The 72,089-nt window shown below is 41.9% G+C and overlaps 1 protein-coding gene across 1 annotated transcript; it reads left to right on the top strand.

Annotated features, from left to right (window-relative positions):
* The first annotated feature begins 12,726 nt into the window (after positions 1-12,726).
* Positions 12,727-63,932, top strand: TMC2 (transmembrane channel like 2). The gene is made up of 19 exons (XM_073329659.1): positions 12,727-12,772; positions 13,087-13,134; positions 16,295-16,631; positions 18,653-18,808; positions 20,857-20,947; positions 21,956-22,037; positions 22,174-22,280; positions 28,304-28,402; positions 33,353-33,495; positions 34,962-35,109; positions 39,000-39,188; positions 44,328-44,507; positions 46,432-46,584; positions 48,801-48,929; positions 53,859-53,926; positions 54,722-54,961; positions 58,352-58,477; positions 62,573-62,651; positions 63,798-63,932. Exons 1-19 carry the CDS (start codon positions 12,727-12,729, stop codon positions 63,930-63,932), a joined length of 2,556 nt encoding a protein of 851 aa, XP_073185760.1.
* The last annotated feature ends 8,157 nt before the right edge of the window (positions 63,933-72,089 follow it).

Genomic DNA, 72,089 nt, shown 5'->3' with positions numbered 1-72,089 from the left:
AATTGAACAGTCTCACTGCAAACAATTGTTTGCTAACATATTGCACCAAGAGCAAGCCAATGCATTGAGAGTATAAATGGCGGGGGGGATGGCGGGGCGGAAGCTCTCCATGCATTCAGTGCAAAATATAAAAGATGGCATCTGGGGTAACTGGTTTTCTAAAGTGACCTGTGTCATGTCTCAGACCATTGCCTCCTCTTCTACCTTCCAGATCTTCATAATTTACCTCAGCTATTCTCTAACCCACAGGACAGAGACACAACAAATGGAACTGTGCTACAAATGGAGGTGCCTGCAGCATAAATCTCCAATGGAGGATGTGCAGCCAATTGCCCTACAAACTGAGCGAACGTGACAACTTCATACAGGTAACACATAAAACATGGGGCTAGATTCATCTATTACTACAAAGTGGGTTTCGGCAGTGGAAATTAAATCACAATCTGCCCCATCATTCTGCAATACATTTAGCGAAAAACTGTCAGACACAGAGCTAAGCAAGGGATTCACAACACAACCGCAAGCTGCTTGAAACGGATTTAATTTCATGTTTTGTTACAAATTGTTACCTGACCCAAAATTCATAAAAAAGATTTGTAGGGATTCACCAGCCTCTCAAGCAAACCTGAGCTGATTCATTGTCATATCAAAATTTTGCAAAATTCACCTTCATATCCTGAGTAACTAAGTAATGGCTATTTGCTTTAGATGTTAGGTTCATTCAAACCTGAAATTCAAAGTGAAACTTTGGGGGTGCAAACCCTTGACGATGAACCCCTCCCCCCAAAAAAAATTATTCACAAAAAGCAAAATTTCTGAGTTTACTACTTTCCTAGTCACAAAGTTTGCAAAGATCTAGTATAGCAGATGCATGGCAGTGTCCATTGTCTATAGTTCAAACTGGAAACCAGTGCTTTGTTTCTGCCTGTGAAAAATAACTGTATGAACATGTCTCACTATTAATCTATGGACTTCAATACACACGTACACATATAGTCCTACAAACTGTTAGAAACCACTTACATGCATATGCCATCAACAAAAAACAAAAACAGGAAATCCCTACTTTAGTTCTCATCCAACCCGGACAACTACAAGCAGGATTTCACCTTCTCTGTATTACCTCAACCACATTCACAATACAGATACCCCCTCCCTCTGCCCCAAAACTGTAATTAAATTTTAAAAATAGGTTAATATGGTGTCTAGGTTGTACATTTTAAAAAAAATCACAAAAAGTCAGGGAATGCAAGAGTTCCAAGAGTGATATAAAATCAACTGCTGTGCACGTCATACTTCTGTATTCCTGCATTTCTGGTTAAAATGTGCAGCGTAATATAGTACTGTTTATATTTTAAAAATAAAAAAACAGGCTATGCAATACAATCAAGATAATGTTGCTGATGAACCCTCACTTTTGCATTTCCTGATTGTTAATTTTTTTTTGTGATTTTTAAATGTGCGACATGAACATTGCATTAATTATACACATGTATTCCAGTATGATTTGTTGAAATTAATATGGAAGGGAAATGATCAAATCTATTAATTTCCCCCACAATCCAGTGCATTCTACTGGTTAGACAAAAGAATTTGGGGGCTGGAATCCTGAGTTCTATCAGCTCTGTTACCTACTCACTGTGTGATCTTTGGGCCAGTCAGTGTCTCTGCACTTCAGTATATTTATAATTTAGGGCTAATATTTACTGCATATCTGCTCCGGGGCATTGCAAGGCTTACTGTGCACATGATTTGAGGTTTTTGAACAAAAGATGCTATACAAGCACAAATTATTAATACTAGTAACAAACTATTCTTGGGCCTATAAATAGAAAGCTTTTTGATTGAAAAAAAGAATCAAAAGGATAATGAACGCAGTAAGATATATTCAGCTTCCCTGCATAACGTCCATATAGAGCGAGGGCTTTTCATAATCTAGTCACATCCACAGACAGCAGCACCCCTCAAGAGTTGTGAAAAATGGTATCTCTCTTATCATAAAATCTCCTAGGCATTTTTGGTTCATATGCACAAAATGAAATGACTGCTCAAAAGCAGGTAGATGCATAGCCTTTCAGGGAAAGATTTTTCCATCGGACATTTCATAGATATTTGATCTGCTGCTGAATCACAGCAGCAAAATTCCCACTGAACTGTATTAACTGCAAGTCATTTCTATGGATAGCAAACGATCTTGGAAGAGTGCTCAGGCAAGCAGACATGCTGGTCTGTTGCCTTGAGATCTGATACCACAGCTCAGTATTAGCACATTTAATGAAGGAAAGGGAGCGGATGATGACAAAGGAAACCAGTTTAGAGGCAATTTAGAACATTGCCCTCAAACCTCTCTGGGCTCAATTAACCCCATGACTGCAATGGAGTTAGTGTCAAATTCATTTCTGGTTTGTCACCTGTCCCTAAGTGTTCCTTTGGGCCCTGAGTCAGCAAGATACTTAAGCCCATGCCTAACTTGAAGCATTTTAATAGCCTCACTGAAATCAGTTGAACTACTCAATTGCTTAAAGTTAAGCATGGGCCTAACTTTAAGCCTGTGCCCTAAATAGCTTGCTGAACTAGGGCCAAACTTTCCACTCACGGACTGTTCTCTCCCCTTGTTTGTTGTATTTTTATCATTTGATGGCTATGCTGCATTACTGACCTCAGTTCACAGCTTCAGTGCCTCTGTATGGCTTCCTTCCCCCTAAAAATCCCACATTTGCAGCATTCAGTAGTGATTTCTTACTGTGTATCTAGCTCAGTCAGGAGACAAAGAAAATGGGACTCTTCCCACTCACCCCATTCCCAATGTTCCCTCTGTACAAATTCACTGAGCAAATAGGGACTCTCCAGAAAATGGATTGTTTTTATATATTTCAGCATTCAGTGGGAACTTCATCTCCTTTCTTGCTTGATGCTGAAATAGAATGCAGGCCTTGCCTGTATTTTGTTAAACACAATGGAGGCAAGATGCAGTTGTGGGGGAGGGGGAGGAGAAATATAGCCTGAGATAGTGAGATTTTGTTAAAAGTGTTTTTGCAAAGAAATTCTATTAATTCATATACTTACATATTAAATTATAAAGATCCCTATATTTTAAAAGGGCCTGACCCAACCTTTCAATGTGTGTGCAGACAACTGCATATGCCAGAGGAGAATGGTCTAGCGGGACAAGGAAGCATCAGCAGTTATCCTAGGGGGCAGCAGTCAAGGATATTCTTTGCTTAGGGCCTATTCTAAATGATAAAACTACATTTCAGTCAGTCAGTCAGGGCTCGATTAAGTCATAAGCACTATAGACCCATGTCGAGGAACCCTGGAGTCATGTGATTCCATCAGGGTTTCAGCTTTTGTTTACACACACAGAGAAAAAGTTTTGCCCCCTTAAGAAAAGCTTGAAAATGTGACCTGAATATAACAAATTCAGTAACATCTTCCTGAGTCTGCAGACAGCCTGAAACAACAGCTCAGAAAGGGGCAAATGCCCCATGCTTCTCTGTGTTGTTAATTCCAAGTCACCCACACCCACCCGCCCCACTCTGGGGTGAGGCACCCTGCCTCCTACTGCTGCCGCTACTCTACCTGTCCAGTTGGGAAGGGAGCCTTAGCCAGCCCAAATAAGTGTGGTGGATGGGGGGTGTTTCCAGCAGACAGTTGCGTGGGTAGCACTTACCACTCCAAATGAGGGGCAGGCCATGGGAGCCCCCTAGTTATGGCAGGCCTAGAGCCTCAGATTGCCTTAATCTGGCCTGGTTTATGTTGTGTTTTTGACAATAATGGGTGGAAACAGGGAGTCAGAGAATTGGTAGTGCATAGTTCTGTAACATATGTTGCGCAGAGATGTGTGTTTTAAAAGTGAATTGGCTCAGTAAGAGATGAATAAATAATAAAGATTGTCTGATGAATTTTGCCTCGCTCTGTTTGGGAATTGTCCAGGAGTTAATCATCTTGGTACTGAATCTAACTGGAGGGTGTAGTGCCGGCCATCCCTGACCCAATGTCAACAGGGAGACAAGCCACTTTCCTGTCAGAGTGTGCACTGCTTAGAGGCTCGATTTCTTTGTTGATTTAAGTCCAACTGCCCTCAACTAGCCTTATGTGGCCTGACTGGGCTTCCACAGTCACACAACATTCCCCAGCCGGCGATGTGTCAGACACTCCATCAGAGACAGGGCGAGAGCACAACATGACCGGTCCATGCCGGTTATGTGCTGCTTCCCCCGTGGGCAGATCAGTGTCCCCCAGTTCCACTCCCCATGTCAGTTTTAGGAGTAGAGGGGATATAGAGTAATCACCAAAAAAAGTTGTCTCTGGAGCACCAGAACAAGATGGTTAGCCGGAGGTTTCTGGCCGTTGGCAGAGTTGGCTAATTAATCTGAAGAAACTAACGCAATGGAATGCAAAAATCTCTCTAAGGCTGGGGAATGGGAAGCGTGCCAGTTGCCAGCGTTACCTCATCAGTAGCCAAAATGAAACATTCACTGTCTTGGGCAGGTTTTCAGATTCCTTCTAGTGCATGTTTTAGTAATGGAGGAAAAAAAGCCAGGGATTTTTTCCCAGTTCTGCCCTTTTGCGTTGTGCAGACTCTGCTATTACTGATAAATTTTGTAATTCCTTAAAATCAGCGGGGTGAAAACAACACTGCTTTAAAGGGATGAATAAATAGGTTTATAAAAATCAATAGAACCTAAAGTGCTATGTACAAAACACCAGGCACTTGAGGAACTGCCAGACTCTGACGGAAATAATAGGTGTGAGAGGATGGATTATGGAAGAGGAGAGGCTTGTTTAGAACTAATGGGCCGAGAACGGATGGCTAGCAAAAAAAGAAAAACAGCAGGACAGCTCATTTTGAAATGTGAAGGTAAACTAAGAGGAGTAAGAGCTTGAGACGAAATTCCCTTCAATCATATCTTTGGCTTTGCATACACTAAGGAAATTATCTACGAATGCCCTGCCATTGCTAACACCAGCTCAGTTCCCCTAGTACTAGCAACAGTGGGATCCTTGGTGTGAATGGTGTGCCAAGCACAGCAGCAGTTTTAACACTATCATTTAGCCCTGCTCAGAGGAGGTCTAACTAAGTGTTAATAATGCTAGTGGCACCTGCCGGCATGTCTACACTAGGGCTGTGTGGAAAATTTTCAGAGCATGTCCCTAGTGTAGATAGGGCCTTTGAGTCACTGCCATTTTACTCCTTCAAAGCAGCAGAGTTTCTGTTGTTTTGCGAAGATGACACACTTTTCCTGAAAGAACAAGTTAGCTTTAAGGAACAAAATCACATCAGAAGTTAAGAAACGAAATAAAGAAGGGAGGGTGTAGTTGTTTCAGGTTCTATATATTTAGACTTCCGAGAGCCAGGGGTTCAAATCCTGGCAGGGTTGATTTAAGATGAAATCTTAAAAAAGAAGGTACTGTCTGGTCTGATTGGATCTTTCCTGTGGTAATTTTTGAAGAGATTTTGTTCCTCTTTAACCAAAGTTTTCCCCAGACTGCCCACTGTTGTTCAGTGCACTATATTCCATTTACTCCTACTCTCCACCTCTGTGGTGGCTGCATTTCACTGGTACTATCAGAACTTGCCATAGTATTTTTGGGCCTTAGCTGCAGAAAAAAATTACTGGCCCACTTTCCCATTCCCAATTATCTCAGGCAGCAGGATTATGCTTTGGAGTACCCTCAAGTTCTGTTAGTTTCAAAACAAGAAAAAGGGTGGAGAAAAATCTTTGAGCAGCTCACAACTTCTCCCTGTAGATAGCTGGAGCCCAGCTGCTTATGCTGAGGTCTGAGCGTAGTTGCTAGCTGCATTCAAAAAATACATGCAAAGAACAAGTTTCCAAATAAGCTAGAGGTCTGAAATCACTGTAGCCATTAGAGGGTTGTGTGTGAGTTTTAGCACTTAAATAGTGGTCCTTTACAAACAAACATTCAAAATATCCCTGACTCTGATCCTCAGCTTCTCTAGGAGCTCCACAGAGATTATGTTGAGCTTGAACAGCAACCTTTTGTTTCTAAATTAATGTTCTAAGTCGTTAACACCATCTTTGGTCTCCTTTATTTCTCCCCCTTATGTTGGTCTACATTATTTCTAAATCAGTTGCTATTGAAATACCCCCATCAGTAAGTTAGAAGTGATGCAGCAAGTGGGCAGAGCTTATGGGGAGAAATAAATATATCTTTTGCACTTTAAAAAAAACCCCACATTCCTTTGAAAACAGGGCCCCAGCTCTCAGAACACGTGACAAATCTCTCCAAATTGAGTAACCTGCTATGTAAATTTACTGCCACAAGAGGGAACTCTTATTGCATTATTACAGGGTTCACTATATGGTTAGCATTGACCAGACCCAGCTGCATAAAGTGCTAGAACAGACTCTAAAATGGTATAGCACAAAAATGAGTATCACATTCCTCCCCTTTCTGTATCTTAGGCCTTTTCCACATGTGAGTTAAAGGCTTATAACAGACTGACAGCCCTGAAGGCTGAAGTCCTCTCTCTGTGAAATAGGTACAGTAGCCAGGCAGCCTTCTCTCTATCATGTTCCCAAAGTGGAGTCTAAAGATCAGGTTATACATGAACAGTGCATGTGTAGAGCATGTTGTACAGGGATTTGTTCCTACAAAGTAACCAAGCCAATCCCAAAATGTGCAATGCAGTGTGTAGCAAATGCAATATAGTGTGTAAATGTATATCAAGGAAGCGGTTTTCTGTGTAACTTTGGATGTGTGGCACGCTCTATACCCACCCCCTACGTTTCAGTCTGATCAACTCAGTATAGCTTTGCTGTCTGCCAAATAAAGATACATAAGTGATGAAATCTGGAGGCGAACTGAGTTTCTGAAGGCCAAGTGGAAAGAGGTTGCAAAGGGAATCCCAACAAATATGTGCCAGAGATCCCTGCAATCCTAGAGAAAACATGCATTACATACATCCTGATGGGGACGGATACACACACACAGAGAGTCATGGACTCCTTTGCATCAAGTTACAGCCTACAGACAAGGTAGAGTGACAGCATTGTGCTCCCGCAGGATCTTTAGAATTCTTGGGGCAGATCCTCAGCTAGTGTAAGTTGTAATATCCCCCCTGAAGTCAATAAAGCTTTGTCAGTTTACACCAGAGGCTCAGGCAGGCATTATGCCTTCAGGAGCCCTAGGGAAACACAGCTGCAGGGCTACTCTTGGCAGAGGTGCAGAGTGTGCTTCTTCTTTTGAACCCCTAATCCCCACCATTCCCGCGGTCAGTAAGCTTGCCCTATGCCTTGCTACGTAGAAGTATTAATTTTCCTGGGGAAAAAAGCTTCAGAGAAAAATGAAGAAAATTACTGTTTGTTTTCATATTTTAAAAAAATGCAGCAGCATACTTAAATGAGGAAAGAGCAGCCAGCCTCCTCTTCCTTCCTTAGGAGAAAGCAGGGAACTATAGCAGCAGGGCTCTTCACTTCCTGGGAGAACTGAAGTGGTGGGGTTCAGCTATTGTTCCAGGAAAGCTCAGGAAGGAGGTGAAGTGGGGCTCTTGCTCTGTCCCTACAGCATCCATCATCAGCCAGCTGAGCACCTCCCAAGAATTAACAGAATGAAACAAACTCTCTCCTCAGAGACCCAGTGAGCCCTAACACTGGAGGTTTCCTTCATTCCCCAAGAGATCCTGTGCAAATTAAGGAGGAGCCCCAGTATAAGAATTCCTCCAGTAGGGTGCTTTCTAATGGGAAGTTCTCATACAGAAAAAAGTGTCTAATTCAGGTGTTTCTATGTACGTTTTCTACACAAGAGATTTCTGCATATTATGTTTTCTACATGTAAATCCCTCACATGGAAAGTGTTCTACACCAAAACCTTTCCACATGAGTCTGACTCTTCATACAGCATGAGTACAGTTTCCCGGACAGAGATTGTCTACAGTCAAGTCTCTCACACACAGGGGTTTCTTTTCATTTACTAGGAGATCGGGGGGAGCAATCTGAATGGTTTTCATAATTCCTCTCTTTTCTCTCTCCTGGTACTTTGGGGCTTTATCAGTGGAGCCTATAAATTCTTCAAAAGGGAGATATAGGGACACTTCAGGCCAAAACAGGATCTTCTTACAAAGTTAGAGGGGAGGATGGTAGTGATGGATGGACGCATGGGTGTCAATGCAGTATCAGGCTGAGAATGGAAATGGTCGTACCAACTCCAGTTAACTAACTATGGCATGGTATCACAGACCAATAATGGAGAGTGCTTTGCAGTTTAATACAGCTCCCTGAGCACAAAATCTCTTCCCCACCCAATATATGCAGACCACGACTTCTATTCATTTAAGTCTTAATTCAGCAGAGCACTTAAGTTATGTCATTTCAGACAGACAGCAATATTGGCAATAAAAGTGGGTTTTTTTAAAAAAATAACCTTATCACAACTTTCCACATGTAATAAAGTGGGGTTTTCTATAATTTCATTGGGTTACATTTAAGAAATGATTTCTCTTTCTCCTCCTACTATTCTAGTGCATGCACGTACCCCCAGCTTCTTTTTTGTGTTTGTTTGAATTCTGCCAGACTATCTATATTGACATCTTTCTAATTGTAATTGTTATTCAGATAAAATAGATAGTAATAGATTATACTGGAGCTCACTTTCCTTTTATTGTTTTCATTCCTAGGAGGTTCTCAGCTGCTCTCTGGATGAGATGAGCTATTGACAGGAATAAGAACAGGAAATGCTAACAGAAGAGAAAGGAAGTATTTGATGGTTCCCCTTGTCTGTTCCCTGCCCCTTCTCATCATTCCTAGAATTATGTGATGAGATTGTTTCCACAGAGACATACGGCAAAAGTAAGTGCGGATTTGGGAACTCCGCTGTTATTCAGAATGCAGCATTTTAAAAGTTATACTAGCTGCTCTTAATCCCCTCAGTTTAACTCACTGTGCAATCCATAGAGGTAATTTAATGCCCACAATATACAAACATATATCATTTATAAGATAATTTTGAGTATACCCTTTCTACAAAGCGTCCCCCCCCGCCTCCCTCCACAATGCAAGTCAATTGTTAATAGGCAATGAATTCAGGAGTCTCCAAAAGGAAAAAGTTAAGTGCTCAGAAATTTCTTTGTCATATTCTGCTAACTTAATGTGACTCTCTACCTCCACATATACAATGAATGCCATTAAAAAGTCAACTGTTACTAAGAGTTACCATACTGTTGTTTCTGAAATAGAATTAGAAATGACCCTGAAATTAAGTAAGAGAAATATAACAGCATATCAGACATTACCGTATGTGAAGTTGGCAAATAATGACTTTTTGGTGATAACCACTGTGAATATCTGTACATGTGCACATTCACATGCACCCCAAGGCTGGTTTTGCAAGACTCAGTCAAGATTTGTTCTGCAAAATCCAAACAGGGCCTGATCAAATCTGAATCTCATTTTATCCAAATAAAGTTAAGGGACATTTGGATACATGATTATGCCCATCTCCAAACACATGTATATTTAATAGATGTTCAGTAATACATTACAGTTTACATGCAACAAGGGACTGTTTCCCTTGTTGCATGTTAACTGTAATGTATTACTGAACATCTATTAAATATACATGTGTTTGGAGATGGGCATAATATATATGCATGTGCAATATGGTTGAGTTAATGTTGAGGAAGCACTCCTAACTTTTGAAATATCTGGACTTCGGAGAGCTTGATTTCTCAAACTTAACATGGAATTAATGCTTGCTTTTGCAATTTACAACTTCAGTGCCTCACCAGAATAATAGTAGGCACAAATCAAGTATTATTGGGAAACCTTCTCAAGCACAGATCACTTATGAATGAGATGAATTCATTAATTAAGGGATTAATTAGCTAAAGCTCTATGTTTACCAGACAGAAAGGAAATTCTATCTCATTAAATATTAAGATGCATGTTACATGTGCTTCCAGGATCCAGTTACACTTTCTTCAAAACACAAACTGTTTTTAATTTAAAAACTTGGATGTGGGTGCAAAGTCTAATATCCCAGTTTATTAAAACTGTAATGTCACAAGTTAGACACTATTAGTCATCAAAAAGGAGAGAGACACCTAAGTAATATCAAGCAGAAAAATTAGAGTTCTATGAATTGTTCATGCTCCATTCACAAGTCTGACAATTACATAAATAATTGTTTAGGTTCTTGATTGTGCATTACTAATTTATACCTTGTGTGGAGCAAACTTAGAGGTAAAAGAGCAATCCTTTCTTTTCCCAGCCCATAATTCTAAGGAAGAAATAAAGCGTGCAAGACATTTTATCCTCCTAGGTAAACCAACCCCATATACTAAGAAAAATAGAGGATTCAAATCCTCATTGCTAAACAAATGTGAAATAAATTAGCCACATTATACAAGTATATAAATCCATGTCAAATATACATAGACTATTTTGTGGTCTGTTCTCTACTCGGATTCTGTGATGCATGCACACCGCTGTAAAGGGAGTCCTGGTATGCAGTGTGCCAGACCTTTCTTTCCCTGATTCATGCCACTTCATACTGCTAAGATAAATTAATCCTTCCTGTCGCATGGTCTTTGACTGCTAACCTTGTGATGCCTTTGCATCCATGTGCCTACTCTGAAGATGCTCAGACCACTTCCCCCGTCACACTAATAGGAAAAAGATATCGCTAGTACTTAAGTACTAGCAAGAAGGAACCCCTGGATATCAAGTAGTCTGTCAAATGATTTTTGTATGTGAAGCAGTTATAGATTTTCTCCAGGTAACCCTGGAGATGTGTCAGACCCTGGAGATGTGTGATCACTAACCCAGCAGGTGCAGCTGGACTGAGAGCTTGTGTGTGTTACTCAATGGCTTCATGGAAGACAAAACCAGCAATGCTCCCAGGAGATTAAAAGTTGTGCTCACACCCCAAAAGGAACAGAACTCTTCCATTTTTACCATGCTTTTGCCCCTGCATTTCAGCCTTAGAAAAAAGCTTGCTCTAATTTGCGAGGAGGATAATGCTGATCAGGACGTGATTATTTTGTTCATGCAAATCTGATCTAACACGGCTAAAGCAAACAAAGTAGAAGATGAGGTGAAAGGGTCATTGTGACACATTAGGCAAAATCATGGATGGGAATGCGGTTAATCTGAAAGGGCTGCAAGACTGAGGCAAGGGTAATCACTCAGATAGCTATTAATAAATCCCTTTGATAAAAAAATAATTGTGTGCCATTGCATATGCCTTCCTACACACACGCTAACAAGTTTAATGAGGCAGATACTGCAATATATGATGATCACTAGCTTTGAGGAGGACAAGACTGCCATTTCTAATGTGTGATTACTGTTGATGTGAATTGGATTCTGGTATTATTTCAGTTTATAAAATCATCAGATGACATGCACCTAGGCTAAGCCTCTTTCCTCCTCACAGCATGAGACTGTGGAATTACCGAACTTCATAGTTTAATACATTTGCACGTCTTTGGCTTAATGAGTGGAGATGGTACGTGTGCACACAGAGAGAGAGAGAGAGAGAGAGAGAAAGAAAAGCAGCAGGGGCCATCTATGGGCAAGAGAGTGAGCCCTTGAATTGCTGCTTCTGTGAAAGACAACCTCTTTCTCAGGAAAAGGTTATACAGACAAGCCCTGAAGACATCAAATCAAACTGCATTTCTAGTGAACCTTCCATGCCATTTATTCCAAGGCACTTTTGAAAATTATATAATTAGCTGTGAGCGTACCAAAACAGGGCTTGAGCCTGCAGCTACATTTTAGAGGATGAATGAATGATCAGTTACTAGCTATGTGATTAGGTGGAAATCTTGATGCTTAACCCAACAGTGAAGTGGTCATCTGACCCTGCTCTCAGCAGCTATACACTCAATGATCAAGACCACCACCATTAGGCAGAACCAGTGATGCACACAGAGGAATATATGTGGGATCTGTGCTTGAACAGAGCTGGTAGGCACTCATATTGGCACCATCTTGTTCTTCAGAATCTCAACTTTCATTTAAAAAAAAAGTTGCTCGTTGTTAGGGTTGGAAAGAAGACACTAGGTTCACATTTTTGAGGTAACTGACGCAGCACCTGCAGAGAGCCTGGAACAATAGCTCTGAGAGGAATACGTGGAGCCCCACTGCCCTCACACCCAGTCCTGTGCTTCAGTTATTAGACTACGTGTCCTCTGTAGGAATGTACACGGACAACAATAGAGGACACAAAGATCTGTGCCTGAGAAGCAAAACATCGACTGGGTTAAGATGGTCATTTGATGTTTCTCCCTTAGCAATAGGGTTACATAAATTGATTTAGGTAAGAAAGATATTACAGTATGGAACTAGGTACTCCCAAAGCTTTAGTGTACATGCTTAGGTCAAAAATGGACATGACTTGTGTCTGCATGTCGTAGGATACTGCTGAGTATCCATCAAAGGGCTTTCCTTCATGTTTAAATAATGTGATGTAATGTAACACTGACAGGTGCTTTCCACACTGAAAAAGGATCGGAGCAGAAAGGGTTTGGATTGTATTGTTGTAGAGTGTGTGTCTCCCCTTCCCCCAAGCTCAGACCCTGAAGTTGCTGTCTAGCATGCAACTGATGTCAAAGTGAACTAGATACAGCTTCTTGGACTGCTCGCTTTACTGCACAGCAGCATGGAGACAAATAATTGGACTCTGAAAGAGGGGAAATAATAACCTACTGATAATTGGTGTGTGTACCGTACAAGGGCTACAGTGTTTCTGGGGGGAAAAATCATGGGGAGGAAAAAGAAATGTGCATTACAGGTCATCATGGAAGATGGTTAGTATGAACAAACAACCATTTCAGTTTTGATATATTGTATCAGTTTTACCAAATATTTGTAAAAATGTGTCTTAGGGCTCCACTTTGTGTGTGCCAATACATTTGATATTCTTTTGTGTTGGGAACTTTTATTAATTCACTTGCAAAGAGCTAAGAAATATTAAGGACTTCATAGCATAAAGATACAGTAGCGTATCATTAAAGAGGGCACTCTGCGGTCCTCAGCCAGTACTTCAGAACGACAAGTGTAAAACATTGTATGTGAAAATCCCAACAACAAATTCAATTATTCAACATGCTTTGTCTTGCAGTTGGAATGGAGATTGATGGACAAGTGGAAAGTGACTCAGAGAGTGAAGGTAGAGTGGAGAATAATAGCTGCTGTCTTATTTGGAAATACACAATGAGAGATCTTTTTTCTCCAGAGCTTTATTTTGTGATTTGACTTGCTACACAGTGGTAATAGTCTAATGAGGTATGCATGGTTATATGCAGTGTTGTTGTAGCCCTGTTGGTCCCAGGATATTAACAAGACAAGTTTCAGAGTAACAGCCGTGTTAGTCTGTATTCGCAAAAAGAAAAGGAGTACTTGTAGCACCTTAGAGACTAACCAATTTATTTGAGCATGAGCTTTCGTGAGCTACAGCTCACTTCATCGGATGCACTGTGTTTCATGGGTGGTGTGATGTGAGTGAATCTATAGGATAATGCAAACACCTAGAAACTGTCACCTTTCACTGCTTTTTATGTAATTCTTGTCATTACAGTAAGGGTGAGTCTTCGTTACATATGACTATGAGGAGAGAGAACTAAAGCCAAGATAGATTTAGGACAGACTAGCAACTCATGGCAAAAATCAGGAAAAGCCATAGACCGGATTTAAAATTTTTAAAAATACTCTCACAAATACAGTAAATAAAGAGACATTGCTAAGGGCTAGGATTGCTGGGGTAGTGGATGGTTTTTGGTGATAGACAGACCCTCTAGAGCACAGTTCAAATCCAGCTTAGGTAAATAGTAACTGAAAATCATCATCTGATGGCCTCTGTGAAATCAATTGATAGTCTTAGTCTAGTTTCCAGTGGATAAGGGAACCCACTAGAGCTGGTTAAGTTTTTTCCATTAGAAGCAAGAAGCCTTTTGAGAACAGTGTTTGGTAGTTTCACAATTTCCCTGTTTTTCATCTAAACCAAAAATGTCAATATTTTGAACTGGTTTTTTTTTTAAACTCTTTCTTCCCACTATTTTATTTTTTTATTTTAATTTTTGTGTGTGCCACTGAATGCAGCAAAACAGGTGATCTGTAGAGTTTTGTTTTACCACTTAATCTTTTCTTCCTCTCCCCCCCGCTCCCCCCCCCCATTTTCCCTTCTGCCACTCTAACTTTTCAGAGTGTTTCCACCTTTGGAAACATTCTAGAGAGGCAGAGTTACAGACTTTTCATTTTTCCTTTTGCCACTGTGTAACATTTCCAAAGTTGGAGACATTTGGAAAATTAGTGGCAGAAAGCAAAAATGAAAAGTGAATGAAGCCTTAGAGAGGGTTTGTTTTAATCCTCTTTTTGCCAGACAGTTAAAACGGGGGTGGAGGAAGAAAATTAACAACATTTTGGGGAAAATATGTTGTAATATTTAAAAAGGTAGAAACACATGTTCCATTTCAAATGCTGCAAAATGGAAAAAACTTTGAAATTATATTTTTTTCTTTTTTGCAAAATAATGTTTTGATCAGCTCTAGTATCCACATTACAACTGTTACAAATTAGTGTCTCTGTTGACAATAGGAACAAGAAAATTAATGTACATAGAGACTGGTCTACCTTTTCCTCCCTACATCATTCCCCTCCAGGTAATGATTACAGCTTATTGAAGGCAGAGCACGGAGAAGCTTATTGCTGTCTACTTGTTCTGCACTGACAAGGGACCTCAGTCTCCAGGGCTAAGAATCAAGCCACTTTCCTGCACATTAAATTAACATGCTGTTGTCTAAAGTATAGCCAATTGGTTGACCACACTTGAGATTCAATATTAAAAATGTTCTAGAGACCAAATCACCAAGCCTAGCCATCTTATTGTCTAGAAACAGAGCAGTACAATACACAAAAGAAAGAGTTAATATGTTACCAATGCTTCCAAGAAGCAGTTTTCACAGCATGCACTCCGCCTTATATAGAAATAGGATTTCAAAACCAGTCACATATATTGTGAGGTTGTTTACAAATTAAAAAGCGCTTTATAATTCACACAAGACCAAAATTCACCAATCAGCTTTTACTTTGTTTTTATGTACCATGCTGTACCCTTCTCATTTTCTGTTTTGGAAACCATATCCAAAGATTAGAGTGGTGAAGGCACTCCTTACCTGCACCAGGAAATAGAATGAATGTATCTTGTGTTTGATAGGTTTCATATTTGCCAAAGCTAAGTTCAGCTTTGCAAAGTGCTGTGGGATACTTGGCATGGATGAATAGAATTATTGGAAGAACATGATACAAGTCAGTTAGCATAATGACCCAGCACTCATATTTAACCATAACATATACAATATTAGTACCATGCACATAATACCTATTAACATGGGGGGGGGCGTAATCTGTAACATAGGTGTTGGATAACAATGCAATTTTTTACAAGAAAAGTAGAGTAAATTAAACAATTTGCTTTCACAATTCTGGCATATATTTAAAGGTCAAATTCAGACTAAGGTCAGAAGGGATTATCATGATCATGTAGTCTGACTTCCTGTACGCTGCAGGCCACAGAACCTCTCCCACCCACTCCTGTAATAGACCCCAACCTCCGGCTGAGTTACTGAAGTCCTCAAATCATGATTTCAAGACTTCAAGTTACAGAGAATCTTCCATTTACTCTAGTTTAAATCTGCAAGTGACCCATGCCCTATGCCGCAGAGGAAGGGGGGGAAAAAACCAGGGTCTCTGCCAATCTGACCCGGGGGAAATTCCTTCCTGACCACCAAATATGGCAATCAGTTAGACCCTGAGCATGTGGACAAGACCCACCAGCCAGACACCTGGGAAAGAATTATCTGTAGTAACTCAGAGACCTCCCACCTAGTGCCCCATCTCCAGTGGTTGGAGATATTTGCTGCTAGCAGTCACAGATTGCCTACAGTGGCATGTAGCCAGTCTCATTATACCATCCCCTCCATAAACTTATCAAGCTTAGTCTTGAAGTTAGTTAGGTGTTTTGCCCCCAGTGCTCTCCCACTAACTTTGAAAGAACAGGGTCTGGAAATGATTTCTAGCTTTCAGCTCCTAGGATCCATTGACACACAAACATGAGTTTCACGATCATCAGTGGACACTGTGTGCACATGACCAAAGCTAAATGCAGTTCTCAGCCTGCTTGTCATCCAAAGTCTGTGGAGGTCATTGGTAGCTTGTTCAGACACCAGCGGGGTTTGGATTTGGCATTCTGTCTGTACTTTTTGAATAAAGGGCAAATCTTTATTGCACCAATATAGACTGTTTCCAAAAATACTTGGTTTCATCAATTGCAGAGGATGAAGAGGGGGAAAAGGCAACCAGAAAGCAGCACTCCAAGGAAGCCATCAAGTCAAGTGGACATGAAAGGAAAAAGCAAAATAAGAATGGGGAAGAAGCTGAGCTTGAAGAGAAAGCTGAAGCCCCAAGGCAAAAAAGAACTACTAAGAAGAAAAGTCACAAAATGAATGACAGTGATGGGGAAAGTGAAGCAGGGGAAGCAGCAAGTAGGAAGAAAAAGAGAGAGAAAAAGGCTTCTGGCAAAGACCAAAAGGAAGCAGAAAATAAAGAAAAGCAAACAAACAAGAACAGGAAGGAGCAGGATAAGAAACAGAAGAAAAACCCGGCAGAGAGGTACTCTAACAATCCCCAGACAGAAACCTACATAGTAGAATCTCATTTTTGTTGAATGCTAGCTTCCTGGGTAGCAGGTTCATGAACCTGTGACGTAGTGGTGCGGGTTACTATAACATATTACAGTAAATTATTACCTGTAATAAAACTTTAACTCTGAGAAACAAAAAAGAGTTTTTCTGGTTAAAATGCAAGCTAGAAACTTCTTCTACCACAAATACGATCATAGAATTAAGTATGTAATGGATTCCTAATGTGTAAGTATTGGAGCAAGAAAAAAAAGTCCTTTTAAGGAAGACAACTGAAAGTAAGCCAGAATAAGGCACCTTCCTTTGGCTGGACACATGATAATCCTAAAAGGTTAGAATGGATCTCTTAGGTTTTACAGACTATTCCTGTTAGTTTTCCTTCGTTCCTTTGTCCTTTCCTTTTCTTCTTCACCCAGACTTTTTATTTGCTGTGTCGCCTGGCTATCATGTTTCTCACAGCGATCATATCTGGTTAACTGTGAGAACCCCCCTGGCAGTCAAACAGGTCACATGATACTTATGAAAATGGTTGAGTTACTTTACAATAATAAGAACAAGAAAAGATCTGCAAGACTGAATTGGAGTTATGGTTGAATCCCCAAAATGACACCTGTTTCCACTAAGTGTTTGTTAGTGTCAGCTCATGTGATGCCAGTGAAACTTAGGTTAGCTGACAATAAAACAATTAATTTAAGGTCTGATTTTGCAACACTTACTTTGGGCAGTTCTTAGGCAAGGAGCGTCAATAGGACAACTCAACATCAAGGCTCCAGAATTGAGCCTTTTATAAGTGAAGGCCAAGACAAGATACATGTGCCAGATTCTCAGCTGGTGTAAATCAGCATAACTCCACTGAAGTCACTGGAACTATACTGATTTATAGCGGAGAAGCTGGTCTGGGACTGATCAAGGTCTGGTGTTTATATAAAGCACACACCCCTCCCTCCTAGGCCACCGTTCTGAGAGGACTTGTGTCCTGGGTGAAGGTAACTATTTTTATAACTGAAATGTGGCAGGCAATGTCTTTCATCTGGTATTCTGTAACCTGAAGCATTTGCCCAAAATCTTCTCCTTGGCTTGAGCATCTTAAAGAAACTGGATCACTTTGACTACCCCATCACTGTGTCAATTTAGTTGGTAGCACGGTCACATTTGGGCCAGAAAGGCGTATGCTCAAATTTCCTCCCTTGGTTTGGATTCATCACATGCAGTGTTGATATTGAAGGACAGCACCAAGTGGGGAAAATATCATGTGAACCCTCTCTAGTAGATACCAAGATTAAAGTTAAAGATCCCAGAGAATTTTTCAAAGAGCAACAGAAAAAAATCAGTGTCTTAAGTAGAGTTTTCCTCCATGAAAATTTCACATTTAGAAAATTTCACAGGAACCAAAAATCAAAACCAAATTTGGATCAGGGAATTCAAAATGTTTTGTTTCGATAATTTCAAAGTGATTTATTTCAATTTCTATCTTTCTTTTTTAAAATGTTTATTAAATAAACTTACCCTAAATTAACTTACATTTCAAAATGAAAAGTTGTTTTGAACCCAAAAGAAAATGGAACTCCTGCTTTGGAAAAAGGTAGCAGCATGGGGCATTTCAGCAATTTCAAAATATTTTTTTAAAAAAATTTGAAACAGGAAATTTGTCAAAAATGCCATTCTCCTGAAAGTTTTCAATCTGCATTTTCTGAAAAAAACTAAAACAAAAAAATTACATTTCATCAGACAATTACCAACCAGCTCTAGTCCTGACCAACATTCTCCCCCACTCCCAAACATGGTTTGGGATACAAAGTTCTCTCTGTTATCGTGGAGTACATAATGGCTGCTCCATTTTTTGTTCAGGTACTGAACACTGCCTGTGTCTAACTCACTGGTCTGCAAAGTGCTTTATAATCCCTGAAGTATATAAGGTGCTATATACAACTACATTTTATTACATTGTGTGTGTGATTTTTTCCCCCTGATTTTACTCTACTCTCGTCCTAGCTCTTCTTCCTCATCTGCTTCCAACTCATCTGATGAAGAGTCTCTGTCAGAGGAAGAGCTGATGAGGCTAAAGGAACAGGTGGAGGAAAAGAAAAAACTAATATCTACCATGAGGAACAAACCTTGGCGTATGGTGAAGAAATTAGCATTGCTCAGGTAGCCCAGTCCATTCCCAGCTATTTATAGTTTTCACAATAGGAACCACTGAAGCTAGATCTTGTGTTTAATAATTGTTGATGCACATAACATTTTAGGATTAAATCATGCTGTCATCACCCCAAGAACCCAGTCTTGGAAAAGCAACCAATGGAATTTAGCCAGCATGATTTGGTTTAAATGAGAAGGGCTTAGAGGCAGGATTCTGTTGTCTGTCTCTGTAACTAGAGAACAGATGATGAGCAAAATCTGTTCAACTGATACCCAGGCTGGGATCATTCTGTCTTTTTATTTAAAGGCAGAGAATGACTTTCAGACTCCCTGTTAAAGCTAACTCTGTGCCCTTCTTTGCTTATTCATGCCTACTGTTATATAGCAATCAGAGCAGCATGTCTCCATCTTACTTTACACTTCCTGGAGCATTGCTGCTTGCAGGTAACTTGGAAAAAATACAGTATTGTTTACAGCCAAGATAACATTGTCTGCCATCCCACACTGTACGGGTGAGCAATGCAGATGTTTCCAGCGAATGCAATGAGCAACCTGTGAGACTTGTAAGACAGATTTTGGGTCCCCCCCAGTCAATGTCAATGAAGGAATGGCTCAGAAGCCCTTGATAACTGGCTGAGGGACCAGCACTGATGATGGTAGAGAGGGGTTTTAACCAAACCTAAAGTCCACTTCCAAGGAGAGAGAATTTCACTCCTCAAGGTAACCTTGCAAAAAGTCCCATGAACCCACTGGAGGGTGAGGGGGAGAAATGGGTTCACTGTTCTGTGTTTGCCTGGAGGCTATTCACAGCACCAGCCACCCATGTTGCCAAAGCAGGCAGTAGCTGCGGCACCTCCCCTCATCTGCTCCTCTCTTTCACTCTGAAGAGCCAATCTGACCTTCAGACACCTGGCCTCTCTCACATCAGCAGCATGCAGTTTGATTCCCACAGATTAGTTACAGCAGCCTGGTCCTTCCCTTTGCCTCTCCTGACCTGGGTCCTTGGGGGAGGCGGGAAGGGGACTTCAGCTCTCTGTACCTAAATTTCCTTATCTGTAAAAGGCAACTAATCATTTTTGATCTCCCAGGTGGGTTGGGAAGGTCAGTCTGTTAGTTGTAAAGACGTTGGAGATCCTCAGTGTGAAAGGTGTTACAAAAAGGCATAAAGTATTACATTTTTATATTGTGTCCTAGGAGCTGAGAGGTTGCCTGGGATCATGTTTGACTACACACTCACCTCTTTGTCCCCAAAAGAACTGCAAAGAACAACTGAGAGTGAAGGAGGGCACATATACCCACTCTAATTTACTTAATCAAACTGCTTCACTACTTTGGCTGTGCAAGAATATTTAATGAATAGGTTGGAGTACATAATAATACTAGTCTATCCAAGGACCTCAGAATGTTTTACAATTAGTTAATTGGGACTTATAAACACAGCTGCTGTGAGCTAGGTAAGTATTAATCCCATTTTACAGATGAGGAACTAGAGCAAAAAGAAAATAAAGTCAACATTTTCAAACATGGGTACCTAAATACAAATTTGGTGGCCTCTCTTTAGGCATACAAGTTTTGGAACATATCCACAAATGACTGGCCCAAGGCTACACGTTAAGAAATCCAGGAACAGAACCTAGACCTCCTACCTCCCAGGCATATGCGTTAACTTCAAGATCATCTTTCCTTCCTTCCTTCTGGACAGCAGCACTGTTAAGAAAGTATAGAAGGAAGAACCAGACTTCTCCCATCAGTATGGAAGGAAGACCCAGAATATGAATGCTGTTGGAAAGGGAACCAGGTGACCTTAGGTCTACGTATGAGGAAACTCAAACAGAGGGATATTAAGTTACTTGTTCCAAAAATCATACCAGAAATGTTTGACAGAGCTGGGACTAGAATCCAGGTCACCTGACTCTCACTGTCTTCCTCCCTTTGCTAAGAGCACAATTCACAGAAATTAAGTTACTGTACAACGGTCTCTGTACCCAGTGCCTTCTTGGGGAAGATTCTTTCAATGTTTTAATGTAAACATAATCACCTTTATATTTTTGAATTAGGGAGGCACAAGCTTTTGTAGAGCAGTTTGAAGGAGCATTGGGAAAGGGAAAGGGGAAAAAATTCTACACATACAAGATGATGATGGCAAAGGTAAGTGCTGTCGTAATGACAAATAGAAGAGTGGATGCTTGGTCACTAATACAGTGTATTTTGGCTTCAAGCAATAAATTCACATTGGGCAAAATAGCCACCATTACAGAAGCCGAGATAGCACTACCTGTATGTATTTTAATTCTCTGAATAGCTGCATGTTTCCATGGTTCCTAACCAAATTCATGTTTACGATTATATGCAGGATATGAGCCAAATTCTGCCCAACTTAAACCTCATACAGCCTCCCTACAGTACAGGAGGTTGCAGAGCATGTAAAATCGGGGAAGAATGAGGGTCTCTGGGTGTGGTCTCTCACAGGTTATAAAAGTATTGATTGCACTAAGGATTGGAGAGACAGCAAAATCCAGGCATAGTACCCTTCGCTTCCGTGGAATTGCGCCAGTTTACAAATTGGACCACTGAATGGGAAGATGAACATGGAGAATTGTGACTTCTCATTGCAAGACTAGAGTCAGTAATTAAGTTATTGCTTTCATTGAGATTCCACTGATTTAAGACTTTAAAAAAAAAAAAAAAGATCATGTCCTGTTCCCATTGACATCCGTGAGAAAAGAATCAGGGTTGCTATTTATCAAATGAATCCTTCTTTTAAATAGAAATGGGCTCAAATCAAAGCCTCACACACAGATCTGGCTCTGCAGCTTCAACCTCTCTATCAGTGGGTTAAATCCCAACACTAACTCTGATCCCGCAGAAACCTAGCAAAGTTAGGATTCAGGACCTGAATTTGAACACCTGAGTTTGGAAGTGTTTGGATTCAGGGTTTTGATGTGGACTGTTACAGAAGTAAAAAAGGTCAGACCCAGATGGAAAACTCCAGGATTTGGTTCAGGCTCACCTCTGGCTTTAAAGTTTGCCATAAATTTTTAAATAACTCAACTAAGCATTAACTTTAGGAGCTCCTTCGACAAAGCAACCCCAGATTCCTCTCCAGGACCAGTTTAACATTGTATCTCTATTTGCAACACTGTTTTCTTGTTTCAGAAATGGGTGAAATTTAAGAGAGACTTTGACAATTTTAAGACACAGTGTATACCTTGGGAAATGAAGATAAAAGAAGTGGAGAGTAAGTGCAACTTCCATTTAGACTGAGACATGACTAAGATATTTTGTTATACTGTTTTGTGTTACTTCAAATAATCTCTTGGTCACTGAGAATCTTACCCGCCCACAGGACTAACCACTGTCTCTTTTTGTTTAAGGTCACTTTGGTTCCTCAGTAGCTTCTTATTTCATATTTCTGCGATGGATGTATGGAGTAAATCTGGTCCTTTTCGGTTTAATATTTGGACTGGTTATAATTCCAGAGGTAAGAGTTTAGGCCCCAATCCTGCATTCAGGTTCATGCAAATAGTATCTTGTCCATAATAAATGTCAAAATGAGATTGAAGGCATATTGTTACTTATTTCCAATTGTACTTTGTTACTTCCAGTGTTATTACCTCTGGTAATGTCACATCCAGTCACGTCATCATCCTTATCTTAACTCATGATCAATTTCTTATCTTCTGCATCCGTCCCATTTTGACATTCACTAGGAGCAAGATACTGCTCATGCAGGCCCAGAGACCTTGGGCTGCCTTACTGATAGATCTGTGGATAATGTCACTTCATGATGCTCTATCTTCCTGGAATGACAGAATAAACTTCAGTTTTACTTAGCCTTAGTTAAAATATGGTAGAAGACACACCTTATACACCTATGTGGATTTATAGTAGCAAGTTAGGCTCCTGTTTTTGAAAATGTTGGCTTTTGTGACTGTCCCTAAATCCATATTTATCACCAATGGAAGATATTTTCTAAAGCATGTTAAGAGACTTAAGACCAGAAGCCCCACTGAAGTCAATGCCTGATAATCACTTAAAGTCCTCCACTCACCGCCAGGATGGCACCTCCTCCTGGTTATTCTGGGGAACAGCTCATGAGTTCATAGAATCATAGAATATCAGGGTTGGAAGGACCAATCCCCAATTTTTGCCCCAGATCCCTAAATGGCCCCCTCAACGATTGAACTCACAACCCTGGGTTTAGCAGGCCAATGCTCAAACCACTGAGCTATTCCTCCCCCCTTCGCATCACCCCTTCTTGTGGTTGCACACTGTCTCTCAGTTTCTCTTTCTGGGTCAGCAGCTCCTCTTTCACTCCACAAGCTGCTGCCTCTTTGTGACTTGACCCTCCAGCCAGGTCACCAAACTTTTCCTCTTCTGGGGTTGGAAAGTCTCTTCCCACAAACAGGCTCAGGCAGCCTTCCCATTCACTGATTTGTCATGCCACTCCCTCAGTGGCTGGCATGGGAAACTGGGCCCACCCTCTAACTCTGCGTTCTGGCTCAGGGACCCTCTAGCCAGCAGTTAAGGCCTGTTCCATTTTGACCTTGCTGCTTTTCCCTGACTCCTCTGATACCTTTCTTACTCTCCCGCCCCCAGGTTTGCCAGCCCAAATGTACCTTCCTTCTCCCAGGGAGTGACTGCAAGCTTTCCCAGCAACCCCTTTTCTGTGGCCAATTTCCTGCCTTTATAGTCCCCAGCCCAACTCATTTCTCCTCAGCTGGGCTTCCTCATTCAATCAGGGGATTGCTTAGCCACTGGATTCCCCTTAGCTATGACTTGTTGGGTTAATTAACCCCCTTCTCAGTCTGCATTAACCCTTTCAGGGCAAGTGTAGGGTGAATACCCTTTGAAAAATTCCACCCTTAAGCAACTAAACATGGATTTGGAAGCCTAATTTTAGGCTCATATTGCTGAAAATTTTAGGCTGAGTGAAAAACAGAACTCAAGAATTCTATTGGCTTCAAGTATAGGCCATCATATCTGTAAGAAATCCAGGATGTACATTTCCAAAAGTGATTAAGAAAACCATAGTGACAATATGACACTGTCAAACACATTTCTTAATCCCGACATTCTTGTAAAATATATATCACAGTAAAGGTAACATACTGGTAATATTTAATTACACGATTGCCTATTGAGGAGTTATAAAATGTATATACAAAATACTTAATGATGTGATTTAAAAGTTCTTACTGGTGCTAATGTTCTTATTGGTGTTAATTTGACATCACTGCTTGACTAGTAAGTGGTAAGTCTGACTAAGTTTTGCATAGTTTTTCAGGTTGTTTCAAATTAAGAGGATGCATAAAATAAATAAGAGTTGCCAAATCCTCTAACAACCAATAATTGTTGGTTTCCAAAATATCCCCATTTTCCACATCTTAAGTCAGCCAGTTGTTTCTTCATGAGAAATGGTTTTCTTGTTACTCTTTTCCATTGTTATTGGAGGAGGCTTGGCCAAAGAAGAGTATCATGGAAATACTTAGTTATGCTCCTTTTAAAAATAGATGTGTGTATTTAGCTATAGAATACTATGGCTCAGTTTCTGTGTGCTGTGTCTAAGGGCTCTGCTATCCACCAAGACTGCCAGATGTTCTTGTTCAATGCAGGTTATTACAGAGGAAAGACAATGTGTGGTCTCTGATAGAGATTGCAATTTTTTCCCCTTCTTTAATTTTGTTGTTTGCTTTATCTAAAATAAAAGCCATTCAAATTGAAGGTATCCTCTGAGCATGGACAGGCATAACCATTAAAAGTGAACAGTACAAATGCATTTTCTTTATTTACGAATTGTACATTTCTGTATGATGAAGTAGTTGTGCCTGTTTTGTTTATACAGTATGTATATTATTCATGGTGCATTAAACTGTTACAATGTATACAGGAGCTGGGCAATAACCATTTAATTATAAATGGCTTTAAAACTAAGTATATAACCCTTGCAAAACAAATGCATTAGAAGCAATGGACGTGCTCTGTCTGCTTCATGCTGCAAATGTATTCTAAACTATTTATGAGCCATTTAGACTTTGCTGTGCACTGGCCATAGCCTACTTATAAATATATTAACTCTTTATGACTCCTTCATAGACAACCCTTAAATTAAAGGGTTACCAATCAATTCTGATAAATCTTGGTCTTGCTGTGAGTCCTACCTTGCACAATGCTATTGTGAGATGCCATGGCATTAGTCTGTTCTCATGTCACCTTCCTGATACCAGCTGCCCTCCTGACCCCTGCCATTTACAACTGCTTAATGTTGAGATTATTTCATAACTCAAGTAGCTGTATAAATTTAAAGCTATCTGTAAGCATGAACAAATGCCCCTCAGCTGATCTTGGCTTCTCTTGAGGGAAGAATACTGCATCAATGGATAAAACTAATCCCTTTGTTGCATTAGAGAGAGATAACCCATGAAGTTCAAGGCAAAGGAGCCTTCTATCCAAATAAGTGAAGTTTAAATTGAAGCTGTTGCTGTGCAGACATGCTCCTCTCTCTAGCAGCGTCCATTTCCCAGGCAGTATTTAGCCAGAGAGACTATTCCAATAACTCTGGGGAAAATTCACTCGGAATGTTTTCAGATGGTGCTGTGACATGGAGAAGAAAAATAAATTATTCTAAAAGGTACAGTATATGCTATTGGTGGGCTTTTATGAAGCACTCATAATTTGTCTCAACTCCAGCATCACTGGGATTAGAGCTAGACCAATGCTGAGCATTTTGAAAATATGACCATAAAAACATCAAAGTCCAAGCCCAACCCCAGCAATGCTCTGCTTCATCCTCCACTAACAATTGATTTGTATGCCATTCCACCATTACATCATAGAACAATTTTGCTTTAGATCAGGGCAAACCCTTTCAAAGGGGCATCAAAAGAGAAAAGTTAGATGAAAGGATCCATCCCATCCCCCTACCCCCAAACATGGCCATTCCTTCTATTCCACCATCAGAATCTAGAGAAGGCAGTTCTGGAATTCTGGGTCCTGCACTTAGGACGGAAGAACCCAATGCACAGCTACAGACTAGGGACCGAATGGCTAGGCAGCAGTTCTGCGGAAAAGGACCTAGGGGTGACAGTGGACGAGAAGCTGGATATGAGTCAGCAGTGTGCCCTTGTTGCCAAGAAGGCCAATGGCATTTTGGGATGTATAAGTAGGGGCATAGCGAGCAGATCGAGGGACGTGATCGTTCCCCTCTATTCGACATTGGTGAGGCCTCATCTGGAGTACTGTGTCCAGTTTTGGGCCCCACACTACAAGAAGGATGTGGATAAATTGGAGAGGGTCCAGCGAAGGGCAACAAAAATGATTAGGGGTCTAGAACACATGATTTATGAGGAGAGGCTGAGGGAGCTGGGATTGTTTAGCCTGCAGAAGAGAAGAATGAGGGGGGATTTGATAGCTGCTTTCAACTACCTGAAAGGGGGTTCCAAAGAGGATGGCTCTAGACTGTTCTCAATGGTAGCAGATGACAGAACGAGGAGTAATGGTCTCAAGTTGCAGTGGGGGAGGTTTAGGTTGGATATTAGGAAAAACTTTTTCACTAAGAGGGTGGTGAAACACTGGAATGCGTTACCTAGGGAGGTGGTAGAATCTCCTTCCTAAGAGGTTTTTAAGGTCAGGCTTGACAAAGCCCTGGCTGGGATGATTTAACTGGGAATTGGTCCTGCTTTGAGCAGGGGGTTGGACTAGATGACCTTCAGGGGTCCCTTCCAACCCTGATATTCTATGATTCTATGATTCTACGATCACTAAAGACCCAGATCACAAGCACTTTTCTTTATTTACAACACCACACTGAAGAGGGAGCTGAATGACACCAAATATATCCAAACAATATGAAGAAACATCGTCTATCCTCGGGTTGCACTTTACATCACCAGTTTAGTAACAGATGAAAACAATAAAAGGAGGCAAGAAGTTAAACCATCCCATTATTAGTTGCTGCATTTCATAATCTATATGTTCATAAAGCATTAAGCCATATTCACTGTAGCCCTAAACCAACTCCGGGTTACCAGTGTTCATGTACAGAGAAGTGCCAACAACATCAGTATCTCTGAACAATGAAAACAAAGGAGTATCTGGAATCCTGCATGTACTCAGATCAAGTTTTGACCGCCCAGGAGCATTTGATTATCCATGAGCCATCTGCATGGCAGCCAATGGCTCTTCTTGAATAAGTTTAGTTCAGGTTACATAGAAAACATTTTATCAACAGCATCACCACTAGATTACTAAGAGAAAACAGGGGAGACAGAGGGGGAGGGAAAATTCTGCTCTCTCAGACACTGAAGTAACTCCATTAAAATAATTGGAATTGCTCTGGACTTATGCCAGAGTAAGCAAGAATAGAATCTGGTCCAGAGAAGACATGAATTGGTTGCAAGTTAATTTAGATTCCTCCATCCTATGTTTATTCCTGCAGAATAGATCTTATTTGCCAGAGTCTCCAAATCCATCTCTCAGCCCTTTTTAAGACTTTCTCCTTTTATTTAGGGGTGGTGGGTGGTTTGGTTTGGATTTTTTCTTCATTTTTAACAACGTAGCCATCACAACTACAATCACATTTTATGGACTTTACGATATACATGGTATATGAACATCAAAGTAGCAGCAGTAAAAGGGTGGTGGTTAAACAATATAGGGCCCAATTCTCATCTCACGCAAGTTTTTCACTGGTCTAGTTCTAGGAATTACTCCTCATTTACACCTGTCTGAGATCACAATCAGGCTCTAGATGAAATCCTGGCACCAGTGAAGTCAATGGCAAAACTCCCATTGACCTCAGTAGGACTAGGACTTCACTCTGTCTCTCAGCATTCTTGTGAAAGTGTTCTCTATTAGATAACCATCTTCTTCACTCATGTCATTCACAGTTGATTCCAGATCTGGAAGTTTGTACCCTTCCCACAAGAACTAGCAACATCAGGGCTGGTAAAACTTCAACCTACTGGTCGAGAGATTCTCTTTTTTTACTACTAATTTTTAAATTGTAGAAGAAGTAATTCTAAAATCTCCCAAATTCTCAGAGCAATTTGCAGCAAGTCATTGTAACATGGCAGCAGAAAACACACTCTCACCATGTCAAATCCCAATTCAGCAAAGAACTTAAGTTCAACTAACTTGACTTCAATGGCACAATTCACATGCCCAAAGTTAAGCTAATGTTAAGACAATGTGGTGAATCAGAGCCATAATCTACACACATCATGAAACAACAGAATTTTCTGCACTTTTGATAGTCCTGGGAAGCATTAGGAAGCTTATGGGGATCATTAAATGTGCATGTGCTAATTCAGGTTGAGTCACTTCTTGCAATCGGAGTTCTATAACTTTTGCTAAATAATCCTGTTTGTGAATTTGTTCCACATTTTAAAAACTTCCCTTTGTCTGGTTGTATCTTATTACAAGGAAAATATTTAGTTAGTGGAAAAATGAAAGATGATATACACTCTGCTATACTATAAACATGTCTTCATAAACCTCACCTAGATCTTGATGGGAATCCCATATGGAAGTATACCTAGAAAAACTGTACCCAGAGCTGAACAAGCTACCGCTATGGATTTTTCTGTCCTTTGGGATTTTGAGGTATGTATTGTACTCTTCCAAAGTAGATAAGACATGTTAATATGTAAAGGAACAAAATTCACCCCTGATGTAACTCCATTGAAATTGCCAGGTTTACAGTGATTAATTTGGTCCCAGATGTTGATTACATCTTTTTATTTTATAGTTTTTACACACACACATTTTTCCCCAGACAGGGACATGAAATGACTCCCATTGACATCAATGGGCTTTGGATCCCCAAAACATTTTGGACCAAAATCTATTGTGTGTGCGCATTTGTTTGCATATGGATTTAGCAGATTTCCGTACACAAATGTATTTTCAATGCACATACTGCACATATATATGCAATTGTTGGTTCTGCACGAAAAAGCTGCTGCTTTTTTTTTTTATTAAAAAATGGGCGCACATGCACAATTACAGAGCATGTGGCTGTTCAAGTTGTAGATTTAATACTCATTTTACAAAAAGATAAAACAAATAAATCCACTGAAGTCAATGGAATTACATCAGTCTTTCATTGGGAGAAGTGAAATCAGAATCAGACACCTGCTATCTCTATACCTTAAAAAACAAAATTATCTGTAGCCCTGGGAGACTGAAGTTATATATATCTCAATCCTTGGCTTCTTTTATTAGAACTACAACAGGCAGGCCTATTAGTTTGATTTGCAATAATAATTTTGTAGCGAGGATAACTGTTCACAGCTAAGTGGAGTGAAAGCAACTCATTTCACATATGCCACTGAATAAATCATCAGATAGCAGTGACTTTTGGCACTACTGACGTAGGTTCACATAAGTGATTTAGACTTACGGGCAAGGAAAGATTCTGGAAAAATAAAGACCGCTTAATAGTTACATCTCTGCTGCACTGCAAGTCAATATAGACCAAGTATCACATCATCATTTTACATTTACATAGTGACTTTCATCCTGAAAAAAATCCAGGACTTCTGTACAAACAAGAATCACTTCACTAATTACTAGTGCATAGGTTCAGTATTGATTCCGAGGGAAGAGTTCCACTTAGTTACCAGCACCACATCCCACAGCATCTCAAGTTTTCCCAGTGGGGCCAGAATGTCAAACTCATGTGCGCACTGCCTCTAAAATTTAGGTATGTCTAAGCAGAAAGCATCTTCACATAAATGGCAATAAATGGAGAGAACGAACCATGAAATGAGGGGCCAGAAGAAGGTTGGTGAGGTGCTCTTGCCACTTATCAGAAATAAAGTGGCAGACACTGTAGGAGTTTGCTGAATAGACAAAATGGAGCGAACTAGGAAATGAAATCTCCATTATCCTAAATTTCCAAGTTCGTCTAGTGAAACGATGCCTCCGCTTTTTGGTGCCCAACTTGAGGCACCTTGAAGGATTCAGTTTTCAGATATTCTGAGCCCCCGGTTGTCTGAAAATCAGGTCCCTTGAAAGGAGTTTGAAGTTTGGGAGCCAAAAATTGAGGTGCCCCCAAAAAATCAGTAGTCCCACTTGAAAATTTAGGCCATCATGCTTATGTGCCGTTAGGAAACCTTCAAACTACTAAATCAGCCCTCAGAGAAAACTAGCAGGAGGGTGAGTAGGTTCTGTTCTATATGATACCTCTCCTGAGGTCAGACAATAAAAGATGGTATTTCTGGAAGTGCTGTTGAGACACTATCCAATGCTGTGGAGAACCACTGTTGAAGGTGGTACTTCCAGAAAGATCATCATCATCGACGTTTTCTAAAAACCACTCATCTGAAAGTCGGTCAATTTATTAGAAGGTCTTCAAATGTCTGTTTTGAACAACCTGATACAGCGGTGATATTGTCCCACTCATTTTTAATTGAGGACCTTACTGGAGTTTTAGACTTACTCTCCCCACTCCCTAAGCCCACTTGTTAGCGTTTAAAACTTACCGAAGCTCAATGCTAATTATCAGTAATCTGAGTATGTTTGCGTAGAATGAGCAGTGCATCTTTAAAAATTAAAAAAGGAAGGTAGCAGCAATCTTTAGTCTGTCTTGTTAGGGGAAAAAACCAACCGCAAGACAGAGGGAAATTTTTTGCTGACCTGCATCTGGTATTTTTATTTGAATGTCTGTAAGTTCCGCACATAACAACTAAGGAAATTTGTTCTGAGATGGGGCCATGTGTGACCATGCTAGGGCAAAGAGCAGATCTACAATTAGCTGCCAGATTTTTGCCTTTTGCTTGGCACACGTCCACACTGTGCAGCTGTGACTAACATCCACAGAGACTCACCCTTTATTACTACAGTGTGCACCATATGTGTGGTACAATGGGGAAAAAAAACTTGAGTAAATTTAAAATGAAGAGAAAAAGCGTCAACATCACCAATCCCTGTAAAACAGATTTCTAACAGACACAACGTTGGAAAAAATATTTTTCAACACAGTAATGAATAAGGGAATACTTTGGCAGCAAGTGGGTTGCATCATTGATGACAGCATTAGAAAAGAATAGATCTCATTTGGACATAAGACTACATGTATCACAGAAGGAAAAAAAATTTTTAAAAAACCCAAACATGTGGTGTGATGTTCCGTACAATTTTGACCAGGGACCAGAAAGCTAAAACATTAGGAAGGTTATTTTCAGGCTTGAGTTTCACTCTGCACTAATGAACTCCAGAATGGTCCTCTTTCTATTTTACAAGGCTTTTTACTTTACTCCTCCCCATCACACACAATCATAGAATATCAGGGTTGCAAGGGACCTCAGGAGGTCATCTAGTCCAACCCCCTTTGCTCAAAGCAGGATCAATCCCCAATTTTTGCCCCAGATCCCTAAATGGCCCCCTCAAGGATTGAACTCACAACCCTGTATTTAGCAGGCCAATGCTCAATCCACTGAGCTATCCCTCCCCCATAATATAATCTTCTACCATTTCCAAGGGACTGTGTTGCTGCCATACCAGCTGCTGTGTTGTTCTCTGCTCTCAAAGACTCCCCAGAAATGGCAGAGACATGCAAAAGGTCATGCTGTACCTATGGCATTATACTCCGAATTGTAGTGTTCCCTCCACCTGCTGGAAATCAGGAAGAAATAACTCTGCAGCCAGTGTTGTGGCCTGGATTACTAGAAATCTCCCATTAATAAGCACATGAATAACTAACAATTTTACTGAATGCATCCATCATTTTACAAAGAACTGATTAAACTGAGTCAAGTGTACAGCCTAGGATATTGCTTTCGTTGTTCCGAAGTCCTGATCAGAAGCACAGATGGGAGCTTTCCAGAATGTTGTAGCCAGGCAGGGCTGGATTAATGCAGGGGCTTTAGGGGCTGCAGCCCAGGGCCTCGGGCTAAGGGGAGCACCGCAGGCCAGATGCGGCCTGCTGCTTCTTTTCATCCGGCCCACGGCAAGTCTCCAAGCCGCGAGCCGGACACTGGTCCCCAAGTCTCAGTGCCCCCCCTCCCGCCTTCCCCCAGGGCTGGAGCCGCGAGCACTGGCTCACTGATGTGTCCCTGTGGCCCCTAGGCAAGGGGTGTTCAGGGAATCTCTGTGCACTGCCCCCGCCCACAGCACCAGCTCCGCAGCTCCCATAGGCCAGGTACTGCAGCCAATGCGAGTTGCGGGGGTGGTGCCTGTGGGCATGGGCAGCATGCACCATGCAGCATGGTCTGGCCCCTCTGCCTAGGGGCCGGACATGTCAGCCACCTCGTGGAGCAGAGCAGCGCAGAGCCAGGGCAGGCAGGGATCCTGCCTTAGCCCTCCTGTGCCACCAGCCAGGAGCCGCCTGATGTAAGCACCTCCCAGCCGGACTCTACACCCCACACCCCCTACCCCTGCCTGGAGCCTCCTCCTGCACCCAAACACCCTCCCAGAGCCCACACCCCGAAGCTCCTGCTGCATCCCAAACCCCTGCCCCATCCCTGGCCCACCTCAGAGCCCACCCCCCTAAGCTGGAGCTGCACCCCCTCCTGCACCGCCATCCCCTGTCCCAGCCTGAGCTCACTCCTCCACTCCAAACCCTCAGGGACCCCACAAAATCTAACAGCCCCGAGCCCACAGGCGAGTTAATCCGGCCCTGTAGTCAGGTCTCTACTATCCAGTAAATATTCAGTTAAAGGGTAGAACAGCCAAAGCAGAGGAGATGGACAAGATGTACAATATGCTACAGTACTCGTCAACATGGATCGGCTCTTACAGAAAAGTGGGGAAGAATCTGCTGATGCGCAAAGAAATAAGATTTTCTAGGAACTCAGTGAATGTCCACTTGTGTATGTAATAAAAACACAGCTCCATTTCAGAAACGAGAAGAACATTTCCTGAGATCTGATGGTCCATCAGAGTAGTGGTTTCATGGAAAAGAGTCAAGATTGTTTTGATTTTAGACTTAGGTGAATTTGCAATGCAGACTAAGCCATAAAAGGAGATGCTCTGGGGTGAAAGTCATTCATTTTCCAATTAGAAGAAAAGGTTTCAAGTGGGTGTGATGGGACCTTGGGGAGGGGAAGATGCGATTGTTTTGGATTCACCTCAGAGTTTTCAGAAAATTGGGATGTTTGGTCCAGGATTATGTTAGTAACCAAGAGTGGCACGAATTAACAACTACATCAAAGGGACGTGTAAAACAGGGAGAAGAGAGTCATTCCCAGGGGGAGAACAAGGCCTCAGTTGTGGACAGGTTCAGCTCAGACCTCAAATTTCACCCTCTGACTTGCTTCCACTCACCTAGACAGGTTCTTCTGGTCAGTAGAGGGGCAGAGTGTGTGTATCACAGGCATTTGATAAGGATAGCAATGGAGTGGTGTTTCAGAAGCTAGTCGCTAAAAAGCAAAGATTAACCCAAAAGAGTAGAACTAAAAAACTTCATCGTTAAAATGACTATTTTAACTTGCAACATTTACAAGAAAGGTTAAAACAATGCAATGGCCTTCACTCTTGTAAGAGAAATCCATGTAACAGATAAGGAATCAAACTTATTGGTTGGATTTTGTTTGTTTTGTTTTTCTTTAGGGTTATATCAAATATTCTGCTCTTTTTTATGGCTACTACAATAATCAACGGACAATTGGCTGGTTGAAATACAGGCTACCAATGGCATATTTCATGGTTGGAGTTAGTGTATTTGGCTACAGCCTGATGGTTGTTATAAGATCGTAAGTATAGTTCTTTGGTTTTAGTGTTTTTCCTGCTTCTTTCTCTGAAATTCAAACTACTCTCTATTGCATTTCACCTTTCTCCTCCACTTATTGTTAAAATAGCAGATTTAGGGGCGTGGCATAGCACTTTCAGTCCAGTTCCCAGGTGATTGGAATTCATGTGACAATTTCAGAAGACTTTTAGGACCTACTTCACCAAAGAGCCTACTCTTACATTCCTTGCACCCCCAAAACCTCACACTGACGCCAATAGGAGCTGTGTGGTGTTCATAATGAGTACACATTAGAACCAAACTCTAATGAGCAAAGCAGATGCATACCCAAACCAATCTGCACTGGGCAGAATAATAATGTTTTGCACTAATCTATCACCTTCTAGTCCAGGATCTCAGAAAGATTTAATTTAGCCTCCCAAAACACTGGAGATAGATGTTACTGACCTCATTTCACAGATGGAGAAATACAGGCACAGAGTTAAGTGACTTGCCTGTGGTCACACAGAAAGAAGTTCTATTCCTGCTTTTGCACAGACTATTTGCTGACTCCACATCATGCAAGTTAACCACAAGACTATCCTTCCTCCCCATAGGAAAGCGTAAGCCAAATGGATTTTTATGTTTATTGAAACGGGCATGTTGCTATTCAGTGCACCCAAAATCTTGAGTCCTTTGTTGGAATGAAGCACAGAAATACATCCAGACACTCAGATGTGCTGTACATTTACATTATTACCATAAAATCTCAACCTCTGTTGTCTCATCTATACTGGAGGGATTTATGCTAGAAACTCTAATAGGAATTACAAAATATTTCAGGGATCAAATAAAAGAGAGGAAACAATTGAAGACGTATCTGCTCCTGTGTTGATTAACAAGTATGCTTCCCCCCACACCCCCTCCTCATGTTGGTTTACTGCAAGTACTCTACTCCAGCGTTGCGTAACCATTGAATCTCTCTGCAACATCATGCTGTAGCTGGTATATCTGACAGCATCAGAAATTTGTTTTCCTTAATCTAAATAGCATGAAAAATAGTACAGATATAGTTTGATGATGATGGTGGCATTTATTTGTATTGCCATAGTGCCTAGGCATGGACGAGAACCCTATTGTCCTAGGCACTATACAAATAATTCTGCTCCTGGTCTATTTATGAATCCCCCTAAATTTCATTGATGTTACTGTTATTAAAAATCCTCCAATATAGCTATCATTTTGTAATGAATAGTGGATCTGCATCATGATATATGGACTTAGCCCTCCTTAAACCAGAGGTATTTATTTAAAGAAAACAGCTACAACCAGACACAAACCAGATACTGCCACACAACTTGAGTCCCAGCTTTGTTTTCCTTATTTACCAGGAATCACAACTTGTCTGAATTTCTATATAGCACACAGGGGCATCTAGTGGCTGAATAATATACTGCAAGTAAACACATTGCCATTTGTGTCATCGCACAGGATGGCCAGAAATGCCAATGAAAACACAGGAGATGGGGATGACAACAATTTCACTTTTAGCTGGAAAATGTTCACTAGCTGGGATTACCTCATTGGCAACCCGGAAACTGCAGACAACAAATTTGCATCTATTACAACCAGCTTCAAGGTAATATCCAAATGACATACACTTTCTCTATAGGGAGTTCTCTGCCTCTGGAGATGCTACCAGAATCCACCTTAGTAGCATTTCAAGGGGAAAATTAGACAATAACCTGGAACCTATATAGCATCCTAAGGGGTCCCCTGGGATAAAATGATTAACCATGGTGATTCTAGTTCATACGTTCTGTGATGAACTGAGCTCCATATTTAGGGTTAAGAAGACTATAGCTGTTTTAACTTTCCTCTGGGGAATGGAGTAGGGACTATCAGTGAGGAATAAGTGAGTGGTTTTCAATTGCAAGGTACAGAGATACTCTTGTGAAGCATGATCTTTCTGATATGCCCTCATGTGTTTCAGTTAGAGATACAGCAGAGCTGAGAAGTTTGGATCCAGATGCTAATTTCCCCCAAGTTCAAGAACAGTATGGGATCCTCCACTCCTTCCCAACACAGCATGCACACGATAGATTCTTGTCCAAACTCATGCCCTTGCTGGCATTTGCTTTAGTTTGCTGCCTTGGAGACTCAGCTTAAGAAACAGGATTTTGCTTATAAACAGTTCTATACTGAACTTAATCCAAGCTCCTTCATAGGCTGGTTATCCCGAGGAGTGCTGGAACAATTTGTATAGTGAGAATGGTGAGAGCCATTGAACCAAACTGTAAACCCTGCATATGATGAAAATCACTTTAAGCTGGGGGTGCAGTAGCACCCCAAGCACCCCTAATTCCAGCACCTATGGTGATCCCCAGGGCTTTTGCCTACAGGGCTTCTTGTCTCTCCTCCTTGCTCTCTCTCTCACCTCCAATCAAAGGTCTTATCTTCCTGAGCTAAAATGAGATCCAGCTGCTCTGGCTGCCAAAGAGAGTCTGTGGAATTGTGCTTTACATCCTCACAAAGTACTAAGTCATGATACTCTATCACAGAGCTCATTAGAGAGATTAGCCCTAGCCCTGATGCATTAATATGAACTTTCTTAAATACAATGGGATCAGATCCAAGGATCTGGTATGGAGTCCAGCTCTAATTCCAATATAGAGGTTGGGTTCATTTTTATTTCTAATATAACTCTCACAATCTGCCAGTATACAAGCTGAATTTGAATGAAGGGGATTTTGGCAGGGGGGAGGGGTGGGTCTCTTTGCCAAAAATTCTTTGTTTAGCTTATTACATGTTTATGTAAAAGAGGGGACAGACAAGGAGTGTGTGTACATTTGCATTTGGGTCTTGACTACCATGTTACACAATACCAGCCAAATTCTGCTTCAGTTATACTGGTGTGAATCACAATAATGCCACTGATGTTAATGGAGTCATTGCGAATTTACACTGGTCTAGTTGAGAACAAAAGGTTGGCCCATATTGTATTAATTCCAAAGAAAATTGTTATGGAGAAAGCAATTATTAAAAAGATCCATTGTGGAGCTGGTTGAAAAATGGCAATTTGCAGAAAAAAATTAATATCTCATGAAAAGTTTTGGATTTTCAATAAAAATCCATAAGCCAAAAATTGAAAAAAGTTGTTAATTTTTCAAAACTATTTTCAATTTTAAAAAAATATCAGGTTTTGCTAACAATCTTTTGTTTTGAAAAGCAAAACACTGAACATTTTAATTGAAAACCAAACAAAAAATGATTAACTTTTAACTTTACATGGTTCCCCTCCCCCCATTCAGTTTTGGAGTTATGGAAAATTTCCATTAACATTTTGGTCAAAAAGCCATTTTTTTCATTAAAAACAAGTTTCAATTAAAAAGTCAACCAGCTGAGATGAACTCTGTGCATAGAAGAGCCCAATATAAAATGGACTGAGTAAAACATTTCTAGAATTCTTGAGAGGAGCAAAGAGCAATTTAGGTATCAGCACACCTAAAATGATTTTACACACGGAGAAAACCAAATGCATAGATCATTGTGGAAGGAGAAGTCAGTAATTAAAGGTTATGTTCAATTTCCTAAGATACAAATTCTTGAGCTGAATCCTACATCACAAAGTCCTTGAACTTAATTGTCTGCATTTGTCACACTCAAAGACAGACCTTGGAGAACGAGGGAGGTCACATGTGCATTAAGCATAGATAAAAACAGAAGGATCTTTGCTACAACAGAAGAGCCAATTTTAAAGGTGTATTAGATTTAGGGCTTATAATGTCTAATAGTAGGCAAATAGCATCTGGAGTGCTTGCATTAGTCATTTTAGTCCTCTCTATTTTAATATTTGCTGTTGAAAAGTTCATCCTTGAAGCTGGTAAAACTTTTGGGAACTCTCCAGAGAAAATTACTGGCTCAGACTGCCAAAGTAGTGGGTTTTCTTGTTTTTAATTTCTTTTGGCTCAATCCTGAAAAGCCTGGACCATTTCCTTTATTGTATGGGTAAGCAGGTAGGTAGGGAAGATTTAGGATCCTAACAATTCAGAAAAGTGCGACATCGAGTCGGGGTAAATGGCTTTTATAAAAAGATTGAGTGTGGGTAAAATCCCTTGTAATGCTTTGAAACAATGGTTTTACTCAGCTGTAATCTAAGCAAACATCTTGGACAGAAATCTCCCTGGTTTTGAAAGCACAAATTTGTTCCACAAGTGGTCTGATAAGTGCCCATGCAAATATTGCAATAAATGAACAAGGCAAGGGGAGGGTGCTAAGAAGGCAAATGTGCTACAACTCAAACTCACAGAGTGGAGAACAAGCTGAACTAATGTGACAAAGAATCTGAAGGAAAAACATTTTTCAGTTGCTTAGATACCAGTGCTAGGAGTCTGGACAACAAGCAAGAGGAATTGGAATTTCTCATTGATGAGAAGAAATTTGATACAATTGGAATGTTAAAATCACTGGTTACAATCTGTTTAGGAAGGTCAGAGTGGGTAAAAGTGGGTAGCACTCTACATTAATGACACCTTTTTAGTTGAAACTCAGAAGGACAGGATCTTGAATGCATTTGGATTAATATGCTAACTCACTAACAGAGGACAGGAGTGGGTACTGCGGGGGACCTGTTACAGGCCACCAAATCAAACCAGAGAACAGGATGAGTTACTCCTGAATACCCAGCTATCGTGTGTGAAAAGAAAAATTTGTTATGGGATATGTATGCTGGAGGTTCTGTGTGACCAATAGTAGAGGTTTTTAGAGTTTCTAAAAAATTGTATATAAAAGAAAATTTTCCAATGCAGATAGTATTGTACCCAACATGAAGAAACTTAATTATGGACCTCACTATAACAAAGACAGACAATTTTATTCCTGGACTGGAAGTTGGTGGTTGCCTAGAGACTACTAATCATGATCTGATTATATTCAATCCAGGCAACCCCACCAGAAATAAATATATGCTTCAAAAAGTCCAAATTTTTCCCAAAGCTGAGGAAAACGTTGAGTGGAATTGAGAGGAAATCTTTAAACATAAAAACATGAATGAAAATTGGGGGAATGCTTTAAAAAGAGTTTATTAGATGTCCAAAAAGCCATGATTTCACAGTCATAGCTCTCAAAAAACAGATTGAGAAGTGGCTTGATTACAGGGAGAAAAGGGTACTAAACAGCTCTTTAATCTAGCAGAGAAAGACATAATGAGAACCACTGGCTGGAAGATGAAGGCATAGATGTTTAACAGTAAGGGTTATTATTAACTTCTGGAATATTGGAACAAACTTCCCAGGAAAGTGAAGTCTCCGTCTCTGGATGTCTTCAAATGAAGATGGGATACTTTTCTGGGAAGATATGTTTTAGTCAAACACAAGGCATTGTCCTCAATAACAGCATGGTGTAACTGGATGATATTCTATAGCCTGTTATATACAGGAAGTCAGAGTAGATGATCTAATGGTCCCTTCTGGTTTTAAACTATTAATCTATGTATCTGCTACAATTCTTTAAATGTATCTACTTATAAAGGAGTCTATTGTGGATGAGCAAGAAAGTAACAAGGATGAGAACATCCATCTGAGAAGATTCCTTCGGGTTCTGGCAAATGTGCTTATCATATGTTGCTTGTGTGGAAGTGGCTACCTCATTTATTTTGTGGTTAAACGGTCCCAGACTTTTTCAAAAATGCAAAACATTGGATGGTATGAAAGAAATGAGGTAAGAAGAGTTTGTTTCTGATTTTCTGTAATATTAACTTTCCTTGGAAAGAAGTGTAGTAATTGTTAGCATGAAGATAGCTGCTAAGACAAAAGATTGTGGGTTCAAATCCCACATCAGGATTAAGGTTAAAATGTTAAAAAGCACCAAAGTGTACATCTAACACGGGGCAGGGCAGAGGGAGTGAGTCTCGGAGTTTGGATCAACTGACTTGGGTTTGTGGTACAGGGCTAAAAATAGGTATGTAGACATCCCTGCTTGGGCTGGAGCCCAGGCACTAAGACCCATCCACCTTGCCAGATTTCAGAGCCCAGATTCCAGCCCAAGCGGGAACGTCTACACTGCTGTTTTTTAGCTCCACAGCCTGAGCCACACAGGCCTGAGTCAGCTGACCCAGGCTCTGAGACTTTCTGTCACAAGGTTGTTCCCTCCCCCCACCTCCAGTGTAGACATAGCTGAAGTGACTTAAGTAACTAAGGGCATGGCTACACTTGCAGATGTAGAGTGCTTTGAGTTAAACCAGCCTTCGGAGAGTGAAGTAGGGAAGGCGCTGCAGTCTGTCCACACTGACAGCTTCAAGCGCACCGGTGTGGCCACATTTTTGGCACTTGCAGCAGCACTGGGAGTGGTGCATTATGGGCAGCTATCCCAGCATGCAAGTGTCTGCAACATGCTTTTCAAATGGGGCGGGGGGGGTGGAGGAGAGAGAGTGGGTTTTTGGGGGGCTGAGAGCATGTCAGCATGCTGTCTTGTAAGTTCAGACAGCAGCAGACCCCCCTCCCCCCGCGCCTCTCTTTCTCTCACACACAGCATTCCACACAAATGGTTGCTTTGTCTCGGAGCAGATGAGCAGCCGGCTGTCAGAAACGGAGCTTTCAAAGGGCATATCTGCATTCCTGCAGAGATTCAAAAACAATGACAAGAGTGGCCACTTGACTTAAGGGGATTATGGGACGTTTCTGGAGGCTGATCAGAGCAGAGTAATGCAACATCTCGTTCACACTGGCGCTGCGGCGCTCCACGAGGGCACAGCAAACGTTATTTCACTCGCCAAGGTGGAGTACCAGCAGCGCTGTAGCCGTGGAGTCAGAGCGCTCTACGTGCCTTGCCAGTGCGGACGGGTAGTGAGCTCCTGCACCCAGGGCTCCTTTATTGCGCTGTAACTCACAATGTAGCCAAGCCTTAAGTCCCATTAATTTTCAGTGGAGCTTATGTGATTTAGGTGCTTTGGAAAATTTTATCCCAAGTCTCAAACTTGGTATTGAGATGCGGTATTGTATAAGAAGGGTCCCTTGACTGTTAGAGGTGCCCTCCCCTCAGATAAAAGGTTAAACTGAGCTCCCTTCTGTCTGCTGCTGATCAAGCTGGTTGAAAAATAGAATCTCCACCCCATGGGAAATGCTGAGATTTTGACATTTGGTTTTGTTACATTTTGAGGCAAAAAGTTGAAATCTTGGAATCTTTCAAAGAATGACGTATTCCTGAATGTGTTTTGTTTTGACCTTCTCAAAATGTTTCATTTCAACTTTATCATTTCAACTTCTGTTATATTTAGAATATATAAAAGTTGAAATGATGAAGTCCAAACTAAATGTTTAGATAATTTCCTGTGAGAATTTTGACAAAATTGATACATTCCTGCAAAACATTTCAATTTAGTAGAATCAGCATTTTCCAACAGAAAAATGTTGCCTCAGAAAAATTTCAACCAGCTGTAACCTCTGAGGCTTTTCTGCTGATATTTTAAGATCTCATGGCATTTTTCCCAAAAGAAAAAGGGATATTCCTGATGTTCAACTTCTGGCCAGCGTTCCCTCCCTCAGTAAGGTAGGTACTAGAAAAACCTACACATTCTATCAGGGACTACACAAGTGCAACTCTCCCTAAAGTCAGTGGGTGTTGTACATGTGTGACCAAGGGCAAAATCTGTGCATCATTGCTGGGTTCATAAGAAAACTGAGTTCCAGGTATGTTTCCATTCTAGTCAGCAACATATTCTTAAAAGTGTGAAGGAGACACTCATTTTTTTAAAAAATAAAGATTATTTTACGCACAGGCTGACAGCTTAGTTTCTGTGATATTCTTGCTACATTAAAATAGGAGCATTGGACCTCATTCTGAAAGGCCTCCGCTCTCTTTAAAGTAAATGGGAGTTGTGGTTAGTAAGCTCTGGGGTCACAGGAGCATCTTCTGTTGACCTCATCCCTCCGATAACAACATAAGTGTTCTGGCAAAATGCACAAATCATCCCAGATTATTCAGCCTTTGGGACTGTAGGAGGTACAGTAATTAGATATGCCAGGAACTGAAGTCATTTTGCAATCTGGGAGGTACCTCAGCTGGGTTTTCCCCCTTTGAGTTATTATACGGACACCACCCCTGTGGCATAGTAGATATCACAAAATAAATCTGGGAAGAGGAACCCAATGAGGGGAGAAATATAATTGACCATGTGTTGCAGATGCGAGAATGGATAGCCCGGGTCACCCCTATTGTACGGGAACATTTGGAAAAGGCGCAGGAGGCCCAGCAAACCCATTACAATTGCCAGGCAAAAGTCTGACAGTTCTAACCAGGGGATCAGGTGATGGTGTTGGTATCCACGGCAGAAAACAAGCTTTTGGCCCAATGGCAGGGGGCCTATGAGGTGATTGAAACTGTGGGGGAAGTAACCTACAAGATGTGGCAATCAGGATGCTGGAAACAAGAACAAATTTATCACATTAACCTCTTAAAGCCTTGGCACAAACGGGAGGTGCGTGTAGTGGCCCAAGACACCCTGATCCAGGGAAATAACATGCAGGAGCAGATCAGGATATCTACTGATCTGACACCAAACCAGAAGAAAGAGGTAACTGAGATGATCAACCGATACCAGGACGTGTTTTCAACCAAACCAGGTCAGACCACCGAAGCATATCACCACATTATCACAGACCCTGGGGCAAAGGTAACTTTAAGGCCCTATCAGGTCCCAGCAGCAAAAAGGGAGGAGATCAAGGTAGAGGTAAAAAGGATGTTGGAGCTGGGAGTCATCGAAGAGTCTCACAGTCAGTGGTCAAGCCCAATTGTGTTGGTGCCCAAACCCAATGGAACCACTAGGTTTTGTAATGACTTTCACCAACTGAATGAGATATCCAAATTCAATGCATACCCCATATCGACGAGTTAGTTGACTGCCTGGGCAATGCCCGATTTTTGACCATTTTTGACCCTTTGATTTAACAAAGGCATACTGGCAGATTCCCCTTTGCAAAGGTGCAAAAGAAAAGACGGCATTCTCTACCCCAGAGGGTCTGTTTCAATATACTGTTCTTCCTTTTGGACTGCCTGGGGCACCTGCCACCTTCCAGCATCTTTTGGACAAGCTCCTACAGCCCCATACGAGTTATGCAACGGCATACCTGGATTATTCACACCCCTAAACTGGGAAACCCACTTGGAAAAAGTGGAAGTGGTTCTGGAAATGCTACGACGGGCTGGCTTCACAGCCAACCCAGCCAAGTGTGCTGTAAGGCTAGTTGAGACTAAATACCTTGGCTACATTGTAGGAAGGGGCATGGTCAAGCACCAACTAAACAAACTAGAGGCTATCCAGAATTGGCCCTGGCCAAATTGGAAAAAGCAAGTCTGGGCATTCCTGGGTGCGGTGGGGTACTACTGACAATTTACTCCCCATTTTGCTACCAGAGCGAGTCCCCTGACAGACCTGATAAAAGCCCGGGGTCCAGACATAGTGAAGTGAACAGATGCCACAGAGAAAGTATTCATGGATCTACGGACAGCCCTCTGCAGTAACCCCGTGCTTATAGCCCCAGACTTCAACAAAGAATTCATTTTACAGACAGGTGCATCTGAAGTAGGATAGGGAGCTGTCCTATCGCACATGGTCAGAGATGAAGAACACCCAATCCTCTACCTCAACAAGAAACTCCTCCCAAGAGAGTAGAAGTATGCCATGGTTGAAAGAGTGCCTAGCTGTGAAATGGGCCCTGGAAACACTACGTTATTACCTTCTGGGACGATGGTTTACCCTTGTGACTGACCATTCACCCCTCCAATGGACGCAGCGAAATAAAGAGAAGAACGCAAGGGTGAACAGATGGTTCCTGTCCCTACAACTTTTCCAGTTCACCATACAACACCAGGCTGGAAGCCACCATGGCAATGCAGTTGGCTTGTCACTGGTACACTGCCTAACGTCCCAAGTTGCCCAACCCTGTGGTGTTTAGCGGTGGGGGGGAAAAGATATGTGACAGGGTCAGGCCAGATGGCTACAGGAGAGTGATAGAAGGCAGATATATTAGCCCCAGTTTAAGTAGGTCCCGTTTCCAGAACAATCAGGAACTTTCTGGAAACAATTAAGGCAGACAGGCTGATTAGAACACCTGCAGCCAATCAAGAAGCTGCCAGAATTAATTAAGGCAGGCTAATCAGGGCAACTGGTTAGTGTGGGGTGAGTAAGGAGCTGGGAGCTAGAGGACGTGCTGCTGGAGGACTCAGGAGTACAAGCGTTAACAGACATCAGGAGGAAGGTCCTGTGGTGAGAACAAAGAAGGTGTTGGGAGGAGGCCATGGGGAAGTAGCCCAGGAAATTGTAGCTGTCGCACAGCTGTTCCAGAAGGCACTCTGCACAGCTGCAGTCCACAGGGCCCTGGGCTGGAACCCGGGTTGAGGGCAGGCCCGTGTTCCCCCCAAACCTCCCAACTCCTGATCCAACACAGGAGGCTCCACTGGAGGGGAAGGTCTCTAGGCTGTTCCCCGACCCACATGGTGGATCAGCAGAGACTGCGGGGATTGTTCTCACTCTTTTTTGCCCATGCTGGCCAGTGATGAGGTTATCTGAGTGAAAGGCAGATTTGAGCCATGAAAGTGGCCAAACTAAGGGCTACTGTGAATCTCTGAGGCGAGCAAATCCACCAATAAGCGCAGGACCCACCAAGGTAGAGGAGGAACTTTATCACAATACATTTCCTGACCTGCATTAACGGAAAATTGCAGACTCTGAAAAGAGATGTCAGCTTTCTCTTCCTAGGAAGTGAAGCGGCCTTCATATATGAAATACTGTAAGACCTACTTTTGATAAGTGCTGAAAATCTCATTATTGTTATTATTAACAGCAGTATCCTCATTTGGCAGGTTGAAATTGTTATGTCCTTGCTAGGAATGTTTTGTCCTCCACTGTTTGAAACCATTGCTGCCTTAGAGGAATACCATCCTCGCATTGGATTGAAATGGCAGCTGGGACGTATCTTTGCTCTGTTTCTCGGAAACCTCTATACCTTTTTATTGGCCCTAATGGATGATGTCAATGAAAAGGTAAGCAGCACTACAATGAAAGAGAAAACAAGAACCATAATATGTTCTAGAATCCAACATGTGTGATCATAATTCTTAAAGCTAACATGAACAAAAGACTCCCTTGCTATAGGACATTACTGATTTTTTTCCATTCATATGTACTGTCATAAATATAAAGGGAAGGCTAACCACCTTTAAATCCCTCCTGGCCAGAGGAAAAACCCTTTTCACCTGTTAAGGGTTAAGAAGCTAAGACAACCTCGCTGGCACCTCACCAAAATGACCAATGAGGAGACAAGATACTTTCAAAGCTGGAGGGTGGTGGAGGGGGGGGACAAAGGGTTCTCTCTGTCTGTGTGTTGCTTTTGCTGGGACCAGAGCAGGAATGCAGGTCAGAACTCCTGTAAAAAGTCAGTAAGCAATCTAGTTAGATATGCATTAGATTCTGTTTTGTTTAAATGGCTGGTAAAATAAGTTGTGCTGAATGTATATTGTGCTAGTTGTATATTCCTGTTTTTATGTCTTTTTGTAACTTAAGGTTTTGCCAAGAGGGATTCTCTATGTTTTGAATCTAATTACCCTGCAAGGTATTTACCATCCTGATTTTACAGAGGTGATTCTTTTACTTTTTCTTCAATTAAAATTCTTCTTTTAAGAACCTGATTGCTTTTTCCTTGTTCTTAAGATCCAAGGGTTTGGGTCTGTGTTCACCTATGCACATTGGTGAGGATTTTAAAAAAAACCAAAACCCTAACCCCTTTTATCTCCAGGCAAATAGACAGAAAACCCCTCTAGCTGCTCTTAGCTAAAAAAAAAACCTCTTCAGGTCTGTGAAGACTGGTGAATTTCCCTGTAGGAGGCTAACTACTGTGCCTTTAGGTAGAGAAAACTCCAGCTCACAAAAGACAATTCCCTTTTGTCTCTGCTCTGGCCCCCAAGCAGAGACAAAAAAAAAACAAAAAAAAACTAACTACTTTCAGTTTAAAACCTGCTTTCCAGCAGCCCAAAGGAAAAAAGAATTTCCTTTTAAAAATCTGTGCTTCTGGTTCAAAAAAATCTCAAATTGATCTCAAAATGATTTCAAGTTAATCCCACTGCTCTGCCACCATGTCAAGGTTCTTTCCCCACTCTGAACTCTAGGGTACAGATGTGGGGACCTGCATGAAAACCCCCCTAAGCTTATTTTTACCAGTTTAGGTTAAAACTTCCCCAAGGTACAAACTATTTTACCTTTTGCCCCTGGACTTTATTGCTACCACCACGAAGCGTCTAACAAATATAAAAGGGAAAGAGCCCACTTGGAAACATCTTTCCCCCCCAAATCCTCCCAAACCCTATACCCCCTTTCCTGGGGAAGGCTTGATAAAAATCCTCACCAATTTGCATAGAATTTTAATTGAAGAAAAAATAAAAGAATCACCTCTGTAACATCAGGATGGTAAATACCTTACAGGGTAATCAGATGCAAAACATAGAGAATCCCTCTAGGCAAAACCTTAAGTTACAAAAAGACACAAAAACAGGAATATATATTCCATTCAGCACAACTTATTTTATCAGCCATTTAAACAAAGCAGAATCTAATGCATATCTAACTAGACTGCTTACTGACTTTTTACAGGAGTTCTGACCTGCATTCCTGCTCTGGTCCCAGATTTAAAGGTGGTTAGCCTTCCCTTTATATTTATGACACGCCCCCCCAAATCACAGATAGGCTGAAACGCTGGCTGTGATTTGTTGTAGGTCACTATTTACATTAAAGATGGCACCTACATATCATGGTGGTGGCCACATTAGATAGATTAAAAACTATACAGCTTGGGCCTATCTGGATTTGGGTTGGAGCCTGAATTTGCCCTACGTGTAGGTGTGCTCTGATCTGGTGTGTTAGTTTAGGCCCAACACTAGAGGTTTTCAGCTGCATGTGTCTCTTCTGTTTTAGTTGACTGAAGAAGTAGTGATAAAGAACATCACACACTGGACCCTGCTTAGCTACTATAACTCATCTGCAATGAATGACAGTGCGGTTATTCCACCTCCTATTGATCCTGCAGACATGCCTAGAGGTCCTTGCTGGGAGACAACTGTGGGCATTGTAAGCAATTTTGGGGACCTCAGCTATGATAATATGTAGAAGTTTCTTAGCGGATACTTTTTTTGGTTGTTATTAATTTTACCAAAGTCTGAAGTTTGATGCCCAAATGACCAATATGGGGGTGCTTTAAAAAACTTCCATGCAGTAGCACTGCTGTACAGCATAGGGGCCTGCAAAGAACCAACTACCTCCTCATAGCTGATGGAAGCACTCAAACTACCACTGACGGAGGAAATTACAGGCATTCCTCCCCTCACAGATGAAGCTCATTTGGGGCAAAATTTTCAGGAGTGGCCACCAAGTATCCAACTTGGGATACTTTCAAGAAGGCTGGTTTTCAGAAACACTGAACAGCCAGAACTGGAAGCTATTGCAATTGGTGATGTAGACTGTATTATCAGTTTGGTCATACATTAAAGAGTAGCTTCTAATTTATTATTATTCACCATGTTTCACCTTTCACCCAGTATTTAATATAAAGAGTAGGTAATATGCAAAGGGAGGTTCTGAAACCAACCAACAAATTGCAATGAAGTTTTAGCACAACTTGTTCAGAAAAATGAAATTCATAATAGAACAGTTTATGGGGTAAGCCACATTAATTCAGAGTTTTCGGTGAGCATATTTGCAGAATGCTATATGGTAAATCAGAAAAAACCACCTCAGCATGTGTATGTTTTAAATTAGCACTGGACCTGCTCCTATTTCCTGGGATCACAATGTATAAGGGAGACAAAGTGGGTGAGGTAATATATTTTATTGGACTAACTTCTATCGGCTTAAAACCACCTTCACCAAAACAAGCACAGTACACCAGAGAAGTAGATCACATCGTGGAACAGAGCACTAATTCCCCACAGAACCTACTTCAAAATAGCATAAAAGCCACTGACCACACATCCCTAGTTATCAACCCCCACCCCACACTGGAGCTCAGACAAGGTATTGAACAATTACAACACATACTTGATGGGGACCACATCCTGAAAGAAATCTTTCCTGAACTTCCTCTCCTGGACTTCAAAACAACCCCCCAACCTCATCATCTGAAGCAAGCTCTCCATAGACCAGGACCCACCAACTCAAAGTGCCACTAGCCCCTGTCATAACACCACATGCAAAACCTGCAGACATATTTCCATCGCTATGATGATCAATACCCCCACAACACCCCTTTCAAGATTCATGGGTCCTACAAAAGCCTATGACAATATATAGTGTACCTCATCCAGTGCACCATATGCCCCAACAACTATGTAGGTGAAATGAGAGAATCACTACACTCTCAAATGAACTCACACAGAAAAATAATGCAAGACAAAACCAGCATGTCACCTGTGGGTGAACACCTTTCACAAAACAATCACTCTATATTGGACCTTTCAGTCCTCATCCTCAAAGGAAACCTGCACAACACCTTCACAAAAAAAAAAAAAAAAGAGCTAGGGAGCTCAAATTCATAAAAAAATAATAATAAAAAAAACTCTGCTAGACACAAAAAATGGACTCAGTAGAGACACTGATTTTATGTCTCATTACAACAATCTGTAATACACTAACTCTCCTTTGTGCTATGACTGCAGAGGTGTTACCTGCCCACTTCATTTTGAATGGTTTCTTGCAATGTGTGTTAACTCCTTATGCTTAACAATCAGTACCACCTTGTATTTAGCTCTGACAATTTGATTAACTTTCCCAGACTTCCAGAAGAGGATCTGGGGAGCTCAAAAGTTTGTATCCTTCACCAGCAGAAGTTGTTCCACTAAAAAGATAATACCTCACCCAAATTTTCTCTCTCATATCCTGGGCCAAACACAGTTACAGCAACACTGCCATAGAATTTAGATGATCCGGTTGTCCCTTCTGGCCTTAGTTGGACCTCCTGTATATCACGGCCCGCCAACGGCACTCAGCATCTGCACTGTAAAGCCAAACAATCAAAATGAGAACAAAACAACTGAAATTAGCCCTAAATAATCAAAATTAGATCAAGGCAGCCAGCCAGCAATTGATAGTTGGTGGCTGTAATGCAGCCTGTGCTTCTTGAAATACACAGCTGGTGAGCATCACCAAAAGTGAGAAGACAGGGAAAAGACCAACTTCTACTCTGTTTAAAGGGCACTCGTGGAGAGAGACCGATTAAGGGAGGATAGAGTCTTCCAATGCACCACTTAAATTACAGTAGCTAATTGCTCTTTCCTTGTGTTCAATTGCAGGAATTTGTAAGACTCACGGTGTCTGATATTCTGGTGACCTACGTAACCATCCTGGTGGGAGATTTTATGCGTGCTTGCTTTGTCAGATTTGTGAACTACTGCTGGTGCTGGGACCTTGAGGCTGGATTTGTAAGTCAGTGTCTTAAAGCTGAAAGGATATAAGCAATTTTTAGCCATTTTATAATTGATTTTTTTAATGCATCAAGCGTTATTACAATCTAATTAGATATTTTCATTCATGAAGTGTATCCATGCAACATTTCTCTGCAGGTCAATAAAGCTCACCTTAAAAAAAACAACACAACACAACAAAAACTTAAGAAAAACCCACCTTGCTCTAGTCCTACTAAGATAAGGACTGACTGAACCCTGCAAGATTCAGTCCATTTTGGTGTTCATGAACTAAACCATGCAACTGAGTTCACAAGGAATCAATTATGTGTTTGCTTGCAGATTGAAATTCACTTAGCTGAACCTTCAAGTCCTCCACATTTAGGTCTCCTTCTCAAGCCCCAGGACCTCCCTATTTATAGGGCCCACTATGGATGAGGCAGGATACCTTAAGTAACAATATGAATCCTATGCAATATTATCTGCCCTTGAATACAGTGTTCCTTCTGCTGTAAGTACACATGAATAAACAGTAAGTGCAAGGCTGAATAAAGAGTAAGTGCAAGAATTCACCTCAGGCAACATGGAGGAGCATAATGCACACCATTTATATCCACCTTTCCTACCCTGCTCCCCAAGCCGGGCTGCCTCTGCACAGCCAGGCACTCCCCAGGCAACTCCAAGCTGCATCTCTGCTCCCTCTTGCCTCTTCCCTGAAGGAGCCTGGCACCGGCTGGTGACACCCCCTGCCCACAGAGCCTGACTGCCATGAGATGCTCCCCAAAGTGCTCGCTCACTGCTGCCTTGGTGCTCATGGCTCTGCTGCTGCTCCACAGTGGTGACCAAGTGCCGTGGGGAGCATCTCATGGCAGTCGGGCTCTGCGGGCAGGAGCTGGCTCCTTTGGAAAGGCAAGAGGGCGTCAGGATCACAGCTCAGAGCTGTACCGCCCACCCTGCCTGGAGGGTGCCTGGCCATGCAGAGGTGGCCCAGCACAGGGAGCAGCCAGCCAACATCCCAGCTTCCACAGCATGGAGAGTCAGGCGCCCAAGCAGCCTGGGCAACTCCCACCAGCTTCCGATACAATCGCCTCCTGCCAGGAGCCAGAGTTTTAAACCTGTGGGGTGTACCCTAAAGCCTATGTGCTTAATGGAAGGCAGAAATCTGTTTATCATTACATTCCAGGGGCCCTAGAGAATTATTTTTCTGTTTTTATACAACAATTTATATTTTATTTGTATACAAGCTGTAACCCAGATGCTTCACAGCATTAAATACAAGACAGTAGATGAGAGACCTCAGAAATTACTGAAACTAGAGGTGTCATGATGACTAACACCCTAATGCAGAGGGCCTGTGGGGAATTTAAAAGGCACAACTGAAGTAGAAGAGGGCATGATTTAAGAGGGGTTCTGGGCTACTTTGCAATGGCCCAGATACCATATTGCCTATATTCCTCCTTTTTTAGAGGAATAGGCTGTCCACATGCCTTTTGTTGATGACAAACTAACCTAATAACAAGAATAATACAAAACAAAGGGTGCCACCTACTTCCATTTTGACAGCATCTCTCCTCTCTCCACACTTACCCCTCATCCTACTGTGACACAGACAGAAGTGTCTCCTTACCTAAGGAGGGAGGCTAATGGGTTTGTGAAATGCTGGCCCCAAACTATTGGCTAAAGAAAGTACCGTGCAACTGTTGTATGACAGAGGATGAACTATTCGATCGGGTCTGATGAGTAAAGATGGAAGCACCTAATTTTACCCCTGAAGGAAACGAAGAAGCCGATTCTCTGAGAGTGCTACATTATAATTATACAGACAACTGGGCACATAGACTTAACCAGTATTGCATTTCTGTTCATACTAGTGGTATAGCCCAGTGCTTCTCAAGCTATCTGATGTGGGGGACCGGCAAATATTTTTCCCCAATATGCACGCAGACCGGCAGCCGATGGCTCACAGACCAGCACCAGTCCGCAGACCACCACTTTGAGTAGCACTGGTGTAGCCTACAAGAACTTGATGGTATTGGGAGCCCGTTGGAAAAATAACAAATCTCACAACCATATGTAGATGGGTGGTTGTTTTTTTTAAAGCGGCAATCTAACTCTTTATGATCTGTTATATAGTTTACAAAGTAAATGTTCTTATGTCTGCAAAGAGAATTTTAAGCCTGTCCTACACAATTTGGTTTCCTAGAAAAGACGATATGTTCGTTGCCTTAGGAGTTTCTACTTTTAGTTTAGTCCAGCCACGAGGAAGTTTGTGTGGAAGGTTGGTTTTTTAGGAGAGTATCCAGTTTTGAGAGCTCATTCTTAATCTTTCCCTGTTTGCTGTAGAGGATGTTGATCAGGTGGTTCCGCAGTTTCTTTGAAAGCGTGTGGCACAAGGTGTCAGCATAGTCTGTGTAGTATGTAGATTATAATGGATTTTTTACCTTCAGTCCTTTTGGTACGATGTCCATCTGTTTGCATTTGGAAAGGAAGAGGATGTCTGTCTGTATCTGTACGAGTTTTTTCATGCAGTTGATAGATTTCCACTCCATACGGCTAAATTCAGTGCCTTGCATAATGACAGGTTTCAGGTGCCACAAGTCCTCCTTTTCTTTTTGCGGATACAGACTAACACGGCTGCTACTCTGAAACCTACTTTTAGTTTGTTAGCCATAGCCATTGAGAGGTATTTCACTCTGATTAAAAGGAACATGAACTCTGCCAACAGCCTTCAATTAGTTCTCACTATGTCCCACAGCAAACGGACTACCTAGAAGTCATCATGTTCCCCATGATTGTTCTTGCAGTTCTACAAATACTGAAGGATCGTGCATCCTGTGCTTGCAACACTCATGACAACAGAGCAGAGCCATGCAGGCTCCATGCTTCTGGCAGACAATGACAAGCACTGCGCAGGTTCATGGGGAAATTTAAAGTAGGCATGAAAATTATGGGACAGAGATGATATTATGGATGGAGAATATTGCATTATGGGAAGTTGACCCCCTCACTCCCACTCACCACTGAGTGAGTCATTTCTGTCCCACTATGCATTGCCAAAACTACCCAGAAGAGAGTGTGATGAACAGTGGCAAGTTGCACGCTTGGATACCTGTCCAGGGTACACCGCACTGTGAATCAACACAAACACAGCTGGTGAGTACATGCTGCACCAATGCAAGGAGCCATGTATGCACACACACAAGTAGTGTACTAACTGCAGCAGCTGTATGTCAACATAACTTGTGTTGGCAAAACTTTGTAGTTAGACATGGTGTTAGACTAAGCATTTTGAATTACACTTTGTTGTAGGACTACTGTTCCCTTGGCAGCCTCACAAAAACAAGATGCTGTTCTCTCAGGGAGCAGCATTTCTACTGAACGAAACAAAATTATGCATCATGCTTGACCTGTCTGTAGCATTTTAATAGATAAAAATCTCTCTCACACACACAATTTACAGAATCACAAACATTAGAGAGAGAAAAGACCTTTTAGCTTGTCTAGTCTGTTTTACCAGCACCCTTTTCTGAATCCAGGGCAGAATTGTACTCTGAAGCATATTTTTTGGGAGGGGGGTGAGGGGGTGAGAGAACCTGGATTTGTGCAGGAAATGGCCCAACTTTATTATCATGCACATTGTGTAAAGAGTTGTCCCTTTGGATGGGCTATCACCAGCAGGAGAGTGAATTTGTGTGGGGGGGTGGAGGGTGAGAAAACCTGGATTTGTGCTGGAAATGGCCCACCTGATGATCACTTTAGATAAGCTATTACCAGCTGGACAATGGGGTGGGAGGAGGTATTTTTTCATATTCTCTGTGTATATATAAAGTCTGCTGCAGTTTCCACGGCATGCATCTGATGAAGTGAGCTGTAGCTCACGAAAGCTCATGCTCAAATAAATTGGTTAGTCTCTAAGGTGCCACAAGTTCTCCTTTTCTTTTTGCGAATACAGACTAACACGGCTGTTACTCTGAAACCTATTTCTCTATTGTTTCCTCTGTCCAGTTTAATATCCCAGGCAATCAGGCTTTCCCCATTTCCCCTTGGATTTGAATGCCACCATCCGGTAGATCAAATACATATCTATACTATAGGAATACTACAGCACTGTCAGCTCCTACATCATCAAGAGACTCAGTTTCACACAAGGCAATTCTGCCCTTTTGTATTTAGAGAGAGACAGGATGGGTGAGGCGTAATATCTTCTATTGGACCAACTTCTGTTTGTGAAAGACCTCAAGAAGAGCTCAGTGGCGCTTGAAAGCTTTACTCTTTTGCCAGAGAAGTTGGTCCAATAAAAGACATTACCTCACCCGCCTTGTGTCTCTCATATCCTACGACCAACATGGCTACAACAACACTACAGACAACTTTGGTATTTAGGTAGTTCAGTACAAAATGATACCACATATTGGACAAGCCACAAGTCCTCTCAGAACTACCCCCTCACCAGCCCTTCTCTCCCCCCAACCCCCACCTCACAGCCTGCTTCTGGGAAATCTAAGCAAGTGGTTGTAGTATTTTTCACTCTCAACCTTGTTATAACCACTCAAACATTAAACATCTTGCCAAGATGTAACTAGGCCAGTGGGTCGATACAGCAGCTGGAGAAGTAAAATAAACACGCACGCTGTAGACCTTTTCCTCATAGCTGACTATATTATTCAAAGATTCAAAACAAGAGCAAAGCAACTCCAAACACTTGGTAACCACCACCAGCGGCCTTTCCAGCTTTCAGCAAGCCAAGAGAGGAGTGGTGGTCCACAGTGCATAGCTGCCCCTTTGTTTTCGTAGCTGCACAGGTTACCTACTCAATAGGCAGGGAATCTAGGCTTTACTTGGAATCCCCTAACACGCTAGGACTTAATGAGCACCTTGATACCTTGGCAGACCAAGCAAGAGCAGATACTTTATACATAAATTATTTTCCCCTCTCGTTTCATATAGCCCTCTTATGCCGAGTTTGATATTAGTGGTAACGTGTTGGGCTTGATCTTCAATCAAGGAATGATCTGGTAAGATATCTTTGTTTTCCCACTCTCTCCCCCCGCCCCTTAGAATGGAAAAGTCCTTAACAGCACTAAGAATTCAAGAGATTGGTAATGCACCTAGACTTTCCAAACTGGATGGACTTATTTGCATGGGGGGGTTTTGTTTTGTTTTTAAAAAGTTTGACTTCTATGTTCCTTGCTATTAAAAACAAAACAAAAAACCCAGCCCACAAAAATATCTGGCCGATTTTAAATGGAAATTAGTACTGCAGACCCTGACCTACTCCTTTTATAGGATTATTTTTGGATGATAAAATTGACCTTTCCCCCAGATTATAAATCTCTTAAGGATGACACTATAAACCCTTTTGATTTTTCTGTTGGGAAGGGAGATCTGCATGCTTTGAGCATGTTACCAGATGGTACAAGTTTGACCATTAGCAGATGCATCAATTGGGTGGGAGACTGGGCTGGAATAAGGCAATTTGGGGCCAGAGGCACAGCCTAACATGGGGACCTGCACAGCCATCACCCAGTAGTGGCCCCTTTCTGCCTCCACAGTGTTGGGAGCAGTGACAGGTGTGTCTCTACATATGTGCCTCCAGCAGTGGGTGGATGCTCTTTCAGGAGTGGTCATTTTCTCCTCAACGGTGTGCATGTGGAAGATAGAAGGGAAAGGAGAGCAGCATAAACTGACCTAGCCGGAATCATTTCCAAGTATACCCGTCACCAATGCTAACGTGTTTGCTGATCCTGAAGTAGAACCCTAGTCTAGGTAAATAGTGCTCCTGGTTTTTTTTTTTGTTGTTTTTTTTTTAGGATGGGATCATTTTATGCACCTGGACTGGTTGGCATAAACGTGCTGCGCTTACTAACCTCCATGTATTTTCAGTGCTGGGCGGTTATGAGTAGCAATGTCCCTCATGAACGCGTGTTCAAAGCATCCAAATCCAATAATTTTTATATGGGACTCTTGCTGTTGATCCTGTTCCTAAGCCTACTGCCAGTGGCCTACACCATAATGTCCCTCCCTCCTTCCTTTGACTGTGGACCATTCAGGTATGAAATAACCACAAGCCTGAATTCTTCTTCTGCTTGTATGCACAAAATATTGTAAAAAGTTAGGCATTTTGCTCAACAAGGACTGTATAATACTTTTATTCTTGTCTAGTTACATTCTTTTTTAGAACATGCACCAGAGCATCATGACCAATACTGAGTTGCAAACAAACTGTCATCTGGGGTGACGAACCTACTCCTCGTTTACGTCTGCTATCTTCCAGATAACAGAATTCACTGAGTCTCCTGCCATCTCCAAAACCAAAGTATCCCATAATATCCCTACACCTATTCCTGTAGTTCCTCCTGAAAAAGTGCAGTAGGAACCAACAGAGGATTTTGGAGCAGATCCATGGAGGATGGATGTGTGTCTGAATATGGTGCCCTAGAACAAAAAGTCTCGGACACACATTTCAATGTTATACAAACAAAGAGGAGTCCCAAAAGCCATCTTTCAAGGGCTTCTCTATAGTCAATAGCTACCACAACATGTGATCATTTTTGTATTTGGTGGAGGAATAACAGAAACCAGATTGTTCTGAGCTTCTCTGTTGCTACTTTATTAATGGTATTTCTCCCTGTGTTTCCAAACCAGCACCACACAAAGTGTTCAAGGGACTGGATTAATATGCCCATGAGCTCTGATTTGATTTAGTAACATTATTTCCTGGTGCACACAGAGTCTGACTCAGCAAGGAGCCAGATTGGAACAAATTGTTTCTTTAGTTGCACTGTCTTAGGTTCTTCAATTGCTAATGGAGAATGTCAGTAGAAATCTGTGGAGAGTTGGAGAATGGGAGGAAATACCAAGATGTTCTTAATTTATAGACCAGACTAGCAGGATTTAATTATCTTGCCCTTTAAAAGTACATCACAATATCCAGCCCTGTGTACTCAATCCTGCCCTCACATACACAAACACCCATTATTATGTAACTTGTATATCATCAGCTACTAGGTGGCTCAGGGGAACTAGTGAGGAGATACAGAAGCTTTCATGTTGAGGTTGCCAGTTCAGCCTAGCATAGGGAACCAGCAACTGTGCCTTGTTACCATCTGACGATTGTTGAGTGGTTATGTTGAAATGAGTTAGCAATCTCCTCCCACTGCAGGGTTCCATATCACAAAAGCTACCAGACTATCTGGAAACTTTTTGGCAGATCAGGAGAGATGACTGAACTACTTTCCCCCTTTTTCCTCCACCTGCCCCCCTGAAGTGGGCCCTCTATTTCCTAGGTCAGGGGTGGCCAACCTGCACCTGAGAAAGAGCCAGAATTTACCAATGTGCATTGCCAAAGAGCCACAGTAAATCGTTAGCAGTGCCGCCCCCTCACATCAGCTCTGCCCCACCCCCAGTGTCTCCCACCCACCAGCAGCACTGCCGATCAGCACCTAACCCTCCATCCCTGCGCCTCCCGCCCACCGCGATCAGCCGTTTTGTGGTGTGCAGGAGGCTGGAGGGGGGGAGGGGGGAGAGCAAGGGCGCAGCAGACTCAGGGGAAGGAGTGGGGGCCTTAAGGGGGAAGGAGTGTGGTGGAGCTGGGGCCTGGGGCAGAGCCAGGAGTTGAGCAGTGAGCACTCCCTGGCACACTGGAAAGTTGGTACCTGTAGCACCAGCCCCGGAGTCAGTACCTATACAAGGAGCCGCATATTAACTTCTGAAGAGCCGCACGTGGCTCCGGAGCCACAGGTTGGCCACCCCGTCCTAGGTTGATGTATGTTAGTGGAACAGTGCAGGAAACATTTCATTCCTCATGCTGTACCTGGTTTATAAGATACAAGTACTTCAATCTCCAGAGCCACTGAGCCAACACCTTTCACAGACATTACAGTCACATGCAGGGCTGGCCCTTGGTGTTTTGCTGCCCAAGGTAGAAAACATTTTTCATGCCTCATGAGCAGCACTCGCCCCGCCCCGCGTTGGCATCCATGAAAGTTGGCACTGAGCGCAATCAACTATAAGGCCAGCCGTGGACACATGAAAGTACAAAGCCCAATACCACCAACTATGGTACTTGCACGCAGTCATGCACTACTCTCAGCGACAGAATCTGTATATAGGCAGATGTGAGTGGTGTACCTGAACCATAAGAGATTTTCAAAGTCCATAAATCATTTCACAACAATCCCCAAGCATTGTCTGAAGCATTAAAGAATTATTTCAAACCTTGAAGCCTCTTTCTCAAAATCCACTCTTATCTGCTTTGTTCAATCCCCTCAGCACAGCTCCCACCATAATGTTGAGGATTTGGCTAGTAATGTACCATACTTGACTAATGAAGAAGGGTGAAATTGTGGCACTGGTTCAGCCTCTGTCTGTCTCTGTTGACCCTTGTCATGAGGATGGACTGTGACTTCTTTCAAATTGGAGTCCAGAATAATTATTTTAGATCCTAAAAAGTAAAGGAGTACTTGTGGCACCTTAGAGACTAACCAATTTATTTGAGCATAAGCTTTCGTGAGCTACAGCTCACTCCATAGTGAGCTGTAGCTCACGAAAGCTTATGCTCAAATAAATTGGTTAGTCTCTAAGGTGCCACAAGTACTCCTTTACTTTTTGCGAATACAGACTAACACGGTTGTTACTCTGAAACCTTTAGATCCCAAATAAGCAAGAATACAGTGAGTCTAAGGATTATGAGTAGGGCTAATACTACCCACAGAAATGGTCACTCTTTGAATCCAACACTGAATCCGTAAGTGTTGGATGCTATGAAAGAAACCTCCTAGCTTATCTAGCCCATCCTCTTTCCTGTGTATGATTATTTCATTTGCACACAGCATATTCTCTAATGCTTTATTCAGTGTAGTTTAAAATTACTCCTACTTTAAAATTACTCAGTGGGCTTCCTATTAAGTGATAATCACAGCTTGCTATTTTTGATCTTACTTAGTTGTTCTTGAAGTTGGCTCATTAGTTAAGAAAGCATTGATTTGCAGAAGCAGAGCTATCTCCACAACAAAAAGACCATCTTCAATGTGATATGAAAGTCACAAATCTCAGATTATTTTTTTTAAAGTCTGTAGGATTTGTGTGGATTCAAGGGAAATAAATAAGTAGAGCTCATGAAGTAACTAGGAGTGGTAACATACACATATATATTAGTGCTTGAAGCAAGTTACCTTTGTAGAGGTCATTCACATAATCAATACCACTAAAGACAGATCATTAGAACTCAAGAAAGAGTGGCTGGACTGAAAGATATTTGTAAGTAAGTCACTTCAACAGTATTTTAATATCTAAAGTCTTAGTAGCAAACAACATGTTGACAGACAATGAAATAATTGTATTGTTCTTTATAAAATCTTTTAAAGTTGTTTAACAAGGCACTACTGTGGCCTTTCAGTAACCAGCTACACAATGCGTAATTGATCATTTTATCTTTCCAGTGGAAAGAAAAGAATGTATGATGTCATCCAAGAGACCATCAAGCAGGATTTTCCACTTTTTATAGCCAAGATCTTCAGTTATGTGGCAAATCCGGGACTGATTATACCTGCAGTTCTGCTTATGGTGTAAGTTATATTTGCAATAATACAGGTTTGGAAGGAAGGGAGACTTGAGAGATCATGAGGTTTTAATGAGATACACAGCCTTTTATCTCTAGATCACAACTAGATAGCCTAGATCAGCAGTGATTAAAAGTCACTGCTGTGATTAACCCATGTAGCTTTAAGGACTATTGTGATTATTTGTGGTTTCTACATTTTTAATGTCTGGAACATTTTGCATGGCAGAGTTCAAAAGATTTGCTGTTTGAAAGCAGCCGGAGTTGGCTGCAGTTGGAATTTAGGAATGAAGTAGCCTGGAACTAAGAACCCCTCTCACTGCTTTAACTTGTCTATTTTTTGTTGCTTTATTTCTTTGGTGTTTTTCTGAGCCAATTAAAGTGGCAGATAAGCCAACTGTGCCTTTCAGTTTATCGGATTTTCAGAGACATAACAGCTACCATCTGAAAATTTTTCAGTAGGGGTAGTGTGAACAAGCATCTACATAGCTAAAACTATCACCGCCGTTGATTGTACCATAATTAATGGCTGCAAGTGGCCACAGCCTTGGTTTTATGTCTTATCCACTTCTTTCTCCAGGAATAATTAGGTAGCTTTGAATCATTTATAGTTCCTGATTTCCTGCCTCCCTCTTTATAATCCATTAGCTGCTAGCACCACCCCTGCTATTGTACATACAGTTAGATAGATCCAAACCGGGGCCAGTCCCTTACATTGATCCTGCTCCAATTTATAACAAGATTAAAAAGAGAAAATGCAGCTGCCAGCATTTCACTTAGCTCTGAAAGATACTTCATCTCTCCCTCCTAAATAAAGCAGATAAGGCAACCTGCAATGCAGCCTTAATACAACAAATAACCTCTGCAAACTGTGGCGGGTGAATCATAAATTTATATTAGCTTGGTTTCAGTGGCAGGCAGCCACTCATAAAATGTGCTCTACCTTTCTAAGAACTGAATTAGTTTGTTCCCCCTCCACTCACTCTCACAATTCCCCCTCCTTTTCCAAAAACAATTTGAGATGTCTCCAATTCATTTACACTCTTTGCCTCAATTGCCAGAGAGTACATTGTAGATATTACACTTTAAGTGAAATTGTTTTGTCTCGGTTTCCTCTCTACTTCTAGTTGCCTCATTTTTCTGGGGAAAGCTATTTTACGTAAACAAGGTTTATGGATAGGTAACCCACCCTTACGTGTGCCAATAGTAGGATTTGAACTCAGGACCAACAGAGCTGAAAATCTGACCTTTACTGTTGGAGTTAAAGAACTCACCCCCTTATGGAAAGCAGTAGCAAACTCAAACCTCGTATGCGGACCAGCCACTAGCCTGGGACAGCAGTCCACACACGCCTAGCGCAAGTTACTTACATTGTCACAAAAATCAACTGGGGGGATGAATCACATGATAATGTGTAAGATGCAGCTGCTCAGAAAGCCTTTTCCACCACCCTTTTTCATGGTGTTCCCCCTCCTCTCCTTCCCTCCATCAAGTCCCCTTAAGTGAGGATCAGAAGCTGTATGAGCAGATCAGTCCTAAAATGCCCACAGTGATTTCACTCAGAGCCATAAGGTACAGTGAGGAAATGGAGCAAATCCAGAACAACTGCAAGAAATATGCGAGAGAGGGATCGCAGGCTGACAAAATGCCACAAGTAGTGTGGGAATGCATTAAATGCCCTGATGGGAAAAAAATTTAACCAAGTTCACATCTATTGATTCTGTTAAATAAATTGCTAAATGGGGAGAAGTTCCAAGCTTTGAAGATGGTGATCGCTATTAATGAAGGGATGCCACAGGACTGAAAAGGAAACTGGAATCTGCAAAAAGGAAAATTGATTTACTCAGAGTAACTCAAAGATCTGGAGAATAAGGGACAGAGAAAACAGAGAGCCAGTGGAGACCACAAGGGCTCTGAAGGAGCAGATCCCTTCAATTAAGTGCAGTCAGGTCAAAACCAGACATGCATGGAGGGCCTTAGAACCAAAAGCAACAGATTTAAAAAAAAGAGACTTAGGTGAATCATAAGATTCAGTTATGTAGATAGGAAACTATTATCTGCTTACAGATAACCAAAAGATGTTTCCATGAGCACAAGGAAAACATTCATTTTCAAAAATCTGCATCACTTATCTAGAGTAGATGGAGGTTTGTCTTGATTATGTAGGAGAGAGAGCTCTGCAAACTTAAGTACGTTCTTTCCAGACAGACCTTTTATATACACATTATTCACCCACCCACCCAGGAAGTATACTATAAAAAAAAAAAAAAAAAAAAAAGACTTCAAAAGAAACTAGTCATCCTCGACAGACTTGCCCTGTCTAGCAGTGTTTGGATTCACTCTTTTTAAATCTACCCTACAAACAGCCTTCTAACTTGGTTTCCAGCTCACTGAATCTGAGCCATAGCTACACAGTCAAATTATGAACTGTCAGTAAGCTCTGCTGTTCCAATATTCCTTGTTAGATACTAGATTTTTTTTTTTAAAGCAGTAGCAGCAAATTGATGGTGCTTTTCCAGGAATGGTCTGGAGTCACTGAGCAGATGATGTTTGGATTTTAAAGGAATAAAATCATTCTGCAAAAGCAGGAGACGACATTTTTGACAACCAAAATATTACTGGCTGGCTGGCAGCAGTGGGGATAAGACAGTCCCAGACACTTCAGCATGTTTTAAAATATGTACCTCTCTGTGAGCCAAAGGCTGCCTGCCACTGCCAGTACATCTCCTCTGATCCCTTTGGCTTTTGATTCCCTCTAGTGTGGCTCCTACCTTTATTTTATTTTTTATTTTTGGGGGCTTGTCCTCTTTGTGAGAGAAAGAATCAAGCCCAAAGCCCACAACTCCACTCAAAACTGGCTATGGTTTACACTGGTTTCCCAACCCTTGCCAATAAGTAACAGTTCAGTTGCAGGCTGTGGACTGGAGCAGTGCCTTGTAGAAGAGCAAGACTCTTCCACGGCTAGATCATTAGCCTCAACTTGGAAGAGCTTGGCTCAGTTCCCTGCTCTGCCACAGACTTCCTGTGACCTTGGACAAGTCACTTAGCCTCTCTGTCTCCGTTCCCCATCTGTAAAATGGGGATAATTGCACTGCCCTAGCTCATGGGGATGTTAAAGATTGTGAGATGCTCAGGACTACAGTGAAAGAAGCCATACAATATCCACATCAGCACACTGTTGTTCTCTCTTACAGTATGTGTGGGGCTGCTGTGAAAGTAATGACTGCTCAAAACAGGCCATGTTCATCCCTAGTTTGACTCTCATGAACTTAGCAGAGCTACACCAGAGAGTCCTTTGGCTCTTTAAATGTAGCCTTTGGGGGTTGGTCTTTATCACTAGATAACTTCAGTATCATCTTCCCAGTCTTCACTGGCCCTCCATCACTTTTGCACAATAAGCTTACAAACAGGCTTTTGGAACCCACACAGTCTAACAGGGAGACTTACTTTATTGCCTGGGGGAAGAGGCAATTTGTATAATAGTCTCCAATTTAACTACCATCTGAGTGCAGTGACTGGGGAAGGGATGATGGAGAGAGTTGGGGGAAAATAGATTGAAGGTCATTTGTGGAAGGTAGAATAGGGAGGAAGGGGTTTTGAGACTTAGGGTGCTGCCAGTGAGTTAGCCTTTGTGCTCCCGCCCCACCCCCCACAGCCTATTCATAGCCAGGGATAACTTTAAAGGTTTTTTAACTAGAGAAACACTGTCTAGTAAGTGCCCACTCCCACCCAACCACAAACACACAGCAGTGACTTGGCCATGAGCATTCTACGAGTTCACAGATAATGCCAGCTGTTCCCACTGGTCCTGCTGCTTGTGCTTTGCATCAGACAGCACCCTGATTCTAACACAACTCTTGTACTTTCCAAAATTGGCAAGCAACAGGTCAAATGAGAGCAAACCCATGCAGCATTGCTTATTTAGAAGGTTCTCTGTGTAATTCAGCTCCTTTGAAAAAATTTTCAGTGTTTTTTTAACCTGATCACATCCCTTGATTCATGCACATGCAGTAGGTGGAGGAGTTCTCTGCTCACCTCCCTTCCAAGATGGGCCTATGTCTCCACTATCCTGTCAGTGTATCTTTTTTTTAAATATTTGTAGCCTAGCCATCTACTATCTGAATGCTGTGGCTGAAGCATATCAGCACGCCAACACAGAACTGAAGAAGAAAATGCAAATGGTATGTATGTGATTTATCCAGTACAGATGTTTCTAAAATACCATGCACTTGCATCTTGACCTAGAGTATTATTTTTAAATAGCTTTTCATTTTAAACCATGTTATGGAACTGCATGATAAAAAAGTGAATTTTCTTTATTGTGCATTTCACTTTGGCAGTGTTCAGTATCTAATTACAATACTGTTAGGTAACACTTCCTAATAAGTGGATATTAACTCATGCTAAAATTAAAATGAAATTTCCCGAGAACTGCATTTTATACCCACATAACAAATTCCATGCCCAAATAATTCAGTGTGATTAATGTTAGTATAGTGAATGCCAAAAGGAGGCCGAGATTTGCCAGGGTTGATAAAGTGCTACCAACGTAACATGTAGGCTTTATAAAAATTACAGCGCAAACAGACTTGCTAACAAGAACAATGACACCTAGGTCTTTGTTATATAGCATCTTTGACCAGTTGCTCTTCAAGCACTTTACAAAAGGAGATCAGTATCATTGTCACCATTTTACATAAAGACAAACTGAAGTATAGAGCAGTGAAGTGACTTGCCCATGGTCACCCAGCAGGCCAGGAGCAGAGCTAGGAATAGACCCCAGGTCTCTTGAGAGTCTAGCCCTGCAAGAGGCTGTATCTGCCATTTTACTGGTATGACACAGGATCTTAGTCAGAAGAAGAATAAAAATTGATGCCACATAAAATACATTCCACGAAATATACCTAGGGATTGATGTAACATTAAGGGTGAGAAAATGAGCACTCAGGAATCAGCAGCCTCCAGAAATTAAGGCTAAATGTCAACTTCAGCTCTGCCCATAGCTTAAAATATGAGCTGCGTGTGTCTATATAATTTCTCAAATATGATATGGACCAAACCTTAGATCCACTGAATATGGCCTTTAGAGGCACATGAGCTCTTTAAAGTTACACAAATCAACTCCATAGCGGCACAAGTGATCATGAATCAGTACAGAAGGGGCCATGAAAGAGAAGACATTGTTACTCAGAGACAGAGACCTCATCAAATGTTGTGACTCTTCGTGCATAGGTAACTCCCCCTCAGAAAACACATGACACCAAGCCGCTATTTCACAAATCATGTCTCCAATTGCAAATGAAATCTAACACTATTAATTTGTGCAGCAACGTGATGAGGAGAAAAACAAGAGGAACAACAAAGCTATGACTAGTTCTGCAATGCAAGACTTAGACCACTCGCTGGATCCAAGTGCAAAGAGTGTGAGTCAGCCCAAACCAGCAGAAGGTAAAACATATTAGAGAGATTTTTGTCACAGCTCAGGGCAACTGCACCTGTATTTCCCCTCAGTGGTCCAGCAAGAACACCCACTCTCAGGCTCCCCTTGCTGCTGCCTCTCTTGAGCGAGACATGCATCTCTCTCCCCTTGTGACCAAGTATCCCTAAGCTGAACCGTTCGCTGCCTGCACTGTGTTATTCCCAGCAAAAGACAGACTGCCTAAGCAGATCTGCTTGCTTTCTCTTCAGAGACTGATAGTGTAACTGTGCACAGTTAAGCTATCACACAGCTTTTTCTAAGCAAGGTAGAAGCATTGCAAAGGTAGGTGTGTTACAGAGAAAACATTAAAGAAAAAGAAAAAACACCACACCGTACTAGAAATCGCCTCCCTCCCCCGCAATCTTCATCAGTCCTTCCAACCCATCCCTAAGGATTGGGGCCGGTCCCGTGTTAGTCTAAACTCAGGCTATTGATTCAAAAGTCCTTCCTGTGTCTGTTGGGGCCTGGAGAATCTAGTTTGTCTTTTTGAACTGTCCTCCTGTAACAAGTGATCAGCAGACAAAATGTCACCCCGGGAGTAAAGTTGCAAAGGCTGAGATAGTTGGTGGGAGGTTGCAATCCCCTCCTCCCCAGTACTTCCTAGGAATTCTACTTCACACGTATTGTCCCTAACATTTCCCCAAGGTTTACATTAGTCAGTCTCCTCAAAACATTACATAGAACCCTACAACGCCACATCATGTAATTTTTAATACAATGGACTCCTAAAATACTTAAACTTAATTCAGTGAGGTTTGTCCAGGATATTGCTGGAAATTGACATCGGTCTCAGTTTTTACCATGGAATGGCTGTGGACATAAAGAAATTGAGCTGAATTCTGTCCTCAGACACACTAGTGCAAGGGGATTGGATGAGCATAACTAAGGGCAGATTTTGTCTGACTAAGTTTCCCTGCAATACTGGAGGAATCAAGTAGTATATTTTTAATGGGCATATCCTGTGCAACCTTAGACTATGTCTACACTACAGACCTTACAGTGGCACAGCTGTGCTGCTGAAAGGTCTCCCATGTAGCCACTCTATGCCAGCGGGAAAGAACTCTCCTGTCAGCATAATTAAACCACCCACAACGAGCGGCGGTAGCTATGTCAGCAGGAGAGGCTCTTCTGCCAACATAGCGTTGTCTACACCAGCGCTTTTGCTGTTGAAACTTATGTCAGCTGTGGTGTGTTTTTTCACATCCGTGACAGACACACGTTTTCCTGACAAAAGTGGTAGTGCAGAGAAAGCCTTAGCAAAGGTCTTGGAATCCCTCATCTTACCCAGTGCCTGGAGAGGAATCCTTTCAACACAGCTTCCCAAAGGGAATTATTATTAAGAGATGCTACTGATACAAGATATTCCCATGGGGCAGCAGTTTGTTGACTCAACAGCAACCCCAGCTCCTCTGGGGAGTAAAAGCAGAATTAGGAATCAAATCTGGATGGGTGAGAACAGGTTTTTTTTAAAAACAATCATCCAAATGTGGGTTGTTGGCAAAAGAAGTTACTTTCTGTAATAGAACCATTGAATGCAATATTACTTATTCAGGACTTAAAACATATAGATCGTAAAGCCAGAAGGGACCATTGTGACCATATAGTCTGACCTCCTGTATAACACAGGCCATAGGAATTCTTTAAATTAATTCCTCATTGAATTAGAGCATATCTTTTAGAAAAGCATCCAATCTCCAACACATTGCTGGCACACCTCCAGGCAGAGTACGCTAAGCCATCCTTAAGCCTATGCATACAGCCAGCTATTCCTACACATGCCATAACACAGCTCATTCTGGAGAAGTACAAATGAGTCTTAATACAGGGGATGGGCCTGTGCAATGCTTTGATCTGAAGTTGCCCAACATTTTGGAGAGTTTGCATCTAGGGTTTTGATTCAGGCCCAATCTCTATTTATCGTGTCAGGTGAAATTGCCTCGAGAATATTCTGAAAAAAAAACCCAGTGAATTCTGGGCTAGGGAGTATCAAGAATTTGAAGTGGAAACATGTTTTAAAACTGCTAAAAAAGGCCCTGTGCCAAGCTGAGTAACTCTTGATGAAACTGAATGGAGCGACAGTGAATAAAGAAGGTTGATGCTATTTATCATTTTAATTTTAGCTGGTGGTTACAGTTAAACACATTAGCATCTCTTGGATCTTCCCCCTTCTGTCCTACTGAATTTGAAATTTCTCAAATCAGTTTGTGATACATCCTTCCTTATAGTAGGGATCGTGCCTTTATTTAGGTTAGGAAAGTACCATGCACATTGTGGATGGTAATGAAAATATATAATAAAAACCAATATTACAAATGCATAATCATCATAAATAATACATCTCTACCTTTGTGCTTAAGGAAGGACACTGGAACTATTGCCTTTTATATCTGTCAAAATAAAACTGCAAAGGGAACTTAGGCAGACAGGCTGTAGATACCTAAACTGGATGTTGGACAGAATACAGGTGCTAACATCTGTACTTTTGGTTTCTTAGTGTAGACTTCTACAAGAACACACATACAGATAGGGTTATTGTATATAAACAGGGTGATGGCAGGAGCAACTATGGAGGGAGGTGAGGAAGGAGTGTTTGTTTTAAATGAAATAATTTTAATCACCTTGGCTCCTGTTTTTAAATCTATTTTTTTCCTGATACAAGAGAACAAATCAGACTCTACCAGAAGAAACAGCCCTGCAGAGAAAGGAGCAAGAAACAGCAACCACACCAGCTCTGGGAGAGGAGAAATGCTTGCACCACCACCACCTTGTGTGACGATAACACGACCACCAAAGCCTAGTTTAAGGGCATCTCACCATAGACAATCAAAACCCGTGGCTTACCAGAAGGGACCATACCCTGGAACGGTCAGGGGGCAACCGCATTAAAACATCAAATGTAGTTTTGTTTGGGTATAGGCGTATTGTTTATTTCCATTGTATCAAGCATGTTATTCAAACAATTTCTAGTCTTATTAAGAAATTATTGCACATTGATCATTAAACGTTGGCTCTGTCTCCAAACAGCTTTATTTAATGATCAGGTAGCACATTTGAGGCAGTGACAGTATTGATAATTCTTGTGCGGATGGTACCTATCCCCAGGGCCAATATCACCTGCGTTGTGGGTACCTCTTTTGGTGTTTGATATTTGCTAGTCTCTTGAAAGACTTTCAGTTTGTAGACCCAGTAAGGGTTTTAACTTCTCCCCTTGTTATTTAAATCAAAATTTCCCCTCCCCCAGAGCAGTTCTGTTCTGAAACAAAAAAAGAACAATGTCTTTCTAACTATAGAGAAGTCCATGGTAGGGAAAGAAGAATCTTGCAAAAGTCAGATTGGCACAAGAAGGTGTCCTGTGTACAGTATTTTATCCAGTACAGTTTCTCCCTATCTCCAACCCCGGCCCCTCCTCCCCCTGCTCCACCCTCTACTCCTTTTGGTTTTGGCTCTTCCAGCTCTCTGCTCAGTTTACACCCTATTTCGCACCACCACCGTTCCCTCTCTGCCCCTCTTTTCATATTCTCGTCACACTCTGCGCTTGCATTTGCATTTGCAACTGCAAATGGGCAAGTTCACTTCTCACGTGGAGGAAAGGCAGAGGTGGGGTAGCCCAAGATGTCTGGGAGACTGGAAGTGTCCTGGCCTGTCTCAAAAACAGTCAGCTTTATCTTTGTTTAATCAGCAATGCCAGTGGCCACTTCGGGGTCAGCTAGACCATGATCCACCAGAGCTAGAAGCTAGGAGTTCCCAAGATTTGGTGGTTGAGATATCAAACCTTTCTGGGTAATGGTCATACTTGCATGCTTGCTGTGCTGCCCCTGGGCTTACAGAATCCCACCCCAGCCTGCGGTTCAGACAGTCTAGCTGTGCAGAGAGGGCGCTCTGTGCATTTTTGTTTAAAGCATGTAGAAAATAAACCCGTGCTTCTGAGTAACAATAGAATCCTAAATTTCTTGCTGTAAGTTTTACACTTGAATCAGCTGAGAGGCTCAGGCTCAAAGGCCTCCCCCTACACCTCTTCTCCCTGGCTCTGCTGCTGCTCCTCAGCCCAGAGACGAGTAACTCTTGATAGTGGGGAGGCAGGTGACCGCCCCATCTATCGCCTCTAGGCTGAGGAACAGCAGCAGAGCCAGGGCCACCAGTGCAGTGGCAAGCTTGGGGTGCATCTCCTGGCAGTCTTGCTCCACGGGCCGGGGCAGTCTCCAGACAGAACAGCAAATCCATTATTTTTCAGAAATGGTGATTATCTAAGGCAAAGAGTAGCAAAAAGCAAGTTTTGCCATCCCCAAATATATTGTGATGGTGGACAGATTACAGTCTCCCCACAGCACTGCGCCTTTCCCTAGGAATTGGGAGGCTGTTTGCTGAAGAACGTCTCTGTAACTCGCTCGGTGCTCTTTGAGGCAAGTTGCTCGGATACACAGTGTTGATGAAAAATCTTCTTTCCCCCCATTGTCACATCACCACCAGTCGCAAAGTAGCACGGTGAGCCTTTACTACTGCACAAAGTCTGCAGAGATTCCCAATGAGCTAAGTTCAGAAGAGAACCAAAAGAAAATGCCTTTCAACTGCCTAAAGAGCAGCTGCAACTGTCAGAAGAAAAAAGGCTCAGTCATGAACACCTTAAATGCATCTCAAACTCTCACAAATGCCCAGTTAAGAACAAAACAAAACTGAATTCTGAACCTTTTGGACCTAATCTGGTTTCCACCAAAGTCCCACAGGAGGAATCGGTCACATTTTTCAAGGTGTACTTAGCAGACATGCAATCAGCCCTGTTAATCCGAATTAGGATGGTTTTGGGGTGACGTTAGCCTGATTTTCAGTCAAAACCTGAGTTCCTCTTGGGTGGCCTCAATTCTCAATACAAGTGACCCACAAAGGGAAAAAGATGGATTAACATCTCACCTGCCCTTTCGTAGACGCCCCCTTTGATGTATAAGGAAAATCTGAAAGATTGAGGAGGGGAGGGCAAGAATCTTTTAAAGATTTTTCCCCGTTTTTTTACGTTAACTTTAGAACTATGAGGGATATTGTTTATATCCTAGCCGCAGCCAACAGAAAGTAGGGCCCCACTGCTCTGGGCCCCGTACAAACACACAGAGCTGAATGGGCACCTTATAGTCCAGGCCAAAAGGCAGTGCTTTTGGTCTCAGCAGGCATTTTCAATTTCTGTAAGCTCTGCTGAAGTCCAGCCCCCCCCCCACCCCCCACATTCCACAGCTGGCCAGTCACCAAAGAGGGCAATAGCTAAGGAAAGGAGAGGTGATTAGACACAATGCTGAATGCTTCTGTCATTCTACAGTGGTTTAAAAGTAACCGGGGCAAAGAGATTGGGAAGGGCAGACAAATCACATTTGTCATACAAAATGCTATCCAGTTCCTGTGGAAGGTGCAGAATGCAGAGCTACTTGACTACTGGTAAGCATCCAGAGGTGCTGGGCACAATGGGTGTTCAGGGACTCTCAGAAGCTCAGGGACATCAGGATGTAAGAGGTGCTGGTGTGCTGGCTATTAAAGTGTTTTCTCCCAGGTGAGGACTGTTCAGATTGGAACCAGGAATGCTAACATGATTAAAACAAGAGCTGACCTGAATCATTTGTGAGGTTCAGGGAAGTTACAGTAACATCTCCCTTGCACTTCTGTATATTCTACCTGATCCCAGTGGATGGGTCTATTGCACACACAGGAACATCAGCTCCAGCGGTGTCATTTGCTATGGCACAAGGGTGGGGGGCAGTTCCCCCCCCCCAAAAAACCTTCTCATAGGGCTATATGCCCCACTTGGTACCACCCCTATCAGGTTTCACAGGATACAATATAATCACAGGTAATGTTCTATAAGATGACACAACTTTGCTGCCCTACCACCAAAAACAAATTTTTTTCTTACACTATACCCCTGATCATCTCTACTATCACTTGAAAAATACCCATGAGACAGCATAAAGAGGGGATGAAGGAAATATCAGCACAACCTGCCACAGAGCTCATGTAATTAGGGTTGCCAACTATGACTATGCCAAGCTATTCCAGGAGATTTCCCCCCACACACACTCCCCCCAACATGATGTAATGTCATTTTCTTAAAATATCCTATTAAAATCTCCCAAATTGCTTTCAATAGTCACCAGGAGATTGATGCCAATTCCGGGAGACTCCAGGCCAATCCTACATGTAATGCCTGGGGGCCCTCCACAGCAGGGGATCCTTGCCCTGTTGCTCAGCCTGGGGCCCTCCAAAGGGGTCGGCAGGGGGATCATCACCCTACTGTGCTGAGTAAATGCTCTTCACCAGGCATTGGCTGTGAAACACCTTTGAAAGACAGCCTGTTGGTGCCTTCTTGGGGGATTAGAAGATCTTGCCAGAGCAGTAACCCAAGTCGCTTCCCAGCTCTGAACTAAGAGACATGGTCAAAACTAGGGGGTGTAGCAGGATCAGCTACACCAAGCACGGCCTGTTCAACATACGCAAACAAGGTCAGGCTCTTGTGTATTCTCACAAGGAGCAGAGATGCAGCTAGGCTCCTAATGAAGACTTATTTCCATTGCACACATGGCTTCAGGGAAGCTGAAACATCAGCTTATCTCTGGCTGCATCCCACTCCAGTTCACAGTCCCTTCATTAGGAGCCTTGCCTGCATCTCTGCTCCTTGTGAGGATACCTTTGAAAGTGAAATTTTTAAACTGGCCTCTTTAAGAATGACTCATGGTGCTGGCAATAAGTTACGCTGGCTTTCACCTCTAGATCATTGGATCAGATGTGGCCTGGCTTCCTAACAGTGATAAGGTACCATCTCATGGTTGCTCAGAGGCCTGTGTGGAAAAACCACCACTAGAACAAATAGGGCTAGTTTTCTCTCTTGAGCATGTCTGGGCTGCTTAGCCAAAGTAATTCCCGCAGTTAGTGGAGTGGCTACCGTAGCTTATAAAGTAGGGCAGCTGCAGTATGGAGGTGAAAATTCTGAATTGGAATTCTTGTATTGCTTCTCATCGATCTCCTCAGCTTGACACCTTACTCAGAATAGCGATCTACAGGTATCCCTCATAGTTACACATTATGCTCACTCAGTGCATCCCTCAGTGCAAGCCATTTATTTTCCCCACATGGAACCCTTTATTTTGCATTTTGGTTTAAAGTGATTGAGAGATTCCCTGACCTAGAAAAGCAAATGATGTCCTGAACTAGCACCTTGAGAGAGAAAAAAAAAAATAGTTCTAGACGGTTTATGAAGAAATCCCTCTCGACTCTCTCAGGTGGTATAACAACACTGTCTGCCATGAACAGAGACAAAAGACACTGAAACAACAAGATGACTGATTAGATGCGAGACCTTTGTCCCATTGTTTATTTGTTGGTTTGTTTTGGGGTAAAATGGCAATCCTATCAGCTGCTAAGGTTCAAGGGATGTGATAAATGACTGTCTTAGAACAGGTGGGGATGATTTTAGAAGCAGATGATGAAAAGACTGAAGAGGCAAACCAAAAAAAGAGAGAGGAAGAGAGATAACATTTGGAAGTTAAATTCCTTATTGAGTTGGTTTAGAAATTGCTGTTCATAAGACAGATGGAGGTGTTAATAAAACATTTCCAGGGATGAATGTGGTTCACTGTTTTGAATAAGTGTTTTAGGTTACCATAGGCTAGCAGATGCGATACTGTCAATGGATAAAGATGTGCAATACTTTTGTCTCTCTTCTTGCGAAGTATAACACAACATGAAAATTAAAGCCTCAACTCTTTAAAACCCTGTCACTTCTGACCACCAAAGGAGACTGTTTAGTCCTCACCACAGGACTGAGACCGTTCCTCCAAAGCAATTCCAAAATATGGCATAGAACTAACCTCCCACTTGTTCTCCCATTATGCAGTGTGAAAAGATGCTTCTCTGCTTTGGAGAAGTGGGGTCTTCGTATCACAGGACCAACCACAAATGTAATATCGACTGTATCTGTTTGGGTGCGGACACACACACGTTAATATGTGCATCTCATCCATATTTTAAACAAAATCCTTTATTTGGAGTCTAATGTTCCATGTTAATGATCAGAGAATTCACTGTTCCATATTTCAGCAAAGTACACTATATGATACTAAGTGATTGAATTCTCAATGTGTGTAATTTTACCATGAATAAAAATCAT

The sequence above is a fragment of the Lepidochelys kempii genome, chromosome 2 (assembly GCF_965140265.1).
Source record: "Lepidochelys kempii isolate rLepKem1 chromosome 2, rLepKem1.hap2, whole genome shotgun sequence".
In the NCBI taxonomy this organism is placed as follows: Eukaryota; Metazoa; Chordata; order Testudines; family Cheloniidae; genus Lepidochelys; species Lepidochelys kempii.
This window is presented reverse-complemented; position numbering and strand designations above follow the sequence as displayed.

Excerpts from the sequence above, each read along its gene's own strand:
- TMC2 (XM_073329659.1), top strand. The coding sequence starts at position 12,727 with ATGGGGAGGAAAAAGAAATGTGCATTACAGGTCATCATGGAAGATG. Across the intron at positions 12,773-13,086 it reads ACAGGTCATCATGGAAGATG|TTGGAATGGAGATTGATGGA; the intron begins GTTAGTATGAAC and ends TTTGTCTTGCAG. Across the intron at positions 28,403-33,352 it reads CTGTCCTTTGGGATTTTGAG|GGTTATATCAAATATTCTGC; the intron begins GTATGTATTGTA and ends GTTTTTCTTTAG.